Source organism: Sander lucioperca, chromosome 22 (assembly GCF_008315115.2).
Source record: "Sander lucioperca isolate FBNREF2018 chromosome 22, SLUC_FBN_1.2, whole genome shotgun sequence".
NCBI lineage: Eukaryota > Metazoa > Chordata > Actinopteri > Perciformes > Percidae > Sander > Sander lucioperca.
The window spans coordinates 24,136,991-24,209,079 of record NC_050194.1 but is presented as its reverse complement, the minus strand read 5'-3'; the positions used below and the strand labels follow the sequence as shown (position 1 = coordinate 24,209,079).

General features: G+C 40.7%; 4 protein-coding genes across 41 annotated transcripts in view; 1 reads left to right on the top strand and 3 right to left on the bottom strand.

The window, feature by feature from the left end:
• LOC116060939 (microtubule-associated protein tau-like) overlaps window positions 1-16,657 on the bottom strand; it is a 44,686-nt gene extending 28,029 nt beyond the window's left edge. For 6 of the 35 annotated variants that reach the window (XM_031314698.2, XM_031314710.2, XM_031314711.2 and 3 more), the window contains exons 1-3: window positions 8,746-8,898; window positions 2,564-2,729; window positions 37-108 (exon numbers count right to left, since the gene is read on the bottom strand). In XM_031314698.2, coding sequence (XP_031170558.1) covers window positions 37-108; window positions 2,564-2,729; window positions 8,746-8,838 — 331 coding nt within the window. In that variant the 5' untranslated portion in view covers window positions 8,839-8,898. Of the gene's footprint in view, window positions 1-36; window positions 109-2,563; window positions 2,730-2,869; window positions 2,936-8,745; window positions 8,931-16,542 lie in introns of those variants that run through there. The other 29 variants (XM_031314712.2, XM_031314713.2, XM_031314717.2 and 26 more) reach the window with 19 other exon arrangements.
• An 11,293-nt stretch (window positions 16,658-27,950) lies between these two features.
• LOC116060942 (S-adenosylmethionine synthase) lies at window positions 27,951-52,462 on the top strand. Its single transcript, XM_031314728.2, has 9 exons — window positions 27,951-28,231; window positions 40,592-40,669; window positions 41,123-41,245; window positions 42,731-42,843; window positions 44,042-44,185; window positions 46,958-47,176; window positions 48,117-48,299; window positions 48,931-49,064; window positions 50,492-52,462. The coding sequence occupies exons 1-9, from the start codon at window positions 28,141-28,143 to the stop codon at window positions 50,592-50,594; spliced, it is 1,188 nt and encodes a 395-aa protein (XP_031170588.1). The 5' UTR covers window positions 27,951-28,140; the 3' UTR covers window positions 50,595-52,462.
• On the bottom strand, window positions 38,660-39,510 carry LOC116060945 (cystatin-like). The gene is made up of 3 exons (XM_031314730.2): window positions 39,223-39,510; window positions 38,915-39,022; window positions 38,660-38,793 (listed from the first exon to the last, which is right to left on the bottom strand). The coding sequence occupies exons 1-3, from the start codon at window positions 39,430-39,432 to the stop codon at window positions 38,701-38,703; spliced, it is 411 nt and encodes a 136-aa protein (XP_031170590.1). The 5' UTR covers window positions 39,433-39,510; the 3' UTR covers window positions 38,660-38,700.
• A 1,172-nt stretch (window positions 52,463-53,634) lies between the features above and the next one.
• Window positions 53,635-72,089, bottom strand: part of LOC116060943 (transmembrane protein 150A-like) — a 39,141-nt gene continuing 20,686 nt past the window's right edge. For all 4 annotated transcript variants that reach the window (XM_035997277.1, XM_035997278.1, XM_035997279.1 and 1 more), the window contains 3 exons: window positions 67,973-68,100; window positions 58,435-58,612; window positions 53,635-56,303 (listed from right to left, as the gene is read on the bottom strand). In XM_035997277.1, coding sequence (XP_035853170.1) covers window positions 56,026-56,303; window positions 58,435-58,612; window positions 67,973-68,100 — 584 coding nt within the window. In that variant the 3' untranslated portion in view covers window positions 53,635-56,025. The remainder of the gene's footprint in view (window positions 56,304-58,434; window positions 58,613-67,972; window positions 68,101-72,089) is intronic.

Sequence of the window (72,089 nt, the reverse complement as noted above, 5' to 3'; positions counted from 1 at the left end):
AAAGCTTTATGGCATGAGGAGTGCAGGCGGGCGTACCAGCTGGCACCGCGTCATCACAGAGTTCAGACTCAGGTTTCACCCCGTTTTCACTGAGAGATGCTTCAGTCTCTGTGAAGGAAAAGGTAAACTGGAGGTCAGGCTGGAGCTTTATTGTGACAGAAGCCGACATCAACCCCGACTAATGTTCATGTGACCTGTGAAATGGATTTAAAATGGTTAAAACCCTGATCAGTGATATTAAGCTGCTAAATCCAGATTTTTGAGAACAGTTTGTACAGCAAACTATAAAAATATATTAAGACAGGTTAAGGGCTGGACGATTTAGGGCTGCACAATATATTGTTTTTTTATCATCATCGCAATATCAACTGGCGCACATCGCGAGAGGCTGCAACATATCGCGAAAGACACTCAGGGTCCTATCTTGCACCCGGCGCAGCACAGCGCAAAACCCGACGCAAGTGTCTTTGCTAGTTTAAGACCAACGCAGTTATCAATTTCCCGTCCAGCACCTGCGTCGTTTAAAGGGGCACTATGAAGTTTTGGCCATTTCTTCGCTGTTTCACTTTCTTCACTTTTTGCTGGCAGGTTTCTCTATAGAGCTCCCCCTACAGCTTCAGAATAGATAGTTGGCAGCTCCTATGTTTACTCGTGTCTGACTCCTCCCTCGGTCAGTCTGCCGTTTCCTCTTTCTGTTCCTCCGACAATGCTTTCCTAGCTTTCTGCTTCTTTTTTGCCGGCTCAGCCATGACAATAGTGTGAAAAACTCCATCGCTACCTTGTTAGCCAGTTCCTGAATGGGAGTATATAAGCGTATGTGTGCAGTGCCGTGAAGCAATTCATTACAACGTGAGACCTGATATCACGCCATACTTCCTGACGCTGAGTTGCAAGGGTGGTTTTTCCGCTAGGGGGAGCGAGACGACCACCATTCAACCCGAAAAAAGTCATATAACCATTCCAGTGACTCCCAAGCTGTTCAGTTAAGGTACATTAAGCTAAAAAAAACCTGCATAGTTCCTCTTTAACACAATTGGCTGCCTACATTTTCTCTAAACTACAACTAACTTTACAAAAACTAAACTTTCCAACTACTAGTCAAACGACATACAAATGACATACTCACTCTGCGTTTCAGCGGCGACAGGCGGACCTGACTGCGTCTGCTGCTTCCTGTTTGCACGTGAGGTGATGGGAAGTGGAAAGAGGGAAAACGGCCGCACTAGTGAGGGCTGTAAACTGGGGAACGCTAGGCTACGTACTAATTGGCCATACAGTTGATAAGAAGGGATGAGAAGAAACTGAAACGGATTATTAGCTACAAGCTGAACAATCCGCCGGGACAGTTATTATTTCTTTTTTTTTTACAAACTCTGCAACTGACAAACAAGACATGTATTTACAGTCATTAATGTGTCTTTTTTGTCTGTGCAGCATTAAAAGCCAAATTGTTTCTGGGCTGAATTGGAAGCGAACCGTGACACAGGATGGAAACAGCAGATCGTTCTGACCCAGATGTCTGGATTACAGAGCACAGTGCAGCTGCAGTCAGGCACTCGGGGCTAGTCAAGCATGTCTTGTATGCATTATGTAAAGAGGGATTAAAACAAAACACAGTAGAGACTGCAGGGCTCAGCCTCGGCCCCAAATCTGTACAGACCACAGCCATTTTTAGGAAACGGTACGGAGATATACATCTTTATAAATCCTTTAAAGTGCTCATATTATGCTCATTTTCAGGTTCATAATTGTATTTAGAGGTTGTACCAGAATAGGTTTATGTAGTTTAATTTTCAAAAAATACCATCTTTTTGTTGTACTGCACATTGCTGCAGCTCCTCTTTTCACCCTGTGTGTTGAGCTCTCTGTTTTAGCTACAGAGTGAGACCTCTCACTTCTGTTCCATCTTTGTTGGGAGTCACACATGCGCAGTAGCTAGGTAAGGACTACTAGCCAGTCAGAAGCAGAGTATGAGGGCGTGTCCTGACAGTAGCTAGGTAAGGACTACTAGCCAGTCAGAAGCAGAGTATGAGGGCGTGTCCTGACAGTACCTAGGTAAGGACTACTAGCCAGTCAGAAGCAGAGTATGAGGGCGTGTCCTGACAGTACCTAGGTAAGGACTACTAGCCAGTCAGAAGCAGAGTATGAGGGCATGTCCTGACAGTACCTAGGTAAGGACTACTAGCCAGTCAGAAGCAGAGTATGAGGGCGTGCCATGCTAGCAGCTAGGTGAGCATTATAACGTGTGTTCCAAAGTGACCACGTTTGTCTCTGAAGTAAAGGCTGGACTACAATAGAGCTGTTTGGAGCAGTTTGTGAACAGTGTTTTCTGTTGGAGATGGTAAGTCCCTTTGGGGTGGACTTTGGGATTTTTCACTTTGTAAACCTATAACCTATAACATGCACAAAAAAGATATATAACCCAATACAAAAAGCATAATATGAGCACTTAAACATTGCAGTTTCATGATGGCTCCGCCTTGATAACGCTGCTGGTCATTTAATACATCCATGCTTGTGATACCGGGCCATATGAATTACATTGACTCGACTCATGTCTGACCTTTCATTTTGGCGTCTCCGGGGCTTCTGTGTCCCATCTGGACCCCGTTCTCCTGGTGGTGCTGGTCATTGATGGTCATGTTGGCTAAGGAGGAGCTCATGGTGTCTCCAGCGCTGTAGCTGTTGGACGCGCTGTTTGTGTAGTCCATTGGCGGTCGCAGGTCAGGCTGCAGAGGAGCAAGAAATGAAGATCAGCAGTTTAGCCGTTAGTCCAGGATGTGTCGCATAACATATGACAAGTCAATCATGTTACATTCTGCAAAGCAGCTGACCAGGATGAACACCGGGTTTTAAGGATTAAATGTACTGAGGGCGCACTTCACCGACACTTTGTCTTCCGGCGTGCAGGGCCCAGTCCGTCACCACCAGATGTAAACAGACACTGAGTCAGTAAAAAACAGTTATTTATACATCCTGACGTGGGGTCTGCGCTTCATGTTACAGATAAAAATAGTCTCCTCTGCCCATGTGCACGTCGTCCTCACTGTCATTAGTGTAGCTGTACTTCCTAAACAACCAGCCCTGAACAAGTGTTTCATGTAGGGCCATGTTTCAGCATTATTATCATCATCATCACGATGCTAATACTCTGCGGTGGAGGAAGTATTCAGATGCTTTCCTAAAGTGAAAGTACTAATACCACACTGTGAAAATACTCTGCTACAAGTAAAAGTCCTTCAGGTGTAATCAGGAAAATGTACTTCAAGTATTAAAAGTATAAAAATGTGTGGTTGTTATATAAAAAAAATGTCTATTTTAAAAGTTTAAAAGCTATTTAGTTGAGCTGGAGCTCATTTTGAACTATTAAACCTTGTGTTGTCTTCCCTTCGACCATGAACTTGTCCATCCTGGTCAAATGAAAGAAATTGATTGATTGATTTTGGTGCTTTTTTCCAGCATTTTTGGCTCTTTTTTTATGCTTTTGACACTTTTTAAAACTTTTTTGTCACTTTTTTCAACGTTTTGTTTTAAATTCATGGTCAATAAACCTAATTTATATGTCATTATATCTAATCTTTGAGTTAAAAAGGCCGAAATAAAAAAAATAAAAAAAATAAATAAAAAAAATTAAAAAAAAATTATTTTGACTAATAGTTAAGATCAGAGGATGTTTCACAGTGGATCACAGACTGGTTTATGTCAAAGTTAAATCATATAAAAATGTGTGGTTGTTATATAAAAAAAAAATGTCTATTTTAAAAGTTTAAAAGCTATTTAGTTGAGCTGGAGCTCATTTTGAACTATTAAACCTTGTGTTGTCTTCCCTTCAACCATGAACTTGTCCATCCTGGTCAAAAGTGAAATTGATTGATTGATTTTGGTGCTTTTTTCCAACATTTTTGGCTCTTTTTTTATGCTTTTGACACTTTTTAAAACTTACTTTTTCAGCGTTTTGTTTTAAATTCATGGTCAATAAACTTAATTTATATGACTAATCTAATCTTTGAGTTAAAATGGCCGAAATTATGAATTATTTTGACTAATAGTTAAGATCAGAGGATGTTGAGTGGATCACAGACTGGTTTATGTCAAAGTTTAGTCAGGATACGGTTCTAAAACTGTTTAAACATGTTTTTCAAATGTTATAAAAAGTGAATGAAACACCCAAAATTCAATGAAAGTAATCATTAATTTGACCTGCAAAGAACGTTGTATGGGTTCCATACAACGCACATCCATGTATCCATGTTATATTTGGGCAGTTTGGTTCAAAGAAACCCATATTTCTGATATATATTTTTTTTAAAACAGGTCAAATTTGACCCGAGGACAACACAAGGGTTAACTAAAGACTATTTTCGTTATGGATTCATCTGCTGATTATTGTCTCCATTAATCGGTTGATTGTTTGGTTTGTAAAAAAAGTGAAAATAGTGAGAAATGTTTCTCACAATTACCCAGAGCTTTGTTTGGTCCAAACCTCAACATTATTACTAAAACATTAACATTATCAACATTATTAATAGAAAAAGCAAATGTCTCGTTTTGTCCACAACTCAAAGGTATTCAGTTTACAGAGGAGAGAAGAAACTAGAACATATTCACATTTAACAAGCTGACAGCAGAGATTGTTTTTACTTTGTCATAAAAACAACTCAAACTGATTAGTCGATTTTCAAAATAGTTGCTGATTTATTTAATAGTTGACAACTAATTGATTAATCTTTGCAGGTCAAAACAACATATTTTATAAGCTAAATATCTTAATTTGTAAAGTAACTAAAGCAGTCAGATAAATGTACCTGATTTTTCATCATTGATTGTACAGTACTTGATTAAATTTGTACTTAGTTACTCTCCTGCTAATTAGGGCTGCACGATATGAGGAAAATATCTAATTGCAATTATTTTGACTAATATTGCGATTGCAATATGATTCACGATGTTGGAGGGAATGATGGGGAATGATTTTGTATCATTCTCATTGAAAATTATTAACACTGAAAGAAATTAAAATGATTATAGTGTGATTTTGGATCTGTACCAAGCAAAGATTTTTTTCTCTAGTCTGTAGGATATGATTTGTAGGCCGGGACCTCTCTGCAGCAACACAATACTTCATTCAGAATGGTTTGACACTTATTTTGCCATTAACAAATATTGCGCCCCCTGCGATTTGGATATTGCACTAGTCCATATTGCGATTTCGATACAATTGTGATTAATTGTGCAGCCCTACTGCTAATGACTGTACCACAGGAAGCAAACCTCACAGTCCCGACAGCTCCTTCAACCGGCGAGATGTCAATTCAATCAGGAGAGACTTTGTTTGCAGATATGCAAAAAAGATTTATTGTACAACTGCATAATAAAATGTAAATGTGAGTCTTTGGAGATTAGACTCCATTGTATTAATAATATTTTTAAAGGGGTAGAGAACAGGACATAACCCCTGATGGAGTCTAGACACTGGTTGCGGCGGAGAAGGAGTTCGGAGACCAGACCGAAGAGGAAACGGAGCGGTCAGCCGGGAGAAAAACGATGACCGGAGGCGGCAGGGGAGGTGGAGGGTTGAGCACTTTGCCTGAAACGACAGCTGACAGCGCAGGGAGAGAACAGATTTAAAGCAGAGTTGTAATGCTGTGATTGGTCCTTGAATTTCATCTGATTGGTTTAACCAAAAGTAGCGCCTCTAAACAGCTGATTTGATTTAAGAAGAAAGAGTAGTGATTGGGTTATTGTCGTCTTCCTGAAAGAATTTGCGCTGAGCTTTATTTGTGTTGTATCTCATAAAAAGAGGATTACAAATCAGATTAAACACAAGCCTCCGGTTATATCAGCAGTTTGCAGTTTGAATCAGGTTTTTTTCACCCTCAAACACACACACACACACACACACACACAGTGCAGAGAGCTTATGGCGTAATCAGTCTCTGCAGCCAGACTGCTCTCACTGTTTGTATGTTGCAGATTTGTCGGCCTCTAATCTTTATTTTCACCCTCATGTCCACTTTGGCACATAAACACGACTCGCTTTAATCTCTCAGAGGATCTGCTTAAAGCCAAAGACCGTTTATATATCATCATATCAGTCTACTATGAAATTATCATCGGTCAATATTATGAAGGAATGCAAATGAATCTGCATCGATTAAATGTAAATTTCAAACATTTATTTGACGGATATAGTTACTTTACAAATTAAGATTTTATATAAAACAAAAAAAGGCTTGAGGTAAACCATCCATTGTTTTGGTAGAGTCTTTTAACCAGACCTACATTAGGCCAATGCTGTGGGACAAAGGGAGAACTGCTTGTGATGCGTGCTCACCGTAGCACAGGTATATGTCATGTCCATCTCGTTTGAGGTAGGTTTCATTCTGCTTTCCCACTAAACACTAATACAATATTATAATGTTACTGTTTCTGCACTACAATGGTACTGTTAGCACACTGCACATAGCTGCACAGACTGTACATATCTGTCTATATGGTTCATACTGAATATCCTTATTTATTCTGTTTTTCTTATAATACACTGCATATATTTATATTATTCTTACTACTATTATAATGTTACTGCTACTACATTGCACATATCTGTACATGTTGTTCATACATTGTTCATATTACATAGCCATATTTATTCTGCTCTTATAAGGTAACTGCTAATACACCGCACACATTTATATTTAATTTATATTACTCTAAACCACCTTCTTTAAACCAGCTGTACACTACTGCACTATATTTATTGTCCTGTCTATACTTTGTATATCACATTGCACTTCTCACATTCTGCTCTTTTTGCACTTCTGGTTGGACGCAAACTGCATTTCGTTGTCTTTGTACTCGTACTCTGCACAATGACAGTAAAGTTGAATCTAATCTAATCTAAAACAATACCACTGACAAGCCACTAACACGGTGAAAAGCTGTAAGCTTTCACCTTTTCCAGACACCTGTGTATCTGGCTGATTACCTTTATGCTTTCCAGTGACAATGCTCCCCCCCAGTGATAAAACCCAAAACACAAAACTGCATATGCACTAATGTCACCAACGTAGTATATAAACAAAACAAAAAACAAAGTTGCATAATGGCTCCAATAATTTTACAAAAAGAGCAAAGATGAGAGAAAAGCCAAAACATACATTTAGATTTGTGTATCAGAACTTTACTTCTACTTCTTTCCTCTCTCACGAATCATCTCACGACCCCTTAGATTTATCTGGTGACCCTTTGGAGGGGCCCAAGCCCTAGGTTGAGAACCAGTGGAGTAGACTATAGAGTAGTTAAAACTATCTCCACCTCAACAGCTTACACTATGATGCATCAGTGTATATCATAACATATCAGTCACACACATATTTCTGCAGTACTTCTGATACTTTAAGATCATTTTGTGGTAATACTTCTCAGCTTTTACACAGAGAAGGATAAGATTTTGAAAACAGGACCTTTACTTGTAACAGTATTAAGAGTATTTTTACATACATTAAGAGTATTTTTACATTGTTCAATTGGTACTTTTCTTCAAACGTATCTGAGTACTTCTTCCACTTCTGGTCCTCTTTAAACCCCCCCCCCCTCCCAAAAAAAAACAAAAAACAAAACACAGCAATGCCTAAACTGTTGCCGTGGTAACTCCAGCCAATAAACTCCACTCTAAAAGGCGCACTTGGCTCAGTTATGTGACCTTCCCTCTGTGTACTTTCCTATCTGCTGACCTCGGATGTCTAAACAGCGTTCCACACGCAGCACAAACGGCATGAATGGGAGAAAGTGGCCACCAGGGGAGGCTGAAAAACACTTTAAAAAGATTTTAAACATCCTCCTTTTTACGTCAAAATGTCCAGTTTATGTTTCTCAAATGTTAAAGGATAAGCCTGCTGATATTTACAGTATATCTTATTGATAACTTCTTCCTCTGTGCCATAGAGCTCCATTGTTGTTAAAAACACATCACTGAGCCACACTGTTGCTCTGACATGTTTCTTCATCACCACGAACACACACAAACACTATAGTTTATTTTGACTCAACCCCCCCCGCACATCGTCCTGCTGCCACAAACACTCACTAAAGCACCAAAATGTGAATTCATCCGCTACTGAAAATAGTTCCCAATAGATCTGCAAAGATGAACTGATTAGTTGTCCATTATTACATTAATACACAACTATTTTGATAATCGGTTTGAGTCATTTTTAGTCATTCAAATTTCTCTGACTGCAGCTTCTTAGATGTGAATATTTTCTAGTTTCTTCTCTCCTCTGTGACAGTGAACTGAATATCTTTGAGTTGAGGACAAAACAAGACGTTTGAGGACGTCATCTTGGGCTTTTGGGACACTTATCTGTCATTTTTCACCATTTTCTGACAATGAAAATACTTGTAATTGCAGTCCTAGTGCCCAACAAATGAAGTATTTCCTCCTGTTTTCCTAACGTTGGTTAAAAACTACAGTGACCAGCGTTTTTTTTAGGAAATTGATAACCCTTTTTAATATCAAACTTCATATTTGTGACCTTTTTTAAAGATTTACAACTTAAGACAAGTGGGCTTGATCCTGATCATTTCTGTTTGACAAAGGTCGTTATTTTGCTCTTCTAACCAATCAGAAGCCAGTCGCGTATCCGTCCCGCCAACGTCACTGTCAGTCGACACAGAAGCAGCGGTTGTTAGTAGCCGTCACCGTTGCGCCACATTTAGAGTTATTATTTCTGTAAGTTCACTTACAACGACATCGATCTCTCCCGCGCTTGAAGCCATTTTCACGGCCGTGCCTTTTGTAATTTTTCTGGCTCCGGCGCAGGAACATAACGTCCCCATTCTTAATCCTGCCCACAAAGCTCTGATTGGCTCGGTTGGTTCTTTCCAAACGGTGGGAACAAGCAGATCTATTTGACAGTATTGGAATCACTGAAATAAGCAGAGATGTAGGCAGAGACTCAAAGGTCTGGAACCAGGCTCGGCTTGAAGCTGAGTGCCACAGACAGGATCGGGGGGTCAGACACACACATTGGTGGCTTTAGTCTTTTCGTGGGTTTGGTTGACAATGAGAAAAACATAGAATAACACCAGACTTATCCTTTAAAAAAAAAACTGCATTTAAAAAACAGGAGATCCCAATGTGTTACGATAGAGTGATGTTTGTGTGTTCCATAGAAATCCTAATGAATAGTGTACTCTCAGTGCTCCCGGACAAAACTACCATTGTAGCATTACACATGACAGAATCCAAACAACAAGAAAGCTGCACACTCGCCAACAAAGACCATCCCTCTGAGAAGCCGTTCACTCTGCATCCGGGAGCTAAGGCGGTTAGAGAGCAAACAAAGTCACGGCTGATAAGAACTGATAATTATATGTACAGAGGGAATGGACATTAGTTACAGGAGACAGGTGGGAAATACTTCCAGGCCTCTTACAGACTCTGCATTTTTATTAACACACCCGTTTGTCACTCGTTGTGTCGGGGGGGTCCAGACTGGACCGGTCGGACCCTCTTCATGATTTGCTTTGGGACACAACACGCACACAAATTTCACCTGCTGCAGAAAGGGAACATGACAGCGGTCTTTGTCGCAGATTCACGAGGGGGAAAAGGGCTCAAAGGTCTGCTGATGCAGCCTGTTCCTCTCAGGGCCGTGTGAAAATGCAATCTTGGCACAGGCCCACAAACCCGCCAAGACGCTCGGTCAACAGGGATGTTGACACAGCTCCAGGAGCAACGAGCATGCAGCAGGACATGCAGACGGAAACTGAAACTGTGTGTTTTGACCAGGGTCGGACTGGGACAAAAATTCGGCCCAGGCAATTCCGTCCTGTACCGGCCCAATTTCAGACGGGGACATCATGGCACCAGCAGCATGATGCACACTTACAGGCTTTCATAATCCAGAGAGTGAAACAATGATCGTTTATTGTCGATTAATCGATTAGTCGATCTACAGTAAATTAATCAGCAATCCTTAATAATCGATTAATATTTTTGTTTGACCAAGCGAAAATAGGCAAATATTCTCTGGTTGCACCTTCTAAAATGTTAGGACGTACTGCTTTATCCTGTTTTACATCATTAGAAAACAAATATCTTTGTGTTTTTAGTTCAAAACAAGACGCCTGAAGGCGTCATCTATAATCGGTAGTTGCAGCTCTGGATTAATCAGCAGAGAAACTGAAACCTTACAAATATGTTGTCTTCAGCGGGGGTTCGGATGTCAAAGGGTTTATCTATTAAATGTCAAAAAATGCAAGTTGACGTCTGACAAAAAAAATAAAGATGTTCCATTTACATTGACATTAAACAGAGAGAAGCAGCTATGCGAAACTGGAAGCAGAGAATATTTAACATTCAGTTCGATCATTTCATGTCGATTGATTCATCGTGTAATTGTCTCGGTGCTAAAACAGATCAAAGCCAGAAACAAAGGCGTTGGTCTGATGCCGTGCCCCGTCCTGCCGCCTCACCAGCGCTGCTTGTAGCTCAGCTGAGATACGAGGATGCTGCACTCATGCTTGATTGCTTCTGTATCTCTGACCTACTTTCCCCCCCATCATTCCCTCTCTCTGTGTTCTTGGCCTCTGGCAGCCTCTAGCAGCCACAGAGCCACTCCACCTTTCTATAATGTGGGCCTGGCCCTGCGGTGGAGGGGCTGAAGGTGGAGCCCATTTCCATTTTCCCCTCCATCTCTGAAGCGCTGGAGGGGAAACATTTTGCAGTGCCTCCGGCTCAACTCTCCTCGTGTTTAGTAGCTGTGGTGGCCTAGCCTAGAAATCTAGACGCACCCTAGCGGCAGCAAATTTGCAGCCAGGGTCATCTAGCAACTGTCCGTTGGCTCGCAAGCTGGAAAAACCAAACTCTAGCCGGGCCAATCACATCATGTATAGAGCTGGTGGGCGGGCTTAACATAATGACGGCAGAGTTGCGACGGTTCCCCGTGAATTCTTGCTCAGCATCACAATTTCATGAAGATACTGCGGTTTTGGCCCTCTGAACCTTCGTCAAGATTGTGATGCTGAGCAAGAGCAGAGTGCTGTAACTTCCTTTATCTAGTCTGATGTGGTATTTGCCAACGCACCTGCATCAAAGAATTGGTTGATGTGCAAATTTCTTCGTAAAGATGACAAACGGATACGGCATTGTGCAGTTGTGCGTTTGGGTATTGTGCAATACATATTGACCACAGCATGATTTAATGGGAAATATGCATCTGGGTAGAATTAAGTAGAATATGAGGGGGAGGATGTGCAGTGGGTTCTCGTCTCCTCTTCTGTGAGTGTGGGGGAGGGTAGGGTAGGGGCGGGGGGGGTCTTGTGTGAGGTTTATCAGATGGTCATTGAACGCAGTGGATGAGATCATGTATGATTATGTTTTATGCATGTTTACTGTATGTTTATTGTGTGTTTATGTGCGATGCGTCGCCATTTTCTGTTCTCTCGACCGCCCAAGACGAATTTCTCCAAAAGGAGACAATAAAGGCTCATCTCATCTCATCTTATCTTAAACAACTAATCGATTAATCAAGACAATAATCGGCAGGTTAATCGACAATGAAAATAACCGTTAAAAGTTGCAGCCCTAGTGGCCAGTAGTCACGTATTTATTAGGGGTGTGAATCACCAGAGGCCTCACGATACAATATGGTCACGATACTTATGTCACGATACGATATTATTGCGATTTTAAACATATAAATATATTTTGCGATATATTGCAATGTATTACCTTTGTTCCAACTTCAAATTTTTCCCAATTTCAAATAATGTCCCCAAAAGGAAACTTTGTCAACATCTGTTTTTATCTAAAAAGATAAATGTCTCGGTTTGTTCATCTCACTTCAATTTTAATGCTGCAAAATGGGATTGTCAAGCAGACAAACTGACCAACACATATATAATAATAGATCCATACTTGGCGTCTGTGTATCAGTATTGCCACGGAAAATATCGCGATACTGTGCTGTATCGATTTGTTCCCCCCACCCCTAATATTTACCACCGTTGTTTGCATACCTCCAGGATGTGAACCACACCCTGCTGCCTTTCCACACATCCTCCCTTCAGCCTCTTCAAACAAGACGCGTGTTACATCATCAGAGCTCGACTTTCAGTTTGCAGAAGGAGTAAAAGACACAACCTCGCAGTATGAAATATGAGGAAACCTTCTTGTGTTGTCATGGTGCAGAGTAAAGTATCTCCAGCTGCTGTGTGTTTCAATATGTACACGACACACACACACACACACACACACACACACACACACACACACACACACACACACTCAATCCTGGTGAAATGAACCATCCTCCATCAGCATGGTGCCAATTAACTCTGCCTAAGACTGCAGTTTAGAGCCCGCTGTGGCATTTCTTCTTCTCTTTAACGAGAAGACGCAACTGAGTGGCAGACGTTTACAACTCTGTCAGACTTATCTTGTCTTTTTCTGACTGTTTCCAACTGAACTAATGTATACATGCAAAAAGAAAATTGTATTAGTTGGCTATATAGGATATATGGGATCTAGGAATCAATTTGTCTTTGAAGTTTTGATAGAAGAAGATTTTATGAAAAGAATAATGATAATGACTTTATGTTTCATTATCCAAAATATGAGTCATTGATCAAACGTAAGACCCCATAGGAAGCAGATCAGGGCTGCAATTTATGATTATTTTCATTATCAGTTATTGTGTGTCAGAAAATAGTATCACATCTACCCAAAACTCAAGGTGACGTCTTAAAATGAAATAAATATATTTAGTTTACACTAGGGATCAACTGATACTGGTTTCTCAAGGCCGATACCGATTATTAGTAGTTAATGAAACCGATAACCGATATTTGAAACCGATATGCATTTACTGTGAAAATGAAAATCTTTAAGTCAAAATTAAGATTTTGGAATGTTACATACTCCAACACAAAACTTAAATTACACTTAAATAAATGAGAAACCTTCAACATAATAGCCAGTAACAGAGAGTCAGAGAGTGTTGAGGGCAGGACATTAAGTCAGACTCAGACGCAGAGGGACAGACACAGAGCTGTAGCCGAGCCAACGTAGCGCACTTTTTAATTCATTAACTTTATCGTTATCAGGCAAATAAAACGCTGATACAGATGATCTACAAACTGCTAAAAAAACGGCCACGGTAATCGGCCAGGGCCGACTATCGATCTATCCCTAGTTCACAGTGAATGAAAGCAGTGAATCTTCACATTTGAGAAGATTATTTGGCATTGTTGCTTGAAAAAGAACTTAAAAATGAATTGGTTTCTGTCTATTGACTAAGCGATGAATCGACCGATAGTTTCAGCTCTAAAGCAGATGTCTGAGTCAGAACAACTTGTAAGAAAAGCTTTGACTGTAGGGAAGTCATTTCATTTCAGGGATGTTGTTGGTTTTGCCAGCCTAAGCTAAGGCCCGCTGGATGAGGTCACCTCTGGACTCCAGCCTACCTACCCCACCGTCACTCTTTTCTAAATGGAGCTCTTCAGTGTGGACTCATTTCATAACGCGTGACGCTCGAGGACCTGTCGCTGAAGCTGATGACTCCGTTAATTCAGAGAGTGATTGTTTCAATTAAAGGAATAGTGCCATGAACCTTCATCAATCAACCTGCACTCATTTCCATCGTTGTCTCTGCTGTCCTCCAACCTTTTATTAAGATGGAGACGTTGTGAGGGTGGGTTAATATACTGATTTTAAACATTTTTAGCTTGATTGTGTGAGCTTGTTCCAATCCGTCATCCCTGACAGATTATGACACAAGGTAAAAACACCTAATCACTGGCAAAAAACGAAGGCTAAAGAGCACGAGCAAGAGTGTAGTTTGTAGGAGGGGGACCACAGGTCTGCAAAGAGCTTGATGAAAACTGCTAAATTGTTGCATTCTGTCTCCATCTTCAAAAAATGTATGAAGGAAAAATTGCTTATAACATATGATTGTTGATATTCTTTAAGATTTATATCTGTACTGGGATCGTCTGTATTTTGTGGTATTTGTCTGTGTCGAGTCTATTGTAGCCTCTTTTGATTATAAAGCAGGTCGAGGTGCTGTATAAGTATCAAAAAACGCTCAATCCACAGAGAAATGCACACCGTATTCAGAAACTGTGCCTTTAAATGAGCCGTCAGGACTTCCTGTACGGTTGTGATGTCACAACTATACCATATATATATATATATATATATATATATATATATATATATATATAAATAATGTAGGAATATGAGCACTCATGTAAATGAATGTAATACACCAGGGGCTTGTTTGTGCATTGCTTTAGACGCATGGATTATAGAATAAAAAGGAGTGAATGTGTGCGGCACGTATACAGCAAAGATACAGTAGAAACCATTTAGGCCCTCAGATGCAAAAAAAGGAGAAAGATCCAGATATATATATATATATATGACTGTAACGGCACTGTAGCGGCACATTCTATAGGTAGAAAGTGCCGCTACAGTGCCGTTACAGTCATTCCCTGGCTGCAGTGACGGTGCAAAGACTCCGAGAGCGTAGATGTGGAAGACCCGGAAACGCTGACCAATCATAGGAGAACAGACTTTGTCAGGGGAGGGGGGGCAGGCACTAAAACACAGGGCTTTCAAGCGACTAGCGGCCTCCCAAACGACCGGCACCTCCCAATGACCGGTACCCGATTCACAATAACCTTTTCTTTCTTCTTTTTGTCGGCTAAAGTCAACTAGCAACGGCCACCTCACAATGACCGGTACCCGACTCACAATAACCTTTTCTCAGCTAAATTTAACTTTAACCATTCGGCCATCGCCTGATTTTATACCATATCATACCAACTCGTTCATGAGAATGTGCTGTTCAGGCAGAGGGTGAATGCAGGTATATTCAGACAGACAGTAAGAGAAGAATAATGGGTTTTTAGAACATTAAAGCACGTAAACATGTTCAAGCAGAACCCAAAATACAAGTAGGAACCTGCAAAATTAACACATGTATCCTTTAAACTACAACTCCAGCAGTTCTTTGGGAAGGAGGGGTCCGCGTCAGACGTCACCGTGTACATTTCTCCAGTAACAAGTCATTCCAAAGCGCTGCAGAAACTTGCAGAATGCTATTCTGTGTCTATCCAAACATTAACAAAATGACTCTGGGATGTCTTTCATTCCTGTCCGCACATCATCTGGCCCATTGGAAGTGTTCCCAGCTGCAGTTACAGAGTACAACATGCCGCCCCTCCCTCCTTGTTGCAAAAATCTATGTATTAAGAAGCTGGCTCTTCCCAGGAGGATGGAAAGAGGTGTGTCGGAGGCGAAGAAAGAGACTCACTCCAACAAATCAATCCATTCCCCGCGACCACAGGTAGCCTATTATTATCTCTGACATGCAAACAGCTCATTAGGCCCTATTGTTTTCAGGTGAAAGGCACCTAGTGTGCATCAGATCCTGTCCGCTGACCCCGGGCGGATTACTGAGCAGCCCATATGTGTCAGATAAGCAGCCTGGTTCAGTGCTTGGGCCTATGTAACAGCGCTGTGAGACTCTCCGCTGCCGTGTGCACACTCTCCACTGTTGATCAAATGAAAAATGGGCTTGGCATTTGCGCACAGCAGGCGCAAGGCATCGTTTTCCCCGATTCCCCAACAGAATCTGCTCTCTAAATAATGTAGGAATATGAGCACTCATGTAAATGAATGTAATACACCAGGGGCTGGTTTGTGCATTGCTTTAGACGCATGGATTATAGAATAAAAAGGAGTGAATGTGTGCGGCACGTATACAGCGAAGATACAGTAGAAACCATTTAGGCCCTCAGATGCAAAAAAAAGGAGCGAAAGATCCAGAATAACGGGAGCGAGAAAGAAAAAAAGCAACGCGAAGAGCCACAAATTCACACTCAATCAAATCAGACGACGCAAAGAAAAGAAGCTGCTACATTGGACTATATATTAGAGAAACAACACTGCAGTACTGTCCTCCTTTTCATAATTAGATTACAGATATTGTGGAGGATTAGTCTTGTTAATGCGCGCAAAGACGAGCTCCGTGCGGCTGCAGCGAGAGAAGGACCTGCTCCGGAGGAGGATGGAGACATTTTGCTTTTCGCAGGGAATGAGGAGAAAACACGCCGCGTTAGAGGAGGGAGTTGAGCGAGGCTGGCTGCAACAAAAACACGTTTCTCTGTTTATTGTTAAATGGAGGATCGATGAAGACAAAGATGAAGATCGCGCACAATTTAATCTTAAAAACAAACAAACACCTAAACGTGCAAAATAAGCCGCTGCAGGATAATCTGTGCTGCAGAAATAGTGAGAGAAACAGGTATTGCATTCATGTGCATGCTATTTCTATATGTGTAAACGCTCAGAGGCCCAACCTCTCCCACCTCATGCAAGAAATATTAAGTGACAAGACGAATGCCGATGGAGAAATACGACGCAAGGTTTGGGCTGGCATGTCGGCGGCTCGCTAAGACGTTCCGGTGTGATCGCACTGACATTGGATCGGTCAAATAAAAAGAAATATGTTCTAAGGGGGGTTTTCTTACCTGAGTGCAGACAGCGGCGTTGTGTCTTCAGCGGCAGTCGCTCACCGGGTTCACACAGCTTCTCCTCGCAGTGCAGCGGCAGGCCGGAGCGGGGCGCTGCGGAGAGGAGAGGAGAGGAGAGGAGAGGAGAGGAGAGGAGAGGAGAGGAGAGGAGAGGAAAAGAGGGGAGAGGAGAGGAGAGGAGAGGAGAGGAGAGGAGAGGAGAGGAGAGGAGAGGAAAAGAGGGGAGAGGAGAGGAGAGGAGGGGAGAGGAGAAGAGAGGAGAAGAGAGGAGGAGGAGAGGAGAGGAGAGGAGGGGAGAGCAGAGGAGAGCAGAGGAGAAGAGAGCAGAGGAGAGGAGAGGAGAAGAGAGGAGAGGAAAAGAGGGGAGAGGAGAGGAGAGGAGAGGAGAGGAGGGGAGAGGAGAGGAGAGGAAAAGAGGAGAGGAGGGGAGAGGAGAAGAGAGGAGAAGAGAGGAGGAGGAGAGGAGAGGAGAGGAGAGGAGGGGAGAGCAGAGGAGAGGAGAGGAGAAGAGGGGAGAGCAGAGGAGAGCAGAGGAGAAGAGAGGAGAGGAGAGGAGAGGAGAGGAGAGGAGAGGAGAGGAGAGGAGAGGAGAAGAGAGGAGAGGAGAAGAGAGGAAAAGAGCAGAGGAGAGCAGAGGAGAAGAGAGGAGAAGAGAGGAGAGGAGAAGAGAGGAAAAGAGGAGAGGAGAGGAGAGGAGAGGAGAGGAGAGGAAAAGAGGAGAGGAGAAGACTGGCTGTGCTGAAATGCAACCTGTCTGCTCACAAGGAGCCATCATGGAGGGTGTAAACAAAGAGGTGCAAACAAGCTTTGAAAACTCAGTGTTTCCGTTTCTCTATAAAACATAATGTACCACTCACAAATCTTTCAAAAGCTACCTATGACCACTTCTGTACATAGTTATAATATCTAACTACAGTGTAAAAATACTCTGTTACAGGTAAAAGTCCTGCATTCAAAATTAAAGTCAAAGTATTAGCAACGAAAAGTTAAAGTACTCATTAAAGCAGAAGTATCCATTAGCAGTGGTGGAGAGTAACTACGTACATTTACTCAAATATTGTAGGCAACCTAATTTCAATTTTGAGGTACTTGTACTTTACTTAAGTATTTCCATTTTATGTTCTACTCAACTACATTTTTAAAAAGGGACATATAGTACTCTTTACTACATTTATTTGACAGATTTATTTGGCAGATTTAGATTGATACAAAATATAATATTTAACAACAATCAACTCATACATGATGATATATTATAGATTAAGATACCCAGCAGGACATTAAGTAGTGAGCTCCACCTTTACCAGCTGCAACATTAAAGTGATGAACACATGGATGCATCAATAATTAATCCAGTCATAAAATACACATCATTCTAAATGATTATTATTATTATTTGGTCATTTAGAATATGTGTCGATGTGTATCTGACCTTACTGTTTGTATCTATGTCTTCAGTGGACCACATGTCTGAAATAAAAATAGATTTTCAGTTGACTGTAAATATGTTTTTGATGTAATTTATAGATTTCAACAGCACACTGAAGAAATATGTCTAAAATAGTATGTAAGGGACCAAAGAGCAAGATGCAGGAAACAGGACTCAAAAAAGCTTTTCTCTCTATTTACCTCCCAAAAATGAGAAAACAGGATTGAGCAAAAGGATTATTAAAGGTCCAGTGTGTAACGTGTTTAGTTGTTCATTCTCAAAATCTGTGTTGCCCGTTCACAAACTTGTCCTTTTTCATGAATATTTACCACCACCATCAATTCCAAGTATTCCTATTGGCTTGAAATTTTACATTTGCATTTGCATGAACTGGGGTAGACGCTCCATATTCATGCTCCATCTTGAAATACGTTAGCCGGTAAGGGACATACAGGACATACTGCTCCGCCTTTCACGTTTTCGCTGTCACATGATAAACTCACAGGTGCTGCTAATGCTGCTAATGGGTATCGCACACACGTATTCAAAATCCAAATTTCAGGAACAGGACTCTTCTTCTTCGCCCAGAAAAAGAAAAAGGAGATTGAAAAGAGCAAGAGACCGGCTTTTTGAAGCGTGAAGGCTACCGTAGCTGTGATACTTACTTTAAACTGCGTGGTGTGAGAGAGTTGATTGTGATATATGATCTCAACGCTAGATGGGAGAAATTCCCACACATTGGACCTTTAACTAAATTAGGCCTAAAAGAGGTCAACGAAACAGAAATGTTCAAACTGAGAAAACTTTACTTTACACTCTAGTGTAGCTCCCAATGTTTCCAAAGATACCAAATATGTCTGGTTACATTTGGGGGGAAATGTGTACGAAATGATGCACAACAAGACATTTAAAATATTTGCGGGCGCAAACGTAAAAACTCTAAGTCATAAAGCTTCAATAAGTCAAAATCTAAATCAAAGTACACTTTATTATCCTGCAAGGGGGAATCAGAATGAGAATCAGAAAAGGGTTTATGGTCAAAATAAGTTACACTTACGAGGAATTTGCCTTGGTGGTCGGTGCATACATAAACAAACAATCACGGTAAATACAGAAACAAATATATAGTAAATAGCCGTTTAACATAAGAAAAAGGAGGCTGAATGGACTGAGTGCAGAATGTGCAAAAAAGATACGTGTATCTGTAAAGTTCTGTGATTTGTTCTTATGATTTGATACTATAAATAAAAATAAATTGAATTGTATTTCATGTGGTCTTACTCACATCTCAAAAGAAAAAGAAACATAACACAACAAAGAGTGGAGTAGGATGATCCCATACATACTGAAGGGGAAATAAAAAGGGTTATAAATGGCTTTATTTTTTTGTGATCAACTTTTTTTATTGTCCTTTTGCTACAGATATACACAAGCAAAGTACAATAAACATAACTACAATGCAACACACAATGAATCTGCTGATGATCTGGGTTTTCAGAAGCAATGACACTCAAAGACCATATATTCTCCCAGTCAAGTGTGTCCTCTCTAACGTAGTGCTTCAGGCTACGTTGACACTACTACGTTTGGCTACTACTACTACGCCGGCGTTTCCGAGCCCCTAAAACGGAGACATTTGGAAACACCGTTGGTTTGAAAACTCAGGAGTTGCTTTGAAAACTCCGGAGTTGCTTTGTAGTCTGGACTAGAGCCCGACTGATATGTCGGCGGCCCGATATTAGGCATTTTCCAAACTATCAGTATCGGCATTTATAATGGCCGATAAATAAATATTTAAAAAATAAAATAAAAACGGACGAAACCCCCATCAACCGTGTTATGAGTGTTGGCGTTGCACAGTTTGTCCACCAGAGGGCGCTCTACAACGTCCCTGTTGGCAACACTCTTTGATTTCTTTTGTTATAGACCTTTTTCACGGCAGACATGTTGACATGTCATAGTAGGAAAAGCACAGGTGTATTCAAGACCATTAATGATGGCTGCATTCCACTTAGGAGAGGCCCTGGTATTGTGCATGCTGACTCACTGAAATAGCTCACTGGGACACTTGATGGAATTGAGCCATCGTTAAGGTGATCAATTCTACTATGACTACTATCCTACTATGACAAGTCAACATGTCTGCTGTGAAAAAGGTCCACTGTGTTTTTGTTCGAAGGACTTTAAGTTTCATATCTTAAGTTTGTATTTTTATACATTTTATTTATCAGAACTTTAATATATTTTGATGTTCCTCTGTTCTGTTGTGACAATAAAACAAACAAGTTTTTTTTTTAAACTGCATTATCATATTATGTTAGTGAGGACTCGTAAATAACTACAAATAACTAATGTTAGGGAAATCTGTTTATGTTTTGTTACGCATTTCTGGATTTTTAAAAATAAATATATCGGCCGATATATCGGAATATCAGATTTTTAAATCACCAAATATTTGTATTGATATCGACCTTAAAAATCCTTTATCGATCGGGCACAAACGGAGACCTTATCGGCTAGGTAGCTTACAGACCTTTCAGTAACAGGTCCACCTTGTCTTCGCTCCAACATAATAAATCCCTGCTCTTACTTTTCACCATTGATGTTCTTTCTCCAAAGTATTTTCTGTATTTTCAACTTATACATTCATGATTTACAACCGCAGAGTAACGTCAGACAATCTGCTTCCTGTTTACACCGGCACGCACATGCCCAATGTGTGTGAATGGTCATGTGATGTGTGTTGTCAGACGTGTTAATATGGACGGAGATTAGTCCTGCTGCTGGAGCTAAAACTCTTGTGTGGACGGAGATCGTTTTTGTCTCAAAAAGCCGCTTGAAAATGAAAAGTAGTAGTGTAGATGCAGCCTCAGTTCCTTAGTCGTATCATACACGTACAATGGGGAAGTAGAACGGAAGAGTAAATATAGCTGAGAAATTAAACCTCCTTTTGTTATCACAAAATGGAGTGCAAGGGTTGGGCAGTGAGATGGCTTTATTTGATATAAAACCATGCAGCGATTGTGTGAGTGAGTGAGCTCCAGACTGAACAGAAGCTGCAGTAACAGATCGGTGTGGTCGGCACACAAAGGTCGCGTCTTGGCACATAAAGCAGTGGAGGCCCGGGGGTCTAAACAGTGCAGCCTTGTGTCACTCCTCTTACCCCGGCCTTGCTGTGGCCTCTCACCATGACACACACACCGGGCGCCAACTTTTACACCGAGTCGAGAAACCATTCAGCTCCGGAAAACAGCAGTGGAATTACTGATGGTCAGATGTGTTTGGGAATGTTGAAGCTGAGATGTGTTGGCAGGACAAGACTCTTTGTTCTGTTTTTCTCTCACATTTTTCTCCGTCTGTCTCTCCTTTTTGGAAATGTGCCTGGTGCAACAGCTGCCACGGGCTGTGTGGCTGAAGATGGTTGGATTTATGCTGCTGGGAGTTCACTGTGGGACAGGTGCTGCCGTGGGATCCTTCCCTGGCTGAAAATCTCCCTTTTACACACCCTTTAAAATCCTCCTGTGGTGAGCAGTCTGTTACCTGCAGGCGCCACTTCACTGACTGCAGGACGTTTCATTCTTTCCAGGCACATTATAGAAAGTGGAGCTTTAGGGTAGTTCAATAAAAACAAGGAATAAAGTTGCAGAAGTTTTTTTTGTTAAAGAAATAATTTGACATTTTGGGAAAAAAAAGCTTATTTACTTTCTTGCCTATTTAGATGAGAAGATCAATATCGCAGATGTCATTATGATAAATATGAAGCTACAGCGAGCGGACAGTTAGCTTAGCATAAAGACTGGAAACAGGTGGAGACAGCTAGCCTGGCTCTGTCCAAAGGTAGTAAAATCCACCTATCAGCACCTCTAAATCGCATTAATTAGCAAGATTTTGTTTAACCAATCTTCTCTATTGATTAAACAAAATCAATGGAGAAGATTCGGAATCAGAAAAAAGACTTATTGCCAGGTAAGTAGCACTTACTAGGAATTTGCCTTGGTTGATGCATACATAAAAACATATTTAAACAATAATATGAAATAAACAAACAATAAATACAGAAACAAATAATGACACATACATATAACTATTTAACGTTAAGAAAAAAAAAGAGGGGGGCGCCTGGATAGCTCACTTGGCTCAGCGTGCGCCCCATATACTAAGGCTCAGTCCTAGATGCAGCGGCTGTGGGTTCGATTCCGACCTACTAGCACCTCTAAATTACACATTATATCTCATTTGTAAATTAAACGATAGCATTTATTTAACCAGATTTTCAGATTGTGGACAGCAAAACACAACAGATGCAGAACTCAGTGTATATAACAGCCCCTTTCACACTGCACTCAGTAAGGGAGATGTTAGCCTGAAGCTAAAACCATATTCTCACAGGACAAGTATTACCAGGAGACGTCATGTGATTTAGAAACTGCCAGTGTGAAACGGGGCTAATGGAATTTATGTTGCAGCAACATCATTCTAAAATGTTAAAATTAGTTATGTGGTCCAACTGTGGACACTAAACCAGGGCTAGTAGAAACACAGTGTGGGTCGTAAAGACCCAATCACAATGTTCAGGTAGATAACCCATGCGTCCCATACATATAATTTAACGGCGCTGAGCAAACAGGGGTCAAGGAACAACTAGATATGCTCACATGTCCTTCATCTAAAATACACGTTTGATGTTTTCATATGTCAACACTTTGAGTAACGTTAGCTTGGAGAGCTAATGTACCTGTTGGGCCACAGACCGAAGAAAATGACACCACTCAAACTAGCAGTCAGTCCGACCGGCGGTGAGATGTTGCTGTTCCTAACGCTAGATTTGGTTTATCAAAGACGCTAGCAAAGCAACACAGAAAACGAACACAGCAGGAACGTCAATGTGTGACGTGCACCAACAACACCAAAACAAATTCCTTGTATGTGTTAAAAAACGTACTTGGCAATAAAACCCTTTCTGATTCTGATTCTGATAACTATAATATATAGAGAAAAAGCAGGCAAAAGCATCAAGTCTGTGTCTCTTGCATCTGTAGGAAAGCTTGTGGGGCCTTTTGCATGTCTTTTCCCAGGGGCCCATTGTCTCATAATCCATCGATGACCACGACAGATCCACGTCTTTAGCCAGTCCTTCCAGAAAAATGCAGGAGTTTTTTTGTGATTGTTGTGGGCAAAAATCCTTGATTATGCGGCACGTTTTCTTAAAAAATGCGATGGAATATGCGGGATATTTATGCAATTTTATGCGATGAAATTGCGGGAACTTGCAAAAACTATGGTTTCATCGTGGCTTCATCGCGGGGTTTGCAGCTTTTCGATTAGGTTCACGTCGCGTAATTACGTCACTTCATAACGTTCCCATGGCAACAAGGGGAAAATGGCTGCTCTTGTGTGAAGTAAACGCAACATTTTAAAACTTTCTGCTAAGATATATGTGACTTTTTTGCAACAAAAATGCGGGGATTATGAACTCATGCAAGCCCCGCATATTTTGCGTGGAAATCGGCAATTTATGCGGTGAAAGTGCGGCGTATTTGAAAAAAATGCGGCCCCCGCATAAATATGCGGACTTTGGCTGATTATGCATTGAATTATGCGTTTGCATAATCACGTTTTTCTGGAGGGACTGTTTAGCTGTTGACGCATGTTCGAAAATGGATGTGTTAAGAAGTGCATACTGTACGCGCATAGGATCCAGATTTTTGTGCTACACCACTTTGAATTCTTAGAGATCACACAGCTCAGACAACCAGTTTTTCTGCCTAAATATGTCTTCTGTCATTAAATAGAGAATTTGAACATCCATAAACCTCAATAGCAAGGGGTGGAATATATGTTAGATTTATATAAATGGAGAATGTGTTTCTTTTAGGCCTGTCCTCGCTTAAAGAAATTCTTCGACAAACACCGATATGATTTTGTCGACTAAAAGATTAGTTGAAGTAAAACTGAGTTTCTCCACAAAGAATTGTGCCAAAGCACCACTTTAAATATAGTGTTTATCAAAATTGTGCTCATAAGTTTCTTGGAAATAAGTCATTCATCATGGAAAAGAATTAAAAATGATTAATTGCCTAAGAGGGGGCAGCTCTATTTTCTTTAGCCTAAGGATGAAGGAACTGCCTGTTCACAGGTTGATGTTCATTCTGTAGTGAAATACATTAAAGTGCCAACAGAGGCAGCGCTCCAGAGTTAGAGAAGAATCAGCGGCTCAAATATTTGGGAGCTGACTGTGACAGTAGATTCAGATCTGTGCTGACTGCACAAAGCACTTCGCATCACAGTAATGAGTTCTCTGGATGCCAGTCAAGTCTTCAGGCGTCTCCGTTTAGAGTCATCTTAAAAATATAAAGACTGACTGACCATCTGCCTGCTCACTCTGGGAGGGAAGTTGTGTAACACGAGCTCATCCAAATCAGGCAGACAAGTTGTGATAATTCCTCTGGATTACTGTTAAATAACTCACATTCACTCCAACTATCTGTCTTTAAGCGGTGGTATAAACTGCTGTAATGTAAGATAAAATTATATCTACAAAACATTTCTCTAAAAATAGCCCTGATTTTAGCTTGGTGACAATGCATTTACCAGCTGATCCAAGAGGCTTTTTAACGACTTTATTTAGCTTAAGAAGTAGGTGAATTTTCTCAACACATAAAGGAACACTTCATCCTTCAGTTCATCACACAAACATTCAACATCAACACATCTGGAGATACGTGGTTTTCACCGGACAGGAAGGGGATGAAAAACTGTCATATGAAAAGTAACTAAAATGGAATATTTACCTCTGAGATGTAGTAGAGTACAAGTATAAAGTAGCAGAACACGGAAATATTCAAAAGTACCTCAAATGTATGTACTGTATAGAATCAAACACTAGAGGGAGATGTTGCAGCATCAATAGTCTCACTGCTGCATGAACTCATCTTTTTTGTATAAGCAATGTAAGGACTCCACAAAACAAGTCCAGTTTTACACATTTCTCTTCACCTTATTGTCCCAAACTAAATTCTGGGATCAAATATGAACATTTCCTCTATTAATTGTCTCCTAGCACCTTTAATGAATGTGAATAAGCAAATAATCCAGAGGAAGTTGGATATATTGCCATTTTGCTTACTTAAAAGAATGGCTTAATATTTTTAGGAAATATACTTATTCACTCAATCAATCAATCAATCAATCAATCAATCAATCAATCTCAGAGCATTGGGCCAAGGACCGTCCCCTGGGGTACACCAGATTTCACTCTAGAGTCAGAATTGGTATTGTTGTAGTTGACATGTTCAGTTTTACTTGATAAATATGACTGAAACCATGACCGGGTTGTCCCCTGTACACCAATATAATTCTCCAAACGGCGTAAGAGTATGCTGGGGTCCACAGTATCAAAAGCTGCACTCAGGTCGAGGAGCAGCAGCAGAGATGTTGAGTCAGAGTCGGAAGTAATTAATAGATCATTTACTACTCTGGTCAATGCCGTTTGAGTTAAGTGACAGGAACGGAAGCCAGATTGAAATGTATTAAAAAGATTGTTGTCGTACTCAAAGATGTTTGTTTGTTTATCACTCAAAATGTGCAAAGAATAGTCTTAATATAAGCAGAGCTTCTGCATCAGGCTGACATCTAGTGGCCGACACATCACATTACAGCGGGAACCTGACAAACACACAATCTCCTTTGTTTTAAATTAGCTTGGTGACTGGAGCCAGACCATGAAGAGCTTTCATAGTAATATTTTAAAAGATAGTGAACATAGTTCAAATATTACTTCAGTTATTATGTAAAAGCAAAACTACACTTATTATAAACATGTAACATTACATTGAGAAGTTCATAAACTCAGCAACTCACTCTGCAACAGAGTATTTCTACACTGGTACTTTTAATGTCAGAGACAATTGGACGGATTAGAAGACCTTGTAGTGTCTCGATGTCCTGATTTGTGTCATAAGGTTGTTTTTTGTTTTTTTACATAGAGCAGAAAACAAAATAGCCAATTAAGAGCACCACACACCCTCTTTGTGACCTTGTTTTAACTTATTGGAAGTATTTTTGTCAAGCAAAAACCTGAAAAAAGCCACTGTCGTGTAGGGCTTTACTTCCTAGCACTAGAACTTTTATACTTTCAAAATAAGACAACACAGTGTTTTTATAGTCTTTAAATACCAACATAACAACCTGGTTTCAGATGTTGATTATTATATTATTTTCTTGAGTAATCCATTAGTTGTTTGGACTTTAGAATGTCAGAAAATGGTGAAAATGTCGTTCAGTGTTTCCCAAAAGCCCAAGATGACGTCCTCAAATGTCTCGTTTTGTCCACAACTCAAAGATATTCAGTTTACTGTCCCAGAGGAGAGAAGAAACTAGAACAATATTCACATTTAACAAGCTGGAATCAGAGAATTTTTTGTAACAAAAAATGACTCAATTTGATTAATCAATTATCAAGACAGTTGGCGATTATTTTAATAGCTGACAACTAATTGATTAATATTAGGGGTGGGAAAAATAATCGATTCTTAGATGCATCGCGATTCTCTCTAGAACGATTCAATGCTCGATTCTGATAAGTTAATAATCGGAAGATTTTTTTTTTTTAAATGTGTTGATTTCTATTTAAACGTTACTTTCTCCAGACAAGTACAAATCAGAAAACAGAGTGACTGAAAGAGGATGGGATAATGGACAACAACTTAGAGTTTAGGCAAGAGTGCAGAAAAAAAACACACAAAAATGGCCAAAAGGAGAAAAAAAAATTACATTTTGTATATATACACATGATCTAATAAGACATACATAAAATAATTAGGCAAAACACATATAGGCTGTTCATCTACTTTATCACATTACATCTGACCACCTCATGTTTCATGGTCTAAGAAGCCAATTCTCCACCTTTAAACATGACTGAGCCTCTGACGTGGAAGATTACTGAGAGAGAAGGGGACTTTCACGAGCATGTTTAAGGCTTCAGCATGGCATGACTACAACATAAAAACCTCAGTAGAGAAGACATTTCATTAAAACGTGTGTGTGACAAATATATGTCAAAATCTAAGCTTTGTCTAGCTGCTTTGTCTAGGAAGTGATTAGCAAACTCAGATTTATGTGTAGATTTTTAAAAATCACGCATGGAAATTGAAAATTGTTGCATCAAGATGCATCAATAATCGGTTTAGAATCGAATCGTTGGCCTCTGAATCGTAATCGGAATCAAATCATGAGGTGCCAAGAGATTCCCACCCCTAATTAACATAAAATATTTCTAATTTTTTTTTTTTTAGTCAGTCAGTTTAAGGCTTTGATAAATTACTTTATCTATCTTCTTGCGTCTTGTGTTTTACCCGATTGTTTAAACTTTTTGTATCTGTTGTAGTTTAAATGTCATTGTAATTATTATTATTATAACGTAATTTGCTGAATATGCATGCTGTGCACTCGGCCCCATTGAAAATGAGGGTCTCCCTCAATGGGCCCCGAGTTTTATATAGAGGTATGAAATGAAATGAAATGAATCTTTGCAGCTCTATTAAGTATTGTACAGTAAATGTACTTGGTTACTTGATCCTGCATCATTTCATTTCTGAGCTCTGGTTCTGTGTGTACTTAGCTACAGACGCCCCATCACGGACCTCACGGGCCCCCAGGTACAAAGAAACAAAGAGTAGGCATGAATGAATCCGCGGAGGAGCTCCAAAAGTAAAACTCGGATGAAATCAACTTTCTGATTAAACAGTTTGACTATCGGACAGATGTGACTTTTAGGAGTCCACTTTCTGACAGAGTGGGAACTTTCAGCCAGGGAAGAGTTAAAGAAAAGTGTCTCCAAGAAGAAGAAGAGAAAGGAATCCCACCCCCCCTTCCTCGCCTCTGAATGGTCTAACCCACGAGTTCACATGGCACCCTCCCCCCCATGTGTGTGTGTGTGTGTGTGTGTGTGTGTGTGTTATTTCTGCCTTATATAGTGCAGAGTTTCTCGGCTGTTCTCTTTTGCCTTGGGACTGTGCGATTGGACTGCAGCCCCACTCTCTGTCCCGTCTTTGTTCTCCTGTTTTGATAAGAAACACGAGAAGAGCTTCTCCGCTCCACAGTCATCACTTCTGCCACTTTTCTTTACAGTCTACAGTGTCGGGCCGCTTTGCAGAGCACACAAAATGAATGGCACAGTGGATGGGATCTACGACCACTCTCCTCATGACGGCTCCTTCATGTTTACCTCCGAGTCTGTGGGAGAGGGACACCCTGGTGAGTAGAGGACTCCCTCTCCATGCTGCTGCTGCACGTTATGAACCAGGAGAGGTGGTTAAACACTTTTATGTTCCAGTGATCATTGATGACTTTGAGGAATGTGCAGAATCCTGCACCGTGCATGGAGGCACCGTACTGTGAAAAGAAAGGAGTTTGAAGAGCCAGACACCTCTGACTTATGCTGTGATTTGTATTAATTTGTATTTAGAGCATGAATCCTGGAGTATATGGGTATAAAACTAGATCGGTCCATTTTTGAACATGATTTAGTGCATTATCAAAGAGTAAACATGCACTGTAGATTAGGGCTGGGTACTGAACTTCAATACTTTTTAGGCAATGACTACATTGCGTCCTTAGTATCGAGTATCAAAAATGCCTTGTCATTCAAGTCCAGGGTTCAATACCTAAAGAGTAATCTCATCAGTGTCAGTGAGCCAATAAGCATGCAGCATGCTTCTCTCAAGATCTAATAATGTTTGTGACTGGCTGTGTAATGTTACTCCTCGTAGAGACACACAGGAAAAACTTTACGGTATGCACAGAGACGGGGCTTGCATGTGTGTTGTATTTTGAGAGGCTTGACTACAGTGTGCGTCACATAAGTGGAGAGGAGCTGAAACACAAAAGAAATCCACTTTAATCCAAGTGCAAGAGAGTTGCACTCTGTAGCTTCACTGTAAAGGAAATGTATTTGAACTGGTTCCACAAGTTCCCCTGCTGCTTTAAAACGTGAGGTAACTGAACTTATCTTAAACAGTTAGTTCAAAGTCGTCTCGTGAAGTTTGAAAATGTAAAACCAACTGAGTTGAGAATAAAAGTAATTCAATGAACTTTGGATATTGAGTTGAGTCAACACTCAACAGATGTTACAGACAAGTGGTTCTCAGTTTGAGGAGTCATTTCTTCTTTTGACATGAAGAAATTGCAACTGCAGCCGGAGCCACTTTTGTACCAGAGTTACGATATGCGAATAGTGCTGGACAAAAACGAACGGACAACTCTTTTCTACTGATTCTTTTGTGAGTTTGAACGTGCCTCCAAGCAAAAGCCATATGCTCGCACTCTGAAGTTCCACACTGAAAAAAGCTCTTCTCCCGCCTTCTCTGCCTTTAGAGGTTACCAGACTAACTGACATTAACATATATGAAGTGTTCCACCCTAATGCCTACTATACACCAGAAGACTTTGGACAGACTTTGTAAAAGACTAAAGTCTGACACCATCATCGTCATAATATGTAAAGACTGGGGATCTTGCAGGGTCACACATTGCAAAACTACAACTAGATTTGTTTTGAAAAACTTAACCAAGCTAGCTAGCTACAGCTAGCGTTAGCTGGTAACTTAAGGGAAAGTTTGCAGTTTTTCTGTTCTGCCGTACATGCAGATGAATGGCAGCAGTTCCCGGAGGTCCACGTTTATCCGCCAACCATAAAAAACACTGGCTCTAGCCGTTTGCTGCTTCCTGTTTGGTGCTGGAGGGAGCGCACCCATTGGTTGTTGACAATGTTCACATAATTTAAAGGAACACGCCAACTTATTGGGACTTTAGCTTATTCACCGTAACCCCCAGAGTGAGATAAGTCCATACATACCCTTCTCATCTCCGTGTGTGTTGTAACTCTGTCCGACGGCTCCACCGGTAGCCTAGCTTAGCACAGATCCTGGAGGTAACCGGCTCCATCTAGCCTACTGCTCCCAATAAGTGACAAAATAACACCAACATGTTCCTATTTACATGTTGTGATTTGTATAGTCACAGCGTGTACAAATAACAAGGTCACATGAGACACAGCCATCTTCTAACCGTATACATACTGGGAACTATATTCTCAGAAAGGCGAAGCACTGCTACTTCTGCTACTTGGGCGGAGTGATATGCTTGCAGCACCTGAGAAGCCCCGAGCAGAGAGTAGAAATGCTTCACCTTTCTGAGAATATAGTTCCCAGTTTGTATACGGTTAGAAGATGGCTGGGTCTCATGTGACCTTGTTATTTGTACACGCTGTGACTATACAAATCACAACATGTAAATAGGAAAATGTTGACGTTATTTTGTCACTTATTCGGAGCAGTATGCTGGTTGGAATAGATTACCTACAGAACCTATTACCGATTACAACACACACAAAGATGAGAAGGGTATGTATGGACTTATCTAACTCTGGGGGATACGGTGAATAAGCTAAAGTCCCAATAAGTCGGCGTGTTCCTTTAACTTCGCTACCAAGACTTAAAACTTACGATAATATCGAACACTTTGATTTTGTCTGAACGTCAAGATGGGAAAAAGACTGGGACTGAGTTTTATGACCACCTTACCCCGACTCAAGCAAGACTTTCAGGATTTCATTCCCATTTTGGAAATTCGTCTGAATCGCTCGAAAAGTCGTTTGGTGTAAGGTGGCCATTAAACAGCGTTACAAACTCACTTGAATACTGTGTGACAAAGTTTAGCTTCAGCACTACAAACATACTGGAATCTGCTGCTGCTAATACCAGCTCTCGGACAGACTCACTGCCCTGGACACTTACTACACGTACTGTACATGCCAAACGTTCGCCAACGAATACTTCAGGGCTCGCCAGATTGGTTCATGTAGCAGAGTCAGACAAAAGATTTAGTGCTTGTTAGCCACATGTGGATATTATTCCTGTTGCAGTTTGGTAGACTTCTTGTTTATTTACTGTGAAAATAGTCTATATCCACGTCGTTCCACTTCCGGGATTGCTCCGGTGCCGCCGGAAATTCCGCCGGATGTCACTCCTTTTCAGCCACACGTTCGTTACCTTCCTCTTTCTTTGTGCTGGTATTCTAAACTCCGGTGGATTTCTGAGGACTATGGTTAACTGCTCCTCAGATCTCTGCAGGGTAAATGCAGACAGCTAGCTAGACTATCTGTCCAATCTGAGTTTTCTTTTGCACGGCTAAAACTACTTTTGAACGTACACGTTCCACCAAAACAAGTTCCTTCCCGAGGCTATTTTGCAGAGGCACTGTGGCTCTGTCCGGCACTTAGCACCGCCCAAGACGATTGTGATTGGTTTAAAGAAATGCCAATAAACCAGAGCACGTTTTTCTCCCATCCAGGAATGCTGTGTGGACTTGGCAGACCCTCCTCCGCAGCACTGTGGAGGAAGGTCTGGCAACGCGAGACTATGTAAGGGATAATGTAGAGCGAGGTGGTTGTTATAGCGAATACAACCCCGACAGGATGATCAGGACCCCGACGCAAAGGTCTGAATCTTGAATCAGCCTGTAAAGAAAAAACAGACCTCAGAATGCCTTTGAATTCAACCAAGCTATGTAATAATAAGGAAATAATCCACACTTGGCATCAACACAAGTTCAGTAAAACACATCTTGGTTTAATACGTTATCAGCTTTATGTAACCGACAGCTTCGTATTTTAGAAGGATAATGAAGCTTTGCTTCCACTAGATACCACCACCTGTTGGTGCCAAACACCAAATACTCAATATATTCAGAAGTCTGGACCCCAGAGGCAACATACCACTCAAACTCCCCTGAACAACTTTAAAGAGGCAGTTGTTTATTTGACACGAAGAACTTACAGCTGCAGTAACGTTTTTTACCAGAGACAAAATGAGAGGTTTCCCACGGAGACCAGACCGAATCAGGAGTCATAGCAATATGTTTAAGACTCGTATAAATTCATTTAAGTTTTTGTTCGAATCGACACTTGCACATTATGAGTCTATGAGCGTCCTAGCTGCCGTTACTAACAGTAGTGACAGTGTTTACTGCATGTCTCACGGTGCTGGTTGAAACTTCACAAAAAAATGACTAAAAACAGCCTTCTGCAACACAAACCACTGTCACAACAATCACATTTTAGTTTATTTCAGATACAAATATTTTTTTATAACTAACATCACCGCCTGCAGCTGGTAAGAGACACCAACCCGATTATCGGTCGTCGGACAGTCTGGCGAGGTCAGTGACTCGAGTCTGCTCGGTGTGTTCCGTGCCGTCGTCCGTTGGAGGAGCCGTCGGCCTTCATTTTGGCCGACCCGACATGCTCAGTCGGAGACAGGGCAGTCGGGACTCACCCAGAAATGGCGAGCAGATGAGCCTCTCAAAATCTGACGAAAATCTTTTAAACTGACCTTTGTCGATCTGAAATGAAGACAGATTCAGCAACTGCACGGCCTATTACCTATATACGTTTCAGTGAACTATTTTAGTACAATATGAGATCGTATTCTGAACAAGCCGCCGTGACAGTCTGGCTGTGAATTTCCAGAGAAAAAAGACCCACGTGACGCGTTCGTCCAATCAGCTGCCGGTTTTCATTTTCTGGGAAACAATACAGAGAAGCGCCGCCTGCTGCTATGGAGACGTATTACGTTTCACGCACGCGCAGAGCGTACGCTCAAATCGGCGTCGCCTCACTGTGTTCTGAGGCATTTTTTTGGACCTCGGGGAGCCGACTGATCAGTCCGACTGGCTTTACTGCCGACGGTCGGCCGTCTGGTTGGTGTTTAACAGCTCTAAGACACTTCTAGAGACAATACATCGTGAGACATTTCTAAAACGAATTGTTTTCTAAGAAGAATGCACATCACATATCAGTCAGACATTTATTTCATTTGTAAAGAAGAACATAACATGGATTTTCTGCTTTTTCTTCTTTCGGTCTGTTTTACTGGAAACGGATATGATGCAGTTGCCGTCGGCGAATAGGGTTGGGTTTCGAGAACCGATTCCTAGTTGGAATCGTTTCAAAAATTACGATTCCAGTGGAATCGTTTGGAATCGTTTGGAGGATTTGGTTTTAAATCTGATCATGGGTTCCAAATTTAACATGCGCAAGTTTTGGTTTCCGTAGCGGCCAGGTGCTTGTTGTGTTGCAGCCTTGGAGCACAGTAAGCAGCGCTCTAGTCTGGCTTTATTTTACGTTGAAAAAGCCCTGCAAAACTGCAACCCACCACTGAATCAAAATAAAACTTTCCTCTTATTTGTGATATAGGCATGTGACCCGTTTCAACTCCACCCCTCAAAGAATCGGAATCCAGAATCGATAAGAACCGGAATCAGAAGGAAGAATCGGAATCAGAATTGTTAAAATCCAAACGATGCCCAACCTTATCGGCAATACTGTATAAACAGAAAATATTTAGGTGAATCATAGGTAAAAAATAAATAAATTACATTTCTGGGGAAAAGAATTGATGTTAAAAAATCGTCGCAAAAAAAAAAAATCACGATGAATGCGTGAATCAGTTTTTTTCCCCACCCCTAGTTGGGACTCTTGTAACAGTCAGCAGATCTGTCTCGGACAGTTCATAACAAACTGCAACCGATCAGAAAAGTATTTTGGTCCTAAATCACTGCAGCTTATAACTGCACCCTTGTGTTGTCGTCCATTTGACCATGCGTCGTCCTCCCGGCTCAAAACTGGCTGAAAACTTTTCTCTAGGTCTCTTTTTCGACACTTTTGTCAATGTTTTTGGCACTTTTTTTTTTTTTTTGGCGTTTAATGCTTCTTTTTACTACCATGTATAAACACCACTAACACCAACTTATTACCACTACTTTTACAATTATTTTTGGAATTAATGGTCAATCAAAATCACTCATTTATAGGAAATCATATCTAATTCTTCAGTTAAAAAAGGAGAAATTATTAATTATTTAGACTAATATTAAAGGAAGGATAATCACAGAAGGGTATATGTCAACGTTCAGTGAGGACACTGTTTCGAAACATTAAAAAAAAAAAAAATCAAATGCTAAAAAATGTAATAAAACACCCAAAATGCAATGAAAGTAGAGTTCTGATCTTTTGTTGTACTTGCAAAGCGCGTTATGGAATCATCCGTGTTATTTTTGGGCAATCAAAATTAGGTAGTTAAAAAGAAACCCATGTTTCTGATATGGACATTTAGAAAACGGCTCAAATTTGACCCAAAGACAACACAAGGGTTAATTAACAGCGTGTCACTGAGGTCAATCTCTGGTTTGTTTGGAGTCTTTCTGTCCAAACAATAAAACTCAACAATAAATTCTTTCCTCTTCTAGAGACGGACGTTTGCAGCCTGTGCACACAACTGATTATTCATCATAAATACAAAACCACCTTCCTCAGTGTAACCTCACAAGAAAAGAGACAACGCTCAGACAAATTACACAAAAATGACCGACAACAATCAAGCAGAGCTATGGACACCGTTATGGCAGCAAGTATTTAGAGCTGTAAAGGTTAATCAATTAGTTGTCATCTATTAAATTAACCACCAATCAGAGATGTTCACAAGTCATTTTTTGGAAGTCCAAGTCGAGTCTCAAGTCTTTGAGCTTGAGTCCAAGTCAAGTCTCAAGTCTCTGGCCATCTGATCTGTCCCTAACACTGTATTGTTAAATCTTATGATTTCAAAGCATGTCCTGTAGCTACCATCCATACAGTCCAGTATTAAAATCAGTTGTAGGATAACTTTATGGGGTCTACTGCAATGCAATCTGATGAAACACAAATTAAGAACTCTGTTTCTATTTCATAACTGTATTTTTCAACATTTTGGTATCTGCACCAAAGAATACATGTTTGTCTGTGTTACTAACTGGCTGTAAAGCCCAACCTCATCATGCATTACATTTTTCAGTGTTCAAAGTGTGAGGGAAACATCTGTATTGAAAGTTAATACACCACCCATGGTGCAAACATCGCAAATATTAACCTAAGTCTGTCACATCATATGGATACAACTATAAAGATACAATGTGCCTGTTCCCAGCATTAGCACAACACTTTGCTATGGTTAGGTTGTTACCTGTGACAATATGTGCTAACATCTCTTACACATTAGCAAGTGACTGACCTATCTAGGTGTGTTTTGAGATGCCTGATGAAGTTCGACGTTGTTGATCCGGCATCATTTATCTTGGTGCCACACACCTTGCATGTAGCTGTTGGCTTACTGCCACTGTTTACCAAGTTATTGAAAGCAAAACTAATGACAAAAGGCTCAACTCTGGGAGGACTTGGTGTCGCCATCGTCAATGCATTTTTTGATATGTGAGTGAGTGCACATAGGCATAGCGTATGCGTTACGTTGCACATTACGGCAAAGGGCAGGGGTCATGCATTCTAAACTCTGGTGGATTTCTGAGGACTATGGTTAACTGCTCCTCAGATCTCTGCAGGGTAAATCCAGACAGCTAGCTAGAATATCTGTCCAATCTGAGTTTTCTGTTGCATGACTAAAACAACCTTTGAACGTACACGTTCCACCAAAACAAGTTCCTTCCCGAGACTATTTTGCAGAGGTGCCAGGGCTCCATGTGGAGCTTAGCACCGCCCAAGACGATTGTGATTGGTTTAAATAAATGCCAATAAACCAGAGGAGGATTGCTGTGTGGACTGGCCAGACCCTCCTCTGCAGCGCTGTGGAGGAAGGTCTGGCAATGAGAGATTAATCAATAGGGCTGGGCAATATATCGATAAATTAGGCTAAATATCGTATTACATTTTGGATATCGTAACATCGCAATGTGACACAAGTGTTGTGTTTTTCTGGTTTTTAAGGCTACATTACTGTAAATTGATGTTATTTTCTGCACTTAACAGACTGTTCTATTATTTGCCTTAACCCTCTTAGTCACCCATATTATTGATGAATATTTATCACAAATGTCATTGTGAAAATATTTTGAGGAAGCAATCGTCACAATATCGACATCCATGTATTTGGTCAAAAATATTGTGATATTTGATTTTCTCCATTTCGCCCAGCTCTGCTAATCAACTATGAAAATAATCGTTAGTTGCAGCCCTACAGGCTAACATCACCAAGGCAACAACTGAGATGTAAAGACGATATAGACTTGACTGCAGCCACAAACACTTAAAGCAAAAGAGAGCTGCTCGGTTTTTACCATAGACATATATAAAAGGTTTTTACACACCTCAACACCAACACAAGTTTGTTGTGGGACTCACCTGTCGTTGTGCGACTTTTGTCCACCTTAAAGTCCTTAATCATCTCAGTTCGACTTCACAGCTCGTTCACTTCAAAACAGAACCAGTCCTGAGTCTCTCTGGTCCCACTGGGCTCCTGAACGGCTTCAAACATGTTGAGATGAATAAAGCTCTGCAGTCACAACTGGGTCACATTATTGTCACAAACAGCAGAAGAGTTTCTCAGCAAATCACCGCTGCAGGATCCACTGTTAGCATGTCAGTCAGACCCTAGCATGCACATGTAGTAGGGTGACCAGATGTCCCCGGTTTCGGTGACCTGTCCCCGGCTGGATATCTCCCCGGAAATGTCCCCGGTTTTCACTGTGACTGACAGACCCGAAATTGGAATGAAATAGTCGTGCACCCTACACGCACAGGCTCAAGACAGCCAGAGCAAGCCTCAGAGCTCAGAGATGTTCTAGAGTGCCCATTTTACGATGCTAAAATTACTGTTTATTTACATGGAGTCTGGTGGGTTTAGCGAACGCAATTTCGCCGACTTTTTATATTTAAAAAAGGATCTTACTCTTTAACAGAAAGGTCGACCTCCTTAGAAATCCTTTCCATAATGTTGTCAATCACTTAGAATATTAATCTCAGCCTGTCAGTGGCAAAACGAGCACTTTTTTGAACGTAAATACAAGCTGGACAATTGACGTCCTATTAACTTACATTATAGCTTGTTTCGCCTTTGCCGACTGCAGCGATCTCGTTTAATACTGGACCAATGTCAAAGGAAAATATTTCCTCAATAGTTTTAATTGTATCCGATACTCAATGAGCTGTTGCAGAAACAAGCCCACCGTGAAGCAATAAAGCAAAAGCTGTCAGATAAATGTAGTGCAGTAAACATTACAACATTTCCCTCTGAGGTGTAGTGGAGTACAAGTATGAAGTAGCAGCAGGGGCGATTCTAGGATCAGACCTTTAGGGGGGCTCAGCCCCTAATGAGAATGTGACACGGATGCATGCAAAAGTGTTAATCTGCGACATGAAATTACCAACTTCTTCACAACCACACTCCTGCTCTCCCTCTGACAGATAGAGACTCAGCCAACGGGCCAAAATTATAATGTATTCTCATGTAAACTATTTATGTCAACACAGACATTTCTGTTAGCTAATGTGTCCCACCATAATGTTTATTATATTGCCAGATTCCAGACAATCCCACACTTCCTCCAAAGTGATAGGCAGTTATTTTCACATGTTTTGGGAGTGTACCCCAGTGGCCAACTTTTGGAAGATGGTTGCCTTTAACTTCTCTAGGTTGTTTAAGATTAGATTGCCCTGCTCGCCTGCTACACTTATTTTGAATGATTTGTCAAGGCAGGATTTGACACTGAATAAGAGAAAAGCATTGCTGGCTGGACTTACTGCTGCAAAAAAACTAGTTGCCACACTTTGGAAACCTCCACCTTCGCTCTCTTTTCGAGCTTGGGTTTTAACATATTTGGATATTGTTTATTTGGAGTTGTCGACAGCTAGAGTCCACGGAGCAAAAGAGTCAACAATAGAGGCTTGGCATTCTCTTTTAACTACCCTCCGCGGGCTTCAGGTTTAATATGTAACCGAGATTTGAAGTTCTGGATCCAGGGGGTGGGTGGGTTATGTCTGGGGTTTTATTTAGTTAATTATTTTATTTTCATTTTTTTTTATAGTAGTTGCTAATTACACATTTCTGCGTATATGTATAGGCAGATATGTGAATATATGTTTTGTGCTTTATTTTTGAGGCGTATACATAACTGTACATACTGTCTCTTTAAAATAAAATAAAAATTTGATCACAAAAAAAACAAAACATGTAGTCCACTTTACGCATCATCTTATGCCGAACTTTCAAGCAACTCCACTGTCGCAGACTAGAGTCTTGCTAGAGTTGGGGCGCTCCCATCGTCTCAATGTGTGTTGGATATTATCGTAAGTCTTGGTAGTGAAGTTAAATCACGTGAACATTGTCAACAACCAATGGGTTCTAAGAGAAATTGATTTAGTAAAGAGAATTTTTTTTTTTTTAAAAGAAACTTTCCCTCAAGTTACCAGCTAACGCTAGCTAGCTAGCTAGGTTACATTTTTCAAAACAAATCTTGCAATTTGTGACCCTGTAATATCCCCAGTCTTTACATATGACTGTCTTTAACGTTAGATGCTGTCAGACTTTAGTCTTTTCAAAGTCTTCTAGTGTGGCACATAGACATTAGCTAGGTGCCGGGTCGGTCAGACAGACCTGCAACTTAAAAGCATTTTCTTTTGTGCGTTTGTTCGCTTTATAAAGTACACAAACATGACTTTGTTACAGTAAGAGTAAATGTAAGCTATAATTTGTTTTCACCCCTGGTTTGCAGCTTAGTGCACTCCCTTCTCCAGTGGTCCAAGATATTTACTCATTTAGATGAGTTAATCTCACACACACTTTAAAAAAGCTCCCATTTCAGAAACAATTCAATAAGTCTTTAATTTGCAACATCAGTCAGAATCAGAGGTTGACAAAGGCTTTACACTCTTCTTGAAAAAGTACACGTGAATATTTCCAAGGGATTTCATAAACAGTGAAGTTGCACTCAAGTTTCTGAAATATAAGACAAACAATTAGTGCATCCTGTTAGACATTTGACATTGATGTACTGGGGCAGATACGTATTGGGCTTAAGTTGTTGAGTTTCATGCACGACCTGAAATCTTAAACTTGCCTTGGGTTGAGAGTGGAAATCAAGTGGTTCATTAGCAGCAGTGTTGTCTTTCTTCCATGTTGTACGTCCTAGGTGCATTTTCAGGAAGTAGTTCAATCCTGCGACAACCTAAAGTTACAGGAAACAGCAGGACTCATATGCATGAGGTTTATCGTAAAAAATAAAGTACGTCATTGAATATTGAAGAGGATTAGGGCCAATGTCAAATGTATTAGAGTTCTGAGATTAAAGTCACAAGTTTAAACTTAAATACATTTGACATGGGCCCTAATCCTCTTCCGTACTAGAATAATAAGGTTTAACGTTACCTGAAGTTCGGCCGATGTTACGTTCACAATTTTGTAATCAAACATGTCTTCTGTGTTGGCTTTGTTGAATTCAACCACAGCAAACTGTGCTGCATCCAAAACATTGTTGTCGTTCACCGGGACTTTTTGTGGGCCACCGACAATCGGAGATTGTTCGGTTACAAAGCGACCGGTCAAAGCACCAACCAAAACACAAAACCAGATAAACATCGTGATCGAAACAAGTTGTTTTGCTGTAGCTATTAGGAGTCCTGTTATCGGTTCTGAGTGGCCTAGTTCCTGTTCACAGCCGAGTTAATATACTATGTAGAGAAACATACACACACCTGTTTCCTATCTGTTGATGAACACATGACTGTCTGAACTGAAAGGCCCTGAACACCCACACAGGTGTTTTCAGTTGATCTGGCTGATTAGACCTCATCCCAGGACTCTGTGGGTGTCTTTAGACTGATTGATTGATTATCTTTCTGAATCTCTTGTCAGCTCACCTGTTAGGTCAGGACAAATGACCCCTTTATCATTCTTACTGGTCAAAAAGATTTGTGATATAATACATTCCTATCAAAGCTCCGGCCCTCTAAACCTTGATGCAAAACTTATACAACAACAATTTGTTTATAATATTTCATTTTTATTGTAATTTAAATCAGTGTGTTTAAACGTGTGCTTGAAAGAATAAAAAGAACATGTTGCTGCATTAGAACTAAGGAACATTAAACTTGATTTTTTGAAAATACTTGAAACAAGTTGATTTGCATTGGACGTAGGTTTTAATATTCTTTTTTTCACTGATAGAGATTAATTTTAGGACTTTGTTATGGACTAAATGACTTGATGAGAAGGGGATTTCATATCTTATAAAGTGATCACATGTTTTGTGTGAAGCATAATAACTTTAGTTGTCAGATACAAAAAAGTGTAATGAAATGTGTTTGAGTACAGTAGATCAGTGGTTCTTAACCTGGGGGTCGGGACCCCCAAGAGGGTCGCAAGAAAATTTTTAGAGGGTCGCCAGATAGTTGAAAATGAAATAACATATTCTAGACTGGGGAATGGTTTTTACATTACTGAGTGAGTTTGGTACCTGGAACACAGAAAAAGGGTCTGAAGGTGGGTCAGGGTAGAGAACAAGTCAGGTCACAAACACCAACTTCATAATATTGGGGGGGTCGCGACTCTAAAAGGTTGAGTCTATTCATAGCGCTGCAGCTCCTAATAAGAGTGATGTGTAGTCCTGTGACGGAGCAGTGAAACATGATATTTTCAGGCTCGACCCAGATGAGGAATGTGCAGCAGAAGGTTGCACAAGGGAACAAACTGGCACACAAACAGATGTTAACGTATTTAAAAATCTCTTGTTTTCCAGATAAGATATGTGACCAGATCAGTGACGCTGTGCTGGACGCTCACCTGAAGCAGGACGCAGACGCCAAAGTGGCTTGTGGTGAGTACAGTAGGCTACACAGTTGCATTGTGGGTAGGGATGCTCCGAATCCAGATTTCCAAATCCATCCCTAATTGTGGGTAATATAGGTGCCAGGTTTGAACAAGGTAGAAGAACGTGTGGAATAAAAAAAAAAGACAATATCTCTAAATCTGCTGCATCGATTTTGATACGTTTTTTTTTTCATGAGTCAGACAGTGTTCTAGGAGGGTGATGCAAAAACTCTGGAGTACTCTTTAAAGTCATACATGGCATGACAACACTGCAAGCAATTATTCTTCAGATGGAATTGTAAAAACTTCTTAATAAACCTCTGATCACTTCAGTCTGACATTGTAATCATTTTAAAGCCGTCAGAAGGAATTGGTTAATCTTTACAGCTGCTGAGAGAAAGCCCAACTTTATGGTATCAAGACAAACCTGCAGTGTGATCTCCTCTGTGTGTTGAAACAGAGACGGTGTGTAAGACCGGCATGGTGCTGCTCTGTGGGGAGATCACGTCCCGAGCCCACGTGGACTACCAGAAGGTGGTGAGAGAAACCATCCGAAACATCGGATATGACAACTCGGACAAAGGTGAGGGGAACCAAAAGCTTTGTTTTGCATCTCTGCACCCATTCCTCCAACAATAGCTTGAATTTATAAGCATGAATGAGGACTGGACTGGAAATCAATGTCTGTATACAGGAACAGGAACCAAACAATTTGTCAGTCAGGAGTTCTTTAATGTAAAATTCCACACTCAACGGCTCAGGGATGTTATGTTATTCCTAAAATTGGAAAAGATCAAATATTCTCTGAGAGGTGATTCCGATAAGTAAAGCAAGTGGCAGTTCATTTTAACCTTCTTTAAATCTCATTTATTTTCTCGGTTTGATGTGTGTACAGTATGCCTATGACTTTGTATTTGTTTGTTCTGTGTATGTATGTGTGTTTAAATGTTGTACAGCTGGAAAAAAAAGAAGAAGAAAAGTATGGCTCTCTTTTCCGTTGACCTGTTGAGATACACAGAACAATATTTAAGACAATTACTATTGTTTTTCTTTCCCTTTAACTGTGGTTCTCATTACTGCGCTGAAATGTATTATCCATTGTGTCAGATGTTTAAAGGTCCTATGACATGCTGCTTTTTGGATGCTTTTATATAGACCTTAGTGGTCCCCTAATACTGTATCTGAAGTCTCTTTTATATAGACCTTAGTGGTCCCCTAATACTGTATCTGAAGTCTCTTTTATATAGGCCTTAGTGGTCCCCTAATACTGTATCTGAAGTCTCTTTTATATAGGCCTTAGTGGTCCCCTAATACTGTATCTGAAGTCTCTTTTATATAGACCTTAGTGGTCCCCTAATACTGTATCTGAAGTCTCTTTTATATAGACCTTAGTGGTCCCCTAATACTGTATCTGAAGTCTCTTTTCCTAAATTCAGCCTTGGTGCAGAATTACAGCCACTAGAGCCAGTCCCACAATGATCTTTCCTTAGGATGTGCCATTTCTGTGTCTGTAGCTTTAAATGCTATTGAGGAGGAGAGAGGGGGGGGCAAGGTGGAGGGTGGGGGTGTGGCCTTGACCAACTGCCACTTTGCTTGTTTGCAAGCCATGATGTCTCTCTCTTTCTCATGGGCGGGCCAAAATCTCTGGGCGGGAAAAGCAGAGAAAGGGGAGGTAACCTTTCCCCTTATGACATCATAAAGGGAAGATTCCAGATCGGCCCATCTGAGCTTTCATTTTCTCAAAGGCAGAGCAGGATACCCAGGGCTCGGTTTACACCCATCACCATTTCTAGCCACTGGGGGACCATAGGCAGGCTGGGGGAACTCATATTAATGTTAAAAAACCTCATAAAGTGACATTTTCATGCCATGGGACCTTTTATAAAAATATCTATGCGAAGAAACACTTTGCATAAGATCCTGCACTCTGCTCTTGCTCCAACATCACCATTTATTGAAGAAACTAAACTTTGGACCTTTTGTAAAAGAGTATTGTTCAAGTCTGATAATAATATCTATAAATAAATAAACACTGCATGTCACCCTCTCATTCTCTCGGTCTGTCCAGGTTTTGATTATAAGACCTGTAACGTGCTGGTGGCCCTCGAGGAGCAGTCCCCCGACATCGCACAGGGAGTTCATATTGATCGTCTGGAGGATGACATTGGAGCTGGAGACCAGGTCATCTGCAAAAAACAGTCTTATATAAAGTACTTGAAAGCAATACTTGAGTAAAAGTACAAGTATCTTACCAGAAAATGACTGGTAGAAGTGAAAGTCACCTTTTAGAATACTACTTGAGTAAAAGTCTTAAAGTATCTGATATTTACTGTACTTAAGTATCAAAAGTAATTTTATAATATTAAATGTACTTACATTTTAGAAGTAAAAGTAAAAAAACAAACATTGATTATGAACTTTATTGTGGCTTCCTTATAGTGAAGCATAATATTCAGGGTTTCCACACCTTCTTAAAGGTGCTGTAGGTAGGATTGTGAAGATCCAGGACTTAGCCAAAAAATTTGAACATCAACAACTTCTCAGTCCCTCCCCCCCTTTCTGCTAAAGCCCAAAACGGTCTCCTAAGCCCCTCCCCCCACAAGGGAGAATGAATGCGTGTGCATGAGCAGTGATTGACACACAGTTAGACACGCCCCCTGGCCCTGATTGGTGCATCTGAACAGGGAGCGGTGGGTTTTTGAAAATCACACTACAGGCTGTAGGTGGAGCCAGAGGAGCCAGATTTATTTTTAAATGACCTTCTTCATGTAGTTCTACTGGAACATAGGGTCAGTTTCAGCAAATATGACAGAAAGGTAGTTTTATAAGTCTTACCTACTGCACCTTTAAACATCAAGTCTGACATCAACAAGGAGAAAAACAGAAACATAATTTTATTTTTTTGTGAGAAAGAATCACTTTCACTCCCAACGTACGGAAACATTTATTGCAAGTAACGAGTAACGAAGACGCTGAGGGGAAATGTATCAGAGTAAAAGTATACATTTTATTTAGGATATGTAGTGGCGTAAAAGTAAAAGTTTCCAAAAATATAAATAACGAAGTAAAGCACAGATACGTGAAAATTCTACTTAAGTACAGTAACGAAGTATTTGTACTTTGTTCAGTACAACACTGGCAAAAACACAACACGACACAACTTGGGAACAATTTCTGTGTGTTTTTATCAACTTGGGTTAGGGTTAAAATACAAAAAGTAAAAGTATGCATTATGCAGAATGGCCTATTTTTGAGGCATAAAGTACCTCCAAATTGTATTTAAGAACTGAAGTAAATGTATTTAGTTACATTCCACCTGTGTGTGTAGGACAAAGACATTTATGACATCATAACTCATTAGTTTCATCCGTGGGGACAGGGTCTGATGTTCGGATACGCCACAGATGAGACAGAGGAGTGCATGCCCCTCACCGTCGTCCTTGCCCACAAACTCAACGCCAAGATGGCCGAACTGAGACGTAACGGGACCGTCCCCTGGCTCCGCCCGGACTCCAAGACACAGGTGGGATCCAAATGACAACAACATTCGCCGATATAGTTTCATGCACACACAAGTGTTCAGCCCAAATGGATTTATGAGACACTAAAAACTACTGTTGCAGTTCAGACTTGAACATACATTTTCACATTACTTTGCCAACAAAGAAATGTGTTGTCCAGAGCAAGACTTTACAAATGAAATCTGGCACAATAAAGGTGCCCATCCTTAAAAAAAAAGTACAGGTTTCTTTTAATCATCCAACCAGAAGAACTCATCAGAAATTATTTATCATTTTACTAAAAGGTTCAGCCCTTAAAGCTATAGTGCATAGTTTCTGTCTCCCCCATGAGGAATTCTAAAGGCCGTTTTATGGTTCTGTGGAGGCTCCATGCAGAGCTTTCGCCGTAGCCTACGTAAGTGGCCTGAAGTTTATACTTGTACGCTGGATTGTGCGTCGAGCTGACATGTGTGTGTGTGGGGAGTGGGTGATAGAGCGAGGGAGAAGTGAGAGAGTGACGCCGATTAGCTTCGGAGTGAGTAGCGACTCTAGAGTCACAGTGAGAGAAACAAAATGTCTCCCCTGTTCTTTCTGACCACGGTGGAAATCTGGAGCAGGAGAAGTTAACCCTCTCCTTGATTTCATGTTGTTTATGGTGAAGGAGAACCAGGAAATGAGTCAGGGGAAATGCAACGCTACCAAGCCACGGCTGAGCGGCGTGCGTCGCTGCAACGTTTAGTTACATTTTTCGAGAGGTGCACGTCAGGCTACGGCGTTGGGTGAAACGCAGACGCAGAGGGGTCTGCGGGGTACGCCGTCGATTCGACGCAGAAGCATAAAACGGCCTTAAGTAATGACAACAAAACTGTCGACGTGTCCACGTGATACAAGCCTTCCGTGACCGCGCACCTGCTGTATCAGCTTTCATTTATGTGACTAATGATTTTTGCTTCACATAATGTTCGCTGGAGTGTTTTTTTTATGAGACAACATGCTTGGGATTTAAGTTTGAACCAAACATCAACTGACTATCTTTCCTTAAAACATTAGGGACAATTTGAGTGTCATGAATTTAACACTGTAACTACTTTACACTGAAATGAAGATTTCACCTCACTAATTCCGGGACATCTGTGCAAAAATATCCCAGTTAAAGATCTTTCAGGCACACACACATGCTGTTGTAAAGTAGAATCAATCATCAGACATTTATGTCTGATGTTAGGAGGTTTCCATCCCATATATTCTGATGTATTTTAACTTCAGAAGTATAATAGGTAGGGCGCCCGGATAGCTCAGTTGGTAGAGCGGGCGCCCATATATAGAGGTTTACTCCTCGACGCAGCGGGCCCGGGTTCGACTTTGACCCGCGGCCCTTTGCTGCATGTAATTCCCCCTCGTTCTCCCCTTTCATGTCTTCAGCTGTCCTGTCAATAAAGGCCTAAAAATGCCCAAAAAAATATCTTTAAGAAGTATAATAGGTACAGGACACACACACAAGACTTATACAGGTGTGTATATGTACAGAATCTCAGATCCTTTCATAGTTTTTGACTTCAGTACTAATCCCAGTACTCCGCCTTCTGTATTCATTAAAAGCCTATAATATCCTTCTAAAAAGTCCGACCCTCATCCGAAATGAAACCTAAATATTCACATTATATTTACATATGGATCAAAACATATTTTAATTCAAAGATATCCTGATTTGCGATAGGGTCAAGCTCAAGCCGCCGTGTTTAGTTACTCAGTAGTAGGTGGGACGGTAATCCTGACCTCCAAAATGTGCTTGGTATGCAACATCTGAGCTGGGAGACGTCTTTCCAATCCCCCCCACCCCAACAGTTTCAGGCTGTGCATGTGTCGTATTTGGTGCTTTGAGCTCACTGTGAAGTGTGTGAAGACTGACAGCTCTTCATTTGCTAAAGCTCAGATATGAGAAGAGGATTGTTGTCTAAAGATGTGGAGTTTCTTGTGTTATGGCAGACAGTTTAAAATGTCTATCACTTCAAATGCAGCATAACACAAAATAAGATTTACCTGCAAATAAAACTAAAATAAGCAGTGAAAGATATTCTAGAAAAACTAAAACTAAACTGTAACTATATTGCCTGGATGAAAAAAAAACTAATAAACGTAAATCATTTCAGTTATTGTATTTTAGCCGTAATAGTTCACTACTGAAAAAAAGGAGATGGCATGAATTTCAGTCAACTCTCATTGTGACACTGAACCACAGAAACGGAACAGGAGATGGCGCCGTGCCGCAATTGGTTTACATCGGACACTTAAAGCAGCGCAAAGATTAAACATTAAACATCATGGGTATTTGCCAACCATGTATTTTGTATGTTTATGTAGGTCTATACTTTTCAGACGCTATACCTGACCCTAACAAAACAAACCTTACCTTTCTGAAAAATTCAACTAAAACTAGCAAATACTCTGTGAAAACTCACTAAAATGAAATCCAAAAGTCAAAACTGAAATAAAATTAAAACTAATTGTAAAACTATAACAACCTTGCTCCATACACTCCCGTCCGTCCAGGTGACGGTCTACTTTTTTAGATTATTTTTTGGGGCTTTGTATGGACTTAATTTATAGAAGACAGGAGGGAAGAGAGAGGACAGTGACAGGAAGCAAAGGGCCGTGGGTCAAACTCGAACCCGGGCCACTGCCAAGGACTCAGCCTACGTGGGGCGCACACTCTACTGAGTGAGCTAGAGATCGCCCCAACTAATTGAAGATGTAAACCTATAATAACCTTGCTCCACACACTCCCGTCCATGCAGGTGACGGTCCACTACACCCAGGAGAATGGCGCAGTGATCCCCACCAGGGTTCACACCGTGGTGATCTCCGTGCAGCACGACGACTACGTGAGTCTGGAGGAGCAGAAGAAGGTCCTGAAGGAGAAGGTCATCAAGGCCGTGGTCCCCTCGAGGTACCTGGATGAGAACACCGTCTACCACGTGCAGCCCAGCGGACGCTTTGTGATCGGGGGGCCCCAGGTAAACGGGTCCTCTTTCCTTCAGGCTCATGCTGCCAAAATGTTCTTTTTTTTTTTTTTAAAGAAATAAAAAAAATTATAAAAATCAACACTCAAAATACAGATGAAACATACAAGCATCGTCACATGGGCGCACACACACACACACACACACACATGTATGCCCAATTCATCTTAACCCTAAGTCAAGGAAACCAGATACCATAAATGTCCAATGATGACTCTGATCTGATGAAGGCTACAAGCCAAAACGTGTTGGTCCCACAATGAAGTTGTTGTTTTGCTACTCTTGTTTTGTGATTTCAGACATTTTTTCTTTACTTCATGCACCTTGAAAATTCATGAAGAACAAGTCCCCACTCTGCCATAAAAATAAGTTTGAAGGTTTTACAGTATGCACAAGATGTGAAGATGCAAACAACTCAACTTTGTGTTCCAAATCATCAATAAGTTGATTAAATGATAAGTTGATTTACAGAAAAAATAGAAAAATACCAAATATTTGTTGTTTTCAGCACCTCAAATACATCGCCATTCTCTGATCGTATTCTAAAGGAAATATCTTTTGAATTTGGACTTGAAATGATGACTGTTTTCTTACATGTTATTAACTAAATGAAAAGTCTATTAATTGCCAATATTAACAAATGACTCAACAGTGAGAATAATTATTAATTGCAGCTCTAAACGTTTCCTTTTCCATCTGGTTTGTTTTCTATGAAGTGTATCACATTATCACTTCTTTGGCACAATTAAACAAGATGTAACAGAATCAGGATTATGTTAATGCTTGTTCACATTTCACATTTATGTAACCTTAGTAACTCCCATTGAGATCTCTTTTTAAGAGACTGAAGAACAGTCGTATTAAAGATCCAAGTCTTGCATAAGCATTCTTTGTGTACGTTGGAAATGTAAATGTTTGAGCGACTCTCTGTCAGGGCGATGCTGGAGTGACGGGCAGGAAGATCATCGTGGACACGTATGGAGGTTGGGGGGCCCACGGCGGCGGGGCATTCTCTGGGAAGGACTACACCAAGGTGGACCGCTCGGCGGCCTACGCTGCCCGCTGGGTGGCAAAGTCTCTGGTTAAGGCCAAACTGTGCAGGAGGGTGCTGGTGCAGGTGAGAACAACTAATCCTTCCGAAATATACGAGGCATCTGGGAGCTTCTTGCACCGGTTGTTATGCCTTTCTTTTTTCCTGAAGCTTTAGCCTTTGATGTGGTGCAGCTCTCCATTTTCTAAGTAATTTTGGAAGATGAAATTGTACAGTATTTGCTGTAGCTATTTGCCCTTCGTGCTTTAGTATTTCATCCTTCCACCAGGAGATTATTTCATAAAATAACAGAGAATATGTGTGAAGTTTGTCTAAAATACAGATCACTGACAAACTAAAACTCTCTCTATCACAAGCATAGATAATCAAAACTGTGCTTTTTCCGAAGTTTTTGTTCCAATTTAAGGTTTTTGGTTGCTTTTTTTGTCGTATTTTGAATGTTTTTGTAAGTTTTCTGACATTTCTTCCGGTTAATGTCAAGACTTTGGATAGTTTGTGTCGACTTTTGAAATGTTTTTTTTTTTTGGACCATTTATTTCGATGTTTTTGTCGCTTTTTTCAATACATGCGTACATGTCCGGGGACCTCCCTAGATAGATGTAGATCTCAACACCCCCAATGTTGAACCCAAAGTTACACCCATGTTCACAAGTCATCAGGGATGTATCTGTTTGTTTCTCTTGTCTTGTACTTCCAGGTGGCGTATGCGATCGGAGTCGCCCACCCGCTCTCCATCTCCCTCTTCACCTACGGCTCCTCTCAGCGGAGCGAGAAGGAGCTGCTGCAGATCGTCAATAAAAACTTTGACCTCAGACCCGGCGTCATCGTCAGGTCAGCATTAAACTGATCACACTGCATCTCATTTGTCGTTATGTGCAACATGATTGATTTTACTTCATGTCTCATTCACCGGTAAGCAAACACCTGATATTATAATACCGAATGTTTAAAACAAACAGTTTTAAATGACTACTGTTAGCAACATTGGCGATTTTAGACCCTTTTTAGGAGGGCTCAAGCCTGTGTGTCTGTCGCCGATGATATGCACCTGTAACCCAGTCAAGGAAAGGGTTAACAGAAACGTAGTGTTGGCCAATCAGAGGAGGTTGTGCCAGACTCCCGTCTTTGGCTGAGTCTCTATCTGATCTGTCAGAGGGAGAGCAGGAGACGGTTGTGAAGTTTAACGTTGGTAGTCGCCAGAGAAGAAGTTGGTTCTTTCATGGTGCAGATTAGAACCCAAATTTAAACGTAAGCAACTCAAATTGCTGAATGTTAGAACATTGAGTCAAATTGGTCGTTATTACTGTGACTTATAAAGTGTCTGGTTTAGTTCCATCATAGTGTCAAAAAACGTTAGCGGACGTTGTTGTTCAGTAGCTAGCTCAGAGATTATTGGCTAATGAAATTACTGATTTAGCAGGTTTTTTTTTTTGCAAGGCACCGTGTCACATTCTCATCAGGGGCTGAGCCCCCCTAAAGGTCTGATCCTAGAATTGCCCCTGGTTAGCAATGCAGCAACGACGCACACTGAGCTCCGGTACGCACATTAAGGCAAGGAGGCATTTCATTGGTTCTCTCCAAGCGGACCGTGAGGCAATGATTGCTAGGTGTTTTTACAGGATTACAGCAGCTACAGATGACGGAACTTTTTCGCTCCTTTTTCAGAGCCCATAAGTTAGTTGTTGCTGTAGGGGTGTAAAGACCATTTCAAACAATAGATAAAAAAAGTATATTTTGGAAATAGTTACCAACGCCTTTAAAGCTTTAGTGCGTAACTTCTTTTTATATTAATGAACGTCCGTTACATTCAAGCCATCACCAAATGAGTTGCTACAAAGCTAATTAAGACTATCAGCTCCACACAACTCTCTCTGTATTTCTCAGTATGACTATGTTGTGGCGTCCTGCGACTTTCGCGTGCAGAAACTAGAGTGAAGATAATGACCTCTTCTGAAGAGTCCATCATGTTTTTTTAATCCTCTGTGTCCTCCTTGGCTACTAGCAACTGTGTGGAGGAGGGGGGGGGGCGATCACAGAAGGCTTGTATCATGTGGACAGGCCGACGGTTTTGTTGTCATTACTTAGAATTCCTCACAGGGGAGACAGAAACTACGCACTATAGCTTTAATTACCCCGAATTTGTACTTAAGTACAGTACTTAGAGTAGTAGATGTAGTTACTTTACACCATAGACTACACTTCACCCCAGACACGTTTAACTTGTAAGCACCTGAATTTTATTACTGATTATGCTGCAGAGACCTGGACCTGAAGAGACCGATCTACCAGAAGACGGCCTGCTACGGACACTTTGGCAGGAAGGAGTTCCCCTGGGAGGTCCCAAAGAACCTCAACTTCTAGAGTATCAAAGTGTGTGTGTGTGTGTGTGTGTGTGTGTGTGTGTGTGTGTGTGTGTGTGTGTGTGTGTGTGTGTGTGTGATGTATAGATAGCTGTCCTCGTGATCCTGTAACCCAGTAAGGGAAAGGGAGCTGGGTGGGTTCAGATAATCTCTGGTGATTGGACGAGGAGGGAAACAGGTTCCATCCGTAACAGATGACCCCTCAAACGTGACATGACATGTGAGTGAGCGATCTGGTATTTTTGTCCCATCGATTCGGTGTACAGTGACGTGCCTGCAGTTTGTTTCACACTAAAACTGGTTGTTTGCAACAATTTTCTGTCCAGAAATAAGTGAATGACCAAAATGTGAAGAGCGAGCAGCCATGCCTATGTTTGAACCACTTTAATGTCTTAAGAAAAATCTACATTTTTGTTATTGTTGTCAGTATTTTTATATGATTATTACTGTACAATGCAGGTTTTAGTGTGCCTTTGGATGAGCTAAAGCCTTCTGGAAGATCTTAAACTTTTACATAGAGTAAAGTATGTAGGGGTTAATAGTTTTTTAGGGGTTTTGTTTTTTTCAGCATGAAATCAAATCTGCTCCCTGACGCTACTATTTTGGTCCGTGTTCAAGAAAAAAAACTACTGTTTCTGAAGTTTTAAATGATCTGGTATTAAAACAAGAATTTAATCCTGCAGAAGATATACAGCAGATATACCAAAGATTGTTAGTCACTCATAAGTTGTATCCGAACATTTACACCAGTTATTTTAATCATCCTTGTCAGTATTTATATATGATAGATAACTGCCTGCTGGCAGAGAGTCTGCAGATAATCAAAAGTCTTCAAAGTTACAGTATAAACTCTTGCTGTAAACTATAAGTTTTGTAAGTTGATGCACAAACATTTATTCTTCTAAATATACTATTGTGTTTTCTCTCCACCCTCATCGTAGTTGTATTTTATTTGGTATCAAACCAAATGACCTGCAGACACTCAATCTGCACAGAATGACAACAAAAGACGAGATGTGAGGGCAAGAAACAAATCGTTGCTATCCAGCAGAAACCTTGTATCTCCATATTTTGATTCTTTTTTTTATAAATTAGTGCTATTGGCGTAGGAATAATTTACAGGGACAATGGGGATGTTACAACCCCCCCCAATAAAAACTGTCCAGTGCAACCCACCCCAAGAACCTATTATATTTTCCTTTACATAAATAAAGACGTGCACCATAACTGGATGCAGAAAAGGTACAACACTGAACCCAAAATTACGCCCTTAGCTAGTGGTCACCCTGTACGTTTGTCTGTGGGTATCACAAATATTTAAACAGTGACGAGGTCGATTTTGTCTGGGGTGAATAGCTCAATAAAATGTTTTTAATTTAGCCTTTTTTTCATTTCTTTAAAAAAAAAACATACAAGGTTTTCACCCGACAGCGACGAGATGTAGATGTCCCAAAGAAATTTCAAATGTTAGAGACCTATAAGGTGAAAAATAGAGAAAACCTGCATGCTGCTGCAGGTCCTAAAATGATTACATGCAGTAAAGACTCTGAAGTTGTTTTTCTTTTTCAATAAATCAGTGCACACGCCTGCATTCTAAACATACGATTACATTTTCTTAAGAGGTTCACGTTCGAGAGGAAACTGCCTTAAGTTTCATATTATTCTGTACTGAAACATTATAAATTCCATTAAGAGCTGCGGACACTTGCAAAGCAAAGATGAGATGTGATCTAGACGTCCTAAAGATGTTTCAAATGTCAGCGACTTATAACTTGGGAACCCTGAATGCTTCCTAACATTTATTTTGATATAATAAGACAGCTGCGGGTTTTACTGGATGATCTAAAGCAGTGATTCACAACCTTTTTTTCCTTAAAGTGATGGTTCGGACTAATTTCACCCTAGGCTGCTTTGTACCTTGACCTCGAGCCAAACAACCCCCCATAAGCTTTTTCCCCTTGTTATAACGTTGGTCGAGTTAGCGTTATCAGCTGGTTAGCTTAGTGCAGGCGCTAATGGATCCATGTTTGTATCTCGTAAATTACCCCACTAATAATGCCCGGAATTATATCAAACTTCTACAGTAGTACAAATAGTTTCTGTACTAAACGAGGCATTAGAAAGTTTGTAACTACACCAGAAGTATGTAGTAGTAGTATGTAAGTAGTGCGCGATAGCGCCGATAGCGCGGTAACAGCTGAGAGGAGTATCCATCAGGCAAGTGTTATTTAAATATACTTCTGGTGTAGTTACAAACTTTCTAATGCCTCGTTTTATAAGTACAGAAACTATTTGTACTACTGTAGAAGTTTGGTATCATTCCGGGCATTATTAGTGGGGTAATTTACGAGATACAAACATGGATCCATTAGCGCATGCACTAAGCTAACCAGCTGATAACGCTAACTCGACCAACATTATAACAAGGGGAAAAAGCTTATGGAGGGGTGTTTGGCTCGAGGTCAAGGTGCAAAGCAGCCTAGGGTGAAATTACTCCGAACCATCACTTTAAGGGACCCATTTTCTATCGGTGAGTAAACTGACGACACCTTCTAATGGCGTTTTTTCATTACATGGTACCTGCTCGACTCGACTCTACTCTACTCGCCTTTTTTGGTTTTCCATTATGAAAAAAAGTTTTAAAACTTTGAAAAAAAAAAAAATGAAGAAATGCTGAGATATAGGCCAACAGTATATCAGTATATGTTTTAAAAGTTGTCTTACTGTACACCCCTTAAAAACCAGAAGGCCTCGCAGGCTCCGTGAAGCTTTGGCGGCCCCCAGTGGGGATCAGGAGTCCCATGTTGGGAACCAGTGATCTGAAGCCTTTAAAAAGGTCTTAAAATGATTGCATATGTACGGAAGAGGATTAGGGCCACGTGACTACATTTTTTTTTTTTTTTTTTTTACTTAAAAAAAAAAGTTTGAATTTTGACTGGTTTCTCAGAATTTGGACTCTTTTTTTAAGTTTAAAAACCTTAAAAAAAAAGAAGTCAGAATTGTGACTTTAAACTCAGAACCAAACTCAAATACATTTTTGACATGTGGCCCTAATCCTCTTCCGTACATATAGGCTGAAAGTCTTACTAGTTTTTTGGGTTTCAGTTGGAAATAAATGCACAAACCTGCATTCTGAACAGATGTTTTCAGTTGGATATATATGGACGCTAAAAACTGATTGTCATCAAGACCTGCAGACACACAAAGCAACAATGACGTGATCATAACGTGTTTAAAATGTCGTGGAATCAGAGAAAAACCTGAAAATCTGGAACCTTGTGTGACGTGTTTCTCACCTAAAATCTCATTCTTTGCACATGTACTGTGTCATTAATCCTGGAAAATTATGTAAATATGTTTTTTTTTCAACAATAAAACATTTTAACAAGAAGCATTTCATTTCTCTTCAAGGCGGCATGTATGAATGAACATATATCTTTTTTTTTTTTCCTACTTTAATTATTTTGTTCTCTGCATACATTATTAAACTTTACATTCTTGTAGAAGTATTCCTGTATAATGGTCAGATACAACATGACAACATCCGTGCTTACGGAGTAGTTTGGTCCCATTCAAACTGTCAGACAGACAAACTTTGGCAAAGAGCTGAAGTAAGACAAACAACAAAATATGCAGATAACAGAACTTATCTGGCCAATATGTGCCTTGATGCCATAAAGAGTTGCACAAAATGCTTTAACAAAGTAACATTAAACCACATTAAATGAATTATTCTTGGCACACAGTGACCTTTAGTCCATCTATTGTCAAACGTCTTTTGGAAAAACTTCACCTAACTCAGTGAAGTGAAGAGCGAAAGCTGATTATGTAACAAAACTTCCTGAGTTAAAAAAAAACAACACAGAGCTCAGTGTCTGAACATCTAAACATTCAAACAAACTGACGCCGCTGCATCTGAGGCCCTTTCAGGGACGTCCAGTCTGATGAAAGGCGACTTTTGGCTGAGAATGCAGAGAGTGATTGTTATATTAAGAGAATTAAAACAAACGGCGACAACTGTGTGTGGTGTATGTGTGTGTATCTCTTTCATGGTTCAGAAAGGCACTTCTGAAATTGTGCAAAGCAGGGAAAAAGTCTGTAGAGTGTTTCAGTCTTTGGTAGAGATGTTTCTGATACTGAAACATGTATCAGAAAAGCCTCCGATACTGCCTAAAATGCTGGTATCAGTAAGTACTGGTCCGATATCACGTAATTTAGCCCTGAAGAAAATCTACTTTGAAGCAGGTTACTTATGTTCTTTTTACGTTATGATTCACTGTCAAACTTGATGGTAAAAGAAAGTTCTATGGCGTTCATTGTTTGTTCATGTTTCACAAAGAGTTTAACCTGAGCCAGGCCGACAACAATGATAGAAATCATATCACATCCATACAAGGATAGTAGCCTAGTTTACAGCTGTTAAAACATAGTAAAATATATGTAATTTTAACACACTGGTATCGGATCGGTACTCGGTATTAGGGACAGACCGATTATCGGGTCGTATTTTGGCAGTTTGCAGGTTATCTGTAACGGCGTTGTATTGCCTGATAAGCGCTAAAGTTAATGATTAAAAAGTGTGCTACATTGGCTCCGCTACAACCCTGTGTATTTAGCGTATTAAAGCTTCAGTGCGTAACTTTTTGATATTAATGAACGTCCGTTACATTCAAGCCATTGCCAAATCAGCTCATCATCATCAGCTCCACACAACTCTCTCTGTATTTCTCAGTATGGCTATGTTCAGAAGATTGTGTCGTCCGGCGACTTTTGCGAGCAGAAATCCGAGTGAAGTTAATGACCTCTTCTGAAGAGTCCATCATGTTTTTTTAATCCTCCGTGTCCTCCTTGGCTACTAGCAACTGTGTGGAAGAGGGGTGGGGGGGTGGGGTGCGATCACGGAAGGCTTACATCACATAGACGCACCAACAGTTTTGTTGAAATTGCATCAAATTCATCATGGGGGCAGCAAAAATTACGCACTATAGCTTTAAATAATTGCATAAAGCATTAAATCAAAGTTTCGCGTTGGAGTTTGTAACATTCCAAAATCCTAATTTGGATTTAAAGATTTACATTTTCATAGTAAATGCATATTGGTTCCAAATATCCATTATCGGTTTCATTAACTACTAATTATCGGTATCGGCCTTGAAAAACCACTATCGGTCGATCCCTACTCGGTATCGGCCGATGCACAAATTCAGGCACCGGAATCGTTTTAGGGAAGCAAAAAATGGTATCGGACCATCTCTAGTCTTTGGGCCTGGCTGAGCAGAAGAGCTTTGGCACTGTGGCTGAGTGAAACAGGGAGCGTGACGATACGCAGGATGCAGCTTCCAGGCTCCAGACTCCATGTTGGAGTCTTCCAGATTGGCCCACGTGTCGCCCTTTGGACTCCAGGGGGATGCTGACGCTTGTTTGCAGTTTGGTTACAACATCGATAAGCTCTCTGGCTGGCGGTGGTTGGAGCCGCCGCCGCCCACCTCCGTCTTGTTCTCGGAGGTGGAGAAGCTCTGCCCCCCCCCTCCTCCTCCTCCTCCTCCTCCTCCTCCTCCTCGGGACAGCACCATCAGCGTGTCCCCCGACATGCCGCCGAACTCGAAGGCAAAAGTCCCGTAGAAGAGCATGATGAGCATGCAGTAGAGCCACTCGAAGATGGCGGAGGCGTGCTGCAGGGCGAAGCTCTCCTGGCAAAAGAAAACTCCGCCTGGTGATCAGAGGTTAAGGAGGACAACGGTTACAGCCAGGTCAGCAAATCTCTCTCTCTCTCATGGATCCAGACATCCCCACATTTGCAGATCTGAGGTCTTCATAGATGTGATTTTTGAAGACATCTTTTGTCTTATTTTTTGATGTATGAGCGTATTCATGTAGTGAGACTTTTTAAACAGAAGTGGCTTGTAAAAAAAAGCTGATCTGTTGTTTTGGGAGTTGGGGACACTCAAGATACAGTTTAATTATCAGGGATTTCAGGTCAGGGGGCCCAGATTTGATCGATGGCTGTGTGATGTTCTGTGTTGTGTGTCCCTGTCCGCTTTGGACCTGCACCGGGCTGGTTTGGGGGTGGGTGGGAGAATTGAAGGGAAGTGACACACTGTTTTCACTAAGCTTTGTTCATAATGGATTGTGTTGTATATCACAGGCTATAAAAAATTGAATAAAAAAAGTTGAAAAAAAAAAAAAAGAAGTCGTCCAGATGGTGGACATTTGGATTCAGGAAGGGGATTTTTTTCTCCAGCAGGGGGCCACGTAACACAATTTACGCCGGAGCATCACAGCCAAGATCATGCAAGCAAACAAAGCACACTGGCAGTGGGGAAAAGTAATTAAGTACATTTACTCAAATACTGTACTTAACCCTCTGGGGACTGAGGGGTTTTCAGACACATAGATGATTTTGGCGGGCTCTGATATTGTTGTTCATTTGAACAAATGTAAGCAGTATGTTCAGCTACAATAATATCTGAGTAGAGAGAATAGAGTAGTATTTCATTATTGTACTTAAAAAAAAGAAGGTAAATACACAAGTTGTAAAAAGTAGTTTTAGAAGTGTCCTGGAATTTGTCTTACCCATTGTGACAAACTGTTTTGATCACTTGAGGTAATTGTGTAAAGTCTTAGGTGTGTAACACGCACCAACACTTTCACCTCTTTTTTGTTTAGTACATTTACTTAAGTACTGTACTTGGGTAAAATTTTGAGGTACTTGTACTTTACTTGAGACTTTCCTCTTTATGTCTACTCCGCTACATGTATTTAGTGCTTGTGTTACTTTGCAGATTCAGATTATTAAAACAAATTCTAAATCAATTCATAAATTATGAATTATAGATCGAACTACCCAGCAGTATACAAAGTAGTTAAAATTAGCTCCACCTTTACCAGCTGCAACACATTAATAATCCAGAATAATATTGTAAACACTGCTCTGCATTAGAAGCACTTCTTTGTGGTATTTTTGATACTTTAAGTATATTTTGATGCTGACACTGTTGTACTTTTGCTTAAAGTGCTCATATTATACTCATTTTCAGGTTCATAATTGTATTAAGGGGTTATACCAGATTAGGTTTACATGGTTTACTTTTCAAAAAACACCATATATTTGTTGTACTGCACATTGCTGCAGCTCCTCTTTTCACCCTGTGTGTTGAGCTCTCTGTTTTAGCTACAGAGTGAGGCATCTCACTTCTGTTCCATCTTTGTTGGGAGTCGCACATGTGCAGTAGCTAGGTAAGGACTACTAGCCAGTCAGAAGCAGAGTATGAGGGCGTGCCCTGACAGTACCTAGGTAAGGACTACTAGCCAGTCAGAAGCAGAGTATGAGGGCGTGCTACACTAGCAGCTAGGCGAGCATTATAACGTGTGTTCCAAAGTGACCACGTTTGTCTCTGAAGTAAAGGCTGGACTACAATAGAGCTGTTTGGAGCAGTTTGTGAACAGTGTTTTCTGTTGGAGATGGTAAGTCCCTTTGGGGTATATATATATATATATATATATATATATATAACACAATAAAGGAAAGGGAAAAAGCCAAAAAGCATAATATGAGCACTTGAAGTAAGATTTGAAATGCAGGAACTACTGGTAACACAGTATTTTTACACTGTAGTTTTGAGATATATATATATATATATATATATATATATATATATATATATATATAGACATTTTGAAGAAATAATAACAGAAACAAAAACTTCTGAAAACTATTTTCTCTCTAGAATTTTGTTTTTGAAATTATATTTTAACTGATCTTCCTCTAAATTCACAGAACAATAGAAGAAAATCCCTTAAATCTTAAGAAAGTGTCGTAATGTGTAAATAGACAAGGATACTGAGCACCAGGGCGATCAGAGCCAGCAGGGCCATCCCCACACGCAGGTGACCCATCCGGTACTCCCCCTGGGTCTTGGCCAGTCGGTAGGTCAGAGCCGACTGCAGACACACAAACAGCATGCTGGAGGGGAACGCCACTCCAGCCCCGACGTAGTGAAGGACCTTGGCAAAATCCACCTGAGAAATAAGAAAAAACGAAGCGCCAAAACAAAGTTAATTTTCATGTTCATGGTCGACGGAAAGACAACACGAAGTTAAGGGTTGGTGAACATAGTCAACATTACACTTGTACTTTGTGTTTAGTGCTAATTAGCAAATGTTAGCATGCTAACATGCCAAACTTAAGATGGTGAACATGGTAAACATTAGAAAGCTCTGTGGCGTTCATTGTTTGTGTTTGTTCATGTTTCACAAAGAGTTTAACCTGAGCCAGACCGACAACAAAGATAGAAATCATATCACATCCACAGAGGGATAGTAGTATACAGCTGTTAAAACATAATATATGACACACTGGTATCGGATCGGTACTCGGTATCGGCCGATATGCAAGTTCAGGTATCAGAATCGGTATCGGGTAGCAAAAAATGGTATCGGGCCATCTTTAGTAAACATTACACCTGCTAAACATCAGCATGTTAGCTTTGTCATTAGCGTGTTAGCCTGAAGCCGTTAGCATTCAGCTCACACAGCACCACTGTACCTAATGCATAGTCTTGTTCTCTTTTCAGAGATCAGTGAGCCATGCATTTTGAGAATGTTAAGTTATTTCTTCTTCACTAACGATAACCATCTCACACGTGCTATAGCTGAATATTGATCTGGCAAAGATGAGCTGATCCCTTTCACAAAGTGTTACTGATCAAATCTTTTTCTAACCATTAACCCTTAAAAACCCTCTGAGCCCTAAGGTTTTATTTTCTAAAAAAGCTTGTGAAACAACCCTGTTGTGCACAGTCAATCTATAAGCGCCATTTTTTTCAGGACAAACTGGGCTATTAGAATATTTGTGCTGCAGTGATGTCACTTCAATGTTAAAAAAGGTTATGGGACCATAAAGACAAATGAAAAAATAAAATGGAAATTGAATCTCACAGATATGTATCGATATCACACACACAGCAATACAACTCAAGCATATCTGCTGTCTAAAACAGTTCTATGTCTTGGGAGTCAAACAGGGAAAAATAAACATAACTTATACAGTGGACAATATATACATTTCTTAAAAGAAAAGTTGAGATGCTTTTGCCCTTATGACATTCACTTATGCCAATACTCAAAATAGTAATGCCATATTTATTGATATCACACACACAGCAATGCTACACAAGCATTTGTGTGGTCTAAAACGGTTATATGTCTTGGGAGTCATCATTATAATTAGAGATGTTCCAATATCGATACTGGTATCGGTATCGGCTCCGATACTGCCTAAAACGCTGGTATCGGTATCGGGAAGTACTGGAGTTTATGCACCGATCCGATACCACGTAAGAAAGCCCTAAAGAAAATCTACATTAAAGTAGTTTATTTATGTTCTTTTTTCGTTATAACTGACTGTCAAACTGGAGACTAAAAGAAAGTTCTGTGGAGTTCACTCAAACACATGGGTCATGGTGACCTAACACTCACTGGGTAATCACTGTTACAATATCATCCGAGAAAGAAGGTTGCAGGTTAGTACAGGACAATCTGCACCAGCAAAATACCATACGGGAGAAAAAAAACTGTAATGACGCCAATCTACAAAAGCAATGACATCCTCTCCATTCTGATGTCTGACGCTGAGAGACAGAAGAAGCAGTCAGTTTGAACCCGACCAGTTTCAGCATCACAGGCAGAGAAAGTCCTTTTAAAACACTTCCTGTGTGCACGCTCATATCTTTCCAAATGCAGCAGCTAGTACGACGATGACACGTCCCGAACATGGGATTGAGTCAACGACAGAGGTGCATTGTGGTGAAATCACAGCCGTTTAAGCCGTGTAATTACAGGGAAGAGACACAAAGAGCAACCAAATGTACAAGTCGGAACAGATTTAAATGTTCCACACAAGCCACCTAGAAGTTCTCTGTAAATGTCTTTCTTCTCTATAAAAGTATTCTGCAAAGAGGAGGCTGCATCCATTTCAGAGCACACAAATTCCAAGTTGTCTCCACCTTCACAACAATGAAATGCAACAAGGACATTAGAGGAAAATCGACCAGTACTATCGTTATTCTGTATATTGTTCGAGATTAATAGTGTAAGGCAATGTTTACAGTGTAGGAGAGAAGCAACGGAGGTTTGTGTTTTTAATATATTTCTCTGAGCAGTATGTCAACAACAATGTCAATGAAACTGAAATTAGCTCTTAGTATCTCCATCGTTTACACGCAGCTGTTCTAGCTGTAGCTAGTCAGTGTTACGACTCCATTATGTGAGCGGTCTGCCAGGGAACTCACGACACATATGATTACGTTTATGTTACAAGGTAGACAATCCTTTTTCATCATTGACGCGAGGAAAAGTATCATAGACGTCGTTCTAGCGTTATGCACAACCATGCTATAGTTAGCCAAGCAAGTAGCAACTATAAAACTTTGAAATTACACAAATAGGCAGAATGACCTGTCAAGAAGAAAGCAGGCAACGTCGGCGTCCCTTTTAAAATCCTCGCTCCTTATGATCTCTTTGCATCTTCAACTCCAATATTAACTTTGGTCTTGTTGCTTTGCCTGTCACGTTGTCGTTTTAATTCTCTTTTTAACTTCCATGGCGACTCCGTTACATGTCCTCAAGAATAGACGCAATCCTCTATTTTCAACAGGCTTTCAAATCTCCCGGCAGTAGCAAGTAATCTTCTCCCCCTGCCTCCCTGGCATTCATCACAGTCAGTGCCACTGAGTGAAAAGCGCGAAAGGCGGAGGTATGTCCCTCTTTGGCTAATGTATTTTAAAGATGAAAGCACTAGATGGCGGCCGTCATTCGAGCGAGTCGCTGGTATGTATTCTGAATGATTCTAAATGGCAGATTCTACGCTTACGAGAGTACTTTGATTAGTTGGTGGAAGTAATTACACATTAATGAGCACATATTTGTGAAAGAACAAAGGGGTTTTTGCTAAGAATCAACTCAAAAAATGACACAATGGAGCTTTAATTTAACCTCTTATGCCAAGAGGGACCAACTGCAGACATCATGCCTTCTTTTTAAACTAGATTTGAAGAGCTCACATCTCTGCGTAATTTGTCGCAGGCTGCAACGACAAATCAGGACAGCGGGAAAAATCAAAGGCATTGACCAAAGAATCTCTCTCAGGCTTCAGGCATGACTCCTGCCTATCAGAGAGTCTGGGAAGAATAAATGTGTGTGTGTGTGGGTTTGGGTGGGTGGGGGGGGGGGTCCTAGGCATCTGGCAGCCTTTAAAAACATGGAGTCTTGGTTGGAACTAGTGCTGAAATTCTAGGTCAATTATCAGATTATTATATCCACACAACATTTATCAAGCAAAAATGCCAAAACTTCTCTGGTTCATGCTTATACAATGTGAAGAGTTCCTGTTTTTTCTCGGGTTTAATTTGATTGTAAATTGAATGTCTTCGGGTTTTAGACTGTTGGTCGGACAAAACGAGCAATTTGGAGCCATCCAGCTGAGCTCTGGGAAATTGGGATGACTGCTTCCTGACAAAAAACATTTAGATCCAGAGGATGATGCAGAATATGATACCGTCGCAGAGTGTGCGATAAGATGATTAAAATCACTTAAGGGAAATAAAAAGGCTGCTTAAGAAATGTGGACAAATTGAAAGAGGCCATAATGAAATCTTATTGAAAACATACTTGATATGTAACAACGCTTCTCTCCTCTCTTTGGCAAATCTTGTTCACGTACTTCACTTCAACATCAACACTCCCAGCTCGGAGATGTAAGCAGCAACGCCTTGTTTATCACTCCGCAGACGGCTGGAGCACATTTTTACAGTACATGGCCTCCTCAAGGACTCCTGCTGCCATGTTTGCTCTGAAGGGAAACACGGGGGTTCATTATGTAAGACTGAGCACACGCACAGGGAGGAGGGCCCCTGCAGCCAATCAGAGAACAACAAGAGGACCACCCTTTAACCGCGAATTGGACGACGGACCCTGAGGATGAACTGTGCAGTGTGTGCCCCGAAATGTAATCAGAGGGGCCCAGACGGAGCAGGAACACACACACACACACACACACACACACACACACACAGAGTTCTGCTTGACTCTGAGCGCTCTCATAGCGTCGTTTCCCGCTGCAGCAGAGAGCACACGACTGTTTTCAGAGAAAAAGCTGTATTCAGCAACTTAAGAGATGGAGATTTCCCTCAGGAGGAAATATTATTGGACTTACATTCATCAGGTGGACACAAACACACACACTTCACAGGTCACCTTTGAGTATGAAGATGCACAGATAGACCGGAGTGAAGAAATACATATGAAAGAAATCCTTAAAATTATAATTAATAACAAATATCCAGTGTCACAAAAAAACATGCAAATGTTCATATCTGTACTTATTCATAAGTTTGGGCCTAAATGACTTTCTAAAACATCCTGTGGAGCATCTGAGCTTCCTCAACCGGTCACTCAACATACTTTTGAAAGTTGACATTTAAAATATCTTAAACATAGTTTTAATTTTCATCCATAACAATGCAATAAGCTCATCATATGTTTTGTATGCAAATCTGAGTCTGCAGTATATGGCCAGCAAATGAATGCAGTGGAGTGAAATGTAACCCACAATAGTACAAGTATTAATTGCAGTACTTGATTAAAAGTACTTGGTTTCTTTCCACCAGTGCAATGCCTAAACACATAAATGCATGCTGAACTACATTCCTGGCAAATAAACCCCCACACTTAGCACATGTTGAGCAGCAGATTTAACACAGCGAGCACCTGAGGCGATGAAAACTCTGTCTATACAGTTCCTGTATGTAAAGTACGCTCCATACATGTACGCACACGTGCTGTAGCTCTTCGTCTCTACTGAAAATCTGTCTGTAATTATCTCATCAGCTGTTTCAAACCAGCACAAAAGGGGACCCTCACACTAATCTTCTTTTTTCAAACGAGTGGTGGACGTTATCACAAGAGCACCTCCTTGAATTGGACTTCTCGATTGTGCTGAGCACAGGAACACAGACACACAACACGCCTTGTTTTTAAGATCATGCTACCGCAGAGAGGCCTGCGAGACAATTTCCAGACAGAACAAAGAAAACATCAAAAGAGATTTGCTTGGAAGGTGTACAAAGTGCTGAGAGACCGTGGGGGGGGGAAGGGCACATCAGAGAGGCGTTAAGCGGAGCGTTTCAAACCAGCAGAAGCAACACTTACACGTGTACTGTTTACCTAACAGCCTTCTATCACGGGTTGGTATCAATCCTGTCCATACTAAGTCTGGTCTTCTGACGTCAACAGGATTGATCAGTCTCATATCGGGTCTTTAGTTTTGTGCACACAAACACCCTTCTTAGAGCACAACAGTGCTTCTTTGCAGCTTTTGTGTGCACAGTTCAAATAATTCACACAATAAATAGTTCTGTATTAAAAATTGCTTTGTTTAAACCAGAGATCTTCAACAGGGGGTCCGTGACCCCTATGGGGTCCACAGAGTTAGTGCAGGGGGGCCGCCAAATTATTAAAAACATTTTTTTTTTTGAAAGTTCCTTTTTTTTTTTTTTAAATGTATGAAAATATACATTAATATGAACCCAACATATTAATAGCAAAGATACATTGGCCTATTTGTGAAAAAATCTATTTACATATTGAAGATAAGCTTACTCTAGGTAACTATGGTAGCCGACGAGCCATATAGTTAAGTTTAAAGATTCACTGTGCCTTCCACATGTATGTTTAATTTTAATACATGATGCATACATATTGACCATTTATTTCCATCAATTCAACCCAGTTTAATATGCAACTCAGTTGTGTACAATATATGTAGTAGGGGGTCCCTACTTGGTCTCTCTTCAGCTAAGGAGTCCCTGGTATCCACAAAGCCCAAAAAATAATCTTAAAAAAGGGTACGTGTGTATCTATCTATCTATCTATCTATCTATCTATCTATCTATCTATCTATCTATCTATCTATATATATTGTGTTATCACCCCCCCCCCCCATCCTTTATTTTAAGGGGCTAGAATTTTGCCCTGAAGGTCAGATGGACAAAGAGCAACTGACCAACACTACTTGTCTCCACTACTTTTAAAACAATTTCCAACCACTAATCTGTGAGAAAAGTTTGAAATGCATTTATGTCTGTGGGCGCAGAAACAAACTGTTATTCTTTCTTCCCGTCAAACGAAATTGTGATGAAATATCTGTAAGGCAGAGGGAGTTGAGGTTGCAGCGGGGATGACAGTGAGAGATGCAGGGAACAATTTCATCTGTTTACCTCTGTGTTCTTGATGTCAGTGAAAATGATTTCCTCTGACCTGCAGCAGAGATTTTGGTTAGTTAAAGAGAAGCAGGATGTTACCTCCACGCTGTTGATGTTATATGGAGGCCACCGAGACCCTCTGCTTTCAGTTGCCATGGCACTGACCCACAAATCATGGGAAGTCTTATCTAACCAGCAAAGTCATAACAGTGCACAGAGAAAAAAAAACATTGAAGTGAGAATAAGGCAGTGTTCTAACCTCATGCATATTTCTAGTAGGCACAGAAGAAAAAGTACATTTGATTGGTATTTTAATACGTTTTAATGTCTAGTTACAGTATAATGGCTTCATGTTACGCTGCTACAATTACAAAATGCCCCGCTGATTGCAATTAGACGACACCTGGTCAACTGCAGAACAGATCAAACATCCACCTCCATTACAAACATGTGCATGTGATTCACAACAGGTGGCAGAAACACCAACATATCTCTCTCTCTCTCCATTATGTAAGATATTACGTAACTTGCATTTTAGAAACTGCTGCACTTTTTTTGCAGGAGGAGGAGATTTATTTATTAATTTGATTGTTTTCATGAAATCAATCCTTGATTTATTTTTTGGAGCTTTTGTATCGTGTGCTCCAACTTATTTTGCCACCATTTCTTTCGGACGTTCTATCAGTTATACCAGACTCCTTTGACAAAAACAGTAATTCTACCTTGCAGAACACAAGAGTAGCTGGTCTACCTCTGCCTCCATCGCTTAGTTTGTGTTATTGGGTAACTCTGGTGTTTTAAAAGGTTAGGAACTAACAAAACTAACAAACTAACTGATGGAGGCAGCGGTAGAGCAGCAACTCCTGTGTTCAGCGAGGTAAAATGACTATTTTTGTCAAAGGAGTCTGGTATAATTGATATAATGCTTCAGTTCCCTGTCGTAAAGGGCTGTCTGACAGCAAGATAAAGTGGTGAAAATATTCTAAATATAGCGTACACTTAAACTGACAAAGATGTTTTTAGGGGTCTAAAATGTGTCTAGCTGCTGCCCCCGTCCACAGCAGGACGTCGCTTAGCTTCCGTGTTGGTACTCCTGTCTGCTTCTCCAAACTGGAGGCGTGCCGACCGCCATCTACTGCAGCTAACACACTGACTCTGGAGAAGTGGCTCACACAACCACACTTCAAAGCATCTGAACTGTGCCTTTAAAGGGATCACCAAAGTTATTACAATTCATTGTGAAGGCCAAGAAATGTATTCAGTAGTCGAGAGATGTCAACCTCATGGTGGCGCTCAGAGGACCGCCAAAGTCTTTAGAATAAATTGTCTGGAAACCACAACAAAATTGTGCAAATGTCATGGCAATTCCGTCCTATTGTTGTTGAGATATATCTTCCGTTGCTAAATGCGGTAAGTCGTATCTAAGGTCCGTCCTATTTACTGGAGCAGTGAACAATGTTTGCATTGCATAAGAACCTTATGTGATGGGAATGATCATTCCAGGTGTTAGTCAAACCCTCAAGTGTTAACAGGGAAACAGTTATTGTTGCTTTAGATTTTGATTGTAAAACACATTAAAATATAAATTGATGGTTTCAAAAAAATGTTATTCGGCAAGTAACCATGGTATAAGCGGAGCCCTTCAAAGTGTCCCTCATCAGGTCATTACTGGACTTCGGTGGAGGCAACCATCTGACGTGTTCAGGCCTCACCGTTGTCCATTAATTCCTGATAATGGACACCTCGTCGGGCATAAATAGTGCGTTCCATTTGTACTCAGAAGTCGGATTTTCCAAGGTCAAACTCTGAAACACGCCCCGTGACCTCGATTTCCGAGCTCGGAACTCGGACAACCTCCGAGTACCCCAAGCTCAAAATCCAACATGGATGCCCTGTGCATCAACAGTAGTGAAAGCTGTAGTAACATACAGTTATTAGCACTTTTGTCTTATTTGTTTCACTAAAGCAGTCGTACACACAGTCCTGTGGACATGTTGCTACGCTGTTTGTATGGGTGCCATGTCATTTCTCTGACGCTCCATTGTTCCGACCTCTCAATAACCCAAAAAATTCCCTTTGGTCTTACAGCCCACTAGTCCGACGTCCACCAGCGATATTACGAATCCCACTATGACCACACCAAGAACCGCCCTTCAATAGCATTTATTGGCCAGGCGTCCATGCTTACACAAGGTAACGTAACCCCATTTGTTCATGCTATCACTATCATCACTCTTGATTGACATAAACAGTGGTGGAATGTGATGTAAAGTACATCTACTCAAGTACTACTTAAGTACACATTTGAGGTACTTGTACTTTACTTGAGTCTTTTCTTTTCATGCCACTTTCTACTTCTACTCCGCTACATTTCAGTGAGAAATATTGTACTTTTTACTCCTCTACATTAATCTGACAGCTTTAGTTACTAGTTACTTTACACATTAAGATTTCTGCACACCAAACACATGTAGTTTATAAAATCTGATGTTTTATTATAAATTAAACTACCCAACAATATAACGGCCTACAAGTCCAGCTGAAATGATTAGCTGATCAAAAACTTTGTTGAGTGAAAGAACTGTTTGGATCGTTTCCAGTTTATAAAATGTGAGGATTTTTATGCATCGAATACTTTTACTTTTAATACTTTAAGTACATTTTCCTGATGATACTTAAATACTTTTTAAGTATTAGTACTTTTACTTAAGTAAAGGATCTGAATACTTCTTCCACCAGTGGACATAAAGCGAATGATTACACAGAAACAGAGACGAGATCTGGGAGTAAAGGTTGACCTCGACGGTCGTTGTTCTGTGAGCCTCTAAACCAACATCATCAACACAAAGAGCTGCAGCTCTTCAAAGTGATTGATCAGATTGTGATTACTGGTGGTGATGGTGCAGTGGATATGACACATGCCTTAGGTGTGGCGGTTCTGGGTTTGATTCCCACAGCAATACACCACTGCAATACATCAACCAATGTGTCCCTGAGCAAGACACTTAACACTCTAGTTGCTCCAGAGGCGTGCAACCTCTAATATATATATCAACTGTAAGTTGCTTTGTATAAAAGCGTCGGCTAAATGACATGTAATGTAATGTAATGTAATAATTACCTGGAAGTTTCCGACCATGATGAGACCGGCACCGCAGATCCACGCGGTGGAGAGGCCCGCCGTGTTCAGGACACAGTTCTGGTGCTTCTCTATGACGTGAGCGTAACGCAGCAGGCCGATCAGCATCACTACAAGAGCAGATGGAGAGAGACAGAAATAAGTCATTCAGTTTGGTAATCACTTTAAATCAAATGTGTTCTATTGCAGGAACTGTGCCCACACTACAAACTGTGTTTGCGTCTGAAATCTCAAACTCGGCGCTACATACTCAACATGTAAACTATCGTTCAACACAAACAGTGTGTAAATAAACGGGAGTGTGTATCTTTTCGGACTTTCGGATTTTCAACGTTACTTCCTGAGAGCCTCCTTGCCAATGAAGACGCATAACCATGGTAACCCCTGCCGACCTCCGCTCTAGCGGCATCGCCAGATAGCGCTTAAACTACATAAAGTAGACCAACAGTCGTTTAAATATGTAGAAATGTAAATTAAAGCGTTTGACGCTACAGAGCTGCCTTTGTTGCAGTCCGTTATGAACGTTGTCGTTACTACCGTATTGCATTGTGGGATATTTATGCCGGTGTAGCGTCCAGATTGCATACTGTAATATTTTACCAGAAATAGTATGCAATTCGGTCGTAGGTTTCGGACGTACTAAAAAAATCTCACATACTGTTTTAGCCTACTAAATAGCATGTTAGTGTAGAATTTAATTTGGGTTGTTCCCTTCTTTTTGCTCGTTGCAGAAGAACGAAAAAAAATCAGAAACTTTTCCAGGAAACTGCCTACCCTAGCTTTAATAACGCTAAGAAAGAGCTCGATTTGCATTGCACATTTAAAAACAATAGTTTACAAAGTGCTTTGACAGAAGAAACAAAAGCACACACACACACACACTCACATAAAAAGGAAAAATAGAAGATGGGGCAGCGCTAAAAAGGACAGAAAACCGACAATTGAATAGCAACAATTGGCGCGTCCACATGATACAAGTAGAAAGTGGCATGAAAAGAAAAGACTCAAGTAAAGTACCTCAAATTTTTACTTAAGTACAGTATTTGAGTAATTGTACTTAGTTACATTCCACCCCTGTACATTATTATATTTATTTACACGTCAGAACTACTCCCCGTTCTTTCAAATTGCCCCCCAGGGGATAAATAAAGTTATTTGAATTGAATTGAAAGGAGCAGCGAGTTCAGTGTTGTGTCTGAAACTGCAGCAGATCTCAGTGTGAGCAGATTCCTGATGTCTGTTTGTTAAACTGCTCCATCAAAGCTTCGCAGACTCCCACGTGTCCACCTGATGCTCACGCAGCTCACATCTGCTGCTCATCACGCTGCAGAGGACACACAGCGACTGTTATGATGTTCATATCGTGAGTCCAGCGGCGAACCAGCAGCAGCCAGCGATAATCTTCACTTGCATAAAGCTTCACTGGAGTTCTGATCTTCTCATGACCACTCACACCACACCTCCCAAACATAAACACAGTATTGTTTATGAGAGCAGGGAAAAATGCTTTTGATGTTGGGGAATTTCCAGAGTGAGGGCTTGCACCAACAGCTTTCATTTAGAGCTGGATAAAGTATTGGAGAAATTAAAAAATTAAGCTGATTTTGTACCAAATTTTAAGCCAATCCATCCAATAGTTGTTGAGATTTTTCAGCTTGGAACAAAGTGGCGGACCAATCGAACAAAGTTGCCGTTCTGTTTTTATTCATGCTGCTAACATGGCTCTCTAAGCCTCTCAAATATAAAGATTTGCTGCTTTTCTTTGTCACAAATGATAATATATAAGATTATAATTTTTTTAGCCTGTTGAACGAAACCAAATAAGTAACTTGAAGACGTCACCTAGGCTTTGGAAAATTATAACATATATTATTTTTACTATTTTCTGCCTTTTTCTTGAAAAATACTCTTGTCTTGCATTGCCAGATCTCTCTCCACAGCACTGGAGTAGTTTCTGGCTACACTGCTTATATATTCTGGGATAGGGGTAAAAACTTTTGTTTGTATTTCTTTAAACCAATCACAACCGTCCTGGGCGGCACTAAGCTCAGGGTAAATTTGTGTTTCATGGTGAAGGCATGACCCACCCTACTCTGCTCTGATTGGCACTAGCACTTGTTGCCTTCGTTGGTTGGATTGGTTAGGTTTAGACATGAGGAGCGATATTGGTTAGGGTAAGGGTAAGAATACCAGGGCAAGCCGATCAGCGGCAGAGTAGGGCTGAATCTCACTTCCCTTATTTGATAGCTCCTCGGTTGAACCGGAAGTCCTTCTGGCCCTGCTTCTTAAAGGCCGCCTCAAAGCTCTAATTCCTGCCCTGAAGGAGTGAGGAGCTAGGATCGAGGAGGGATCTCTGAAGAGCTATGAGCGAGGATACACAAGGACAGCCTTCCCGGAAGCCGTGCAGCTGAAAGCCGTTGCTAACTCCGCCCATACAGCTGACAAATTCACGTGACGCTTCAAAGGAAAGGACGTCTCCTCCCTCTCATTTCCTCTCTCCTCGCATTTCCTCCATCTCGCCCATGCTTCCTTGGTGGGACAAAGACTAAGACATGAGGAAGGGAAGCAAGTGGAGGAACCGGGGATGCCATTTAAGTTAAATGTAGTCTATATCCACACATTCCACTTCCGCTTTCTTTGTGTTGGCATTCTAACTGCTCCAATCTGAGTTTTCTGTTGCACGACTAAAACAACCTTTGAACGTACACACATTCCACCAAAACAAGTTCCTTCCCGAGGCTATTTTGCAGCGGCACCGCGGCTCTGTCCAGCGCTTAGCGCAGCCCAAGACGATTGTGATTGGTTTAAAGAAATGCCAATAAACCAGAGCAGGTTTTTCTCCTATCCCGGAATGCTGTGGACTAGCCAGACCCTCCTCCGCAGCGCTACGATACGTCACAGTGACTGAACATGAACACACAGAGAAACAGTCTGAGCATGTGTAACATATGTCTTTTGCACTTTGTTACATTAAAAACCCAGTTTGAGTTGTAATGAATTTTGTTAGTAATTTTACTTTTATTTGGTAGTTGTAATATGTACATAGTTTATAGTCATATTTTCATATTTTTATAATATTTCATATTAAATAAGTTACTAGGTTACAATATGGGAACATCCCAGCTATAAAGCTTCCATCACTGGGGGAATAAGTCAGACTGCGCTGATAAAACCGGAAAATATGAATGTATAGTTTAAATGAGAGACAGTAAATCCAGAGTAATTATCTATGTGTACATATCCATCTGTGTAATTAGTATCTTTGTGTGAAATAATTTGTAAACTCAGACATTATTTTGGTTCCAATGACGGGGTTATCCGTTTGTAAAGTGTCTATATGTCAGTAACGTCTTGAAACTAGCACTTCGCCAGCAAGCAGTACTTTGTGGGCAGTTGTGCTAAAGTTTGCTTGCTAACATAACATAAACTGGCTGGCAGACACCTCGCAAATAACCTCAGACTTATCACCCCCCAGCGTTATGGCGGTGAAACGCACTGCGATGCAAAGCAACCCCGACGCAGAACTCCAAAAGGCTCACAACGTAGGAGCGACGGCGTAGCTACGGCGTGGAGTTGACGCAGAAGCATAGATCAGCCTTTAGTCTTCAACCATCACACAACACAGTGCAGAGACTACCATCAGCGGCAATAAAAGTGTTAACGGGAACGTTATTAGCTGTATACAAAAGAAGAGAAGTGTGCCCCCGTTACACATGCACGAGGAAGAACCTTATTTCTAAGAAGCTGTTCGCGATCACAACCGATATTTGAAAACATGTGTCTGAACCTCTATGAGTTTAAGAGCATCCATTATTTTCTCTCTCCTGCTCCTCACTTTTCTAAATGAAAAAATGTTGACAACAAAGAACTTGTGTTATGTCTAACTGTAGTATTTGTCCTCAGTTTGCCGTTTGTAGTATTGTGCAGCGTTTAGCTGCCCTTGTGTTGTATTGATGGAAGTTTACAGACAGCAGGGTGTTGTGCAGCGATAAGCCTACGTGATCAGCAGCACTTTGCACTTTATTCATCCACCAAACCCAGTTTCCGCTGAAACACTACATCAAAAAGACTGTTCAAACAAACAAAACAATTATCTAAT

Bases quoted from the DNA above. Each gene is read 5' to 3' on its own strand.
- LOC116060942 (XM_031314728.2), top strand. From the start codon at position 28,141: ATGAATGGCACAGTGGATGGGATCTACGACCACTCTCCTCATGACGGC. The intron at 40,670-41,122 runs GTGAGTACAGTA...GTGTTGAAACAG, and splicing joins AGACGCCAAAGTGGCTTGTG to AGACGGTGTGTAAGACCGGC. The intron at 44,186-46,957 runs GTGGGATCCAAA...CCGTCCATGCAG, and splicing joins GCCCGGACTCCAAGACACAG to GTGACGGTCCACTACACCCA.
- LOC116060945 (XM_031314730.2), bottom strand. From the start codon at position 39,432: ATGTTTATCTGGTTTTGTGTTTTGGTTGGTGCTTTGACCGGTCGCTTT. The intron at 39,023-39,222 runs GTAACGTTAAAC...CTGTAACTTTAG, and splicing joins TAACATCGGCCGAACTTCAG to GTTGTCGCAGGATTGAACTA. The intron at 38,794-38,914 runs GCAAGTTTAAGA...CTTATATTTCAG, and splicing joins ATTTCCACTCTCAACCCAAG to AAACTTGAGTGCAACTTCAC.